Source organism: Sorex fumeus, unplaced genomic scaffold (genome assembly GCF_029834395.1).
Source record: "Sorex fumeus unplaced genomic scaffold, SorFum_2.1 ptg000006l, whole genome shotgun sequence".
NCBI lineage: Eukaryota > Metazoa > Chordata > Mammalia > Eulipotyphla > Soricidae > Sorex > Sorex fumeus.
In genome coordinates, this window is record NW_026606063.1 from 39,274,558 (window position 1) to 39,344,795 (window position 70,238).

Sequence of the window (70,238 nt, forward strand, 5' to 3'; positions counted from 1 at the left end):
TTATTCATGAGACAGGGAGTGTGGTTTCAAAGCCCAGTTGGTCTTAATAGCAATCTAGGTGACTGGCATAAGTTTTTCATAGGAGAACGTGTTTGAGTAGTCTGTAAATGAAATTGTTGGGCAGAATTTAACCTGGAACAGAATTGGAACCCCCATCGGCAGGGAATCCCCATTGGCAATGGAGTATTTCCCAGTATTTTCCTGGTGTGTCAGGGGTACCATCTCGTGGGCCTCAGACTCAGCTCTACTCAGCACTTGACAGGTATTTGCTAGCAAGTCCTGGGCCCTGGATCCCCACCACCACCCAAGGTTGCCATTGGCCATGACCATCCTTGTAAAGTCTCTCTAAGAAAATTCCCTGGGGCTTGCTGCAGAAACCCCCTACCTTAGCTTCCTTCCCAGAGGGCTCTGCTCCTGATGCTTCAATTGCCACATTTTATTTTTTCTTTCTTTTTTTTTTTTTAAATTTTTCTGGCCTGCATTCACAGTTACTTTTAACTAACATGTTGGAAATGGCCTTTTAATTTTGCACAGATAGTTGCACATTTATGGAGGAAACATAGGGAAGTTCATTTTTAACTCTAAAGGGAATTTTTTTTTCTTTAAAACTCACTAGTAATGCTACTGATGCAGCTGGGCCAGGTGGTTTGTGAAAAACCTCTGTGGAAAGAGCATGTTCGTTCCTCCTGTACATTTTCCTATTTTAACTGCTATTAAACAAGAGCCTACAGAGCTGTTTCAAAAGCCAAATATTGTCTCCTGGTCATTTTGTTCTTGTACCCCTGGACCACACTGAACTGAATGGGTAGTATTCTGACCCTCTCCACTGGGCTCAGAACTGAAGCAGGTAAAATACTTGGGAATGGGAAATTGCGGGGAAGTGGGTGGTGGGCAGAAAGTCTTCATTCCAGATAAGGCATGAAGTTGTATATGGCCTAGGAAAAATCCCAGACTACTAATTTAGCCGCCTGGTTAACATTGGCTCTTCCTCCTGCTCCAGAGGAGTCCGTTGAAAACCCAAAGGTGCAGGTATTTGGCTCAGCAACTTGGGCCTCAGGTGTTTTGAGCCCTGCCTCTGCTGTGGACAGACTTCTTGCCAAGGGCAGAGAGACAGTACAGGGGTAAAGGCATTTCCTGTACCCATCAAATTGAGGTTTGATCCCTGGCACCCCATGTGACCCTCAGAACACCATCAGGAGTGATCCCTAAGCACAGAGTCAGGAGTAACAGCACTGCCAGGTGTGTCCCCCAAATTACCATTCGCCACATAAAGGCTTCCAGTCAAGATGGGAATGTTTTATATTATTCAAAACAAAACTAGGCTGGGAGAATGCAAAAAGAAAGAAAGAAAGAAAATTGCCTATTTGAGAGCTGGGGAGGGGACAGACAAACATCAAGATCTGGGGAGAATGGGTCTGGCCTGGAAAAAAAGTACAGAGAAAGAAGGAAGTTGATTAGCAAGTCCTGAAACTATTAAATATGAACCCTTTAAAACTGTGGAAACATTGTTGGTGCAGACTGCATTTGAGAAAGCCCTTGGGTGATCCTGCCTGTGCTGGCTGGATGGTATAGAAGCCAGTGGGTGCAGCAGGAGGCCTGTTGATTCTAACAGTCCTGGTGTACCAGTACCCAGCCGCCTTGCCCCCACAGCTCTGTAGAAGCCATGGGAATAGGCGGCAAAGAATATCTCCCAGAAACTGAGCTGACTCCTGCCAACTGGCTGCCAGGGACCCCCCTGGAAGACCTGGGCCTTGATTCCTACTCAATGACACTGAGTGGTTAACTCCCCCAGTACCGTTGTCTTCATCATCAATGGAAGCAGAGTAGTCCCCTAACTGGCAGGTCTGGTATGAAGTAGAAAGGAGCTAAAATGGTCTCGGTACTAGAGCACAGGCACTGCAGAAGTCCCCCCTGCCGCCCCTCCCACTGGACAACATGCTTTCAGGTTGGTCCTCAGACAAAAGCATCTAGAGCTTGGGCACCCCCTGCTCCAATGAGAGCAAAGCCCCTGGAGTACCTGTACATAAAACGGAGGCATAGACCTGACACCACAGCCTGGCTCAAACATAGTCCAGTTGAAGCTGCCCTTCAACATCACCTAGAACCTTCTTCATGCACATTGCTGCCTCAATTTATACCTCTTACTGGAATTCAGTTCAGAGGAGTGTGTGTGTGTGTGTGTGTGTGTGTGTGTGTGTGTGTGTGTGTGTTTGTGTGTGTACACTGCTGCACCTTCTTTCTGCCTAGAAGGTCCATGGCTTTCATACATGGTTGTGAATGAAACACTAAAGGAACCGTCTCTGGAATGTAGATCTCCCCCTGAGGGAGAGCAGAACCTCAGAACCTTCTCTCCCTGCCTCAAAGCCCTGGCAGATGCTTCCCAGCGCCTTACCTCTCTGCTGCTCAAAGCCTGCCCACCAGGCCTGGCCACCTTTCCCGACATTCTCTCTCTCTCTAGCCCTCTTTCAGGAAGGCCGTGAGACTCTTCTGAGAAACACGGAAACTTCCGGCTGGTTGGACAGACGGGAGAGACAGTTACAGAGGTGCGGATGTCAAAGCCAGCTTGATCCCCCATTCACCCCAGAACCTTTCCCACCGCTGCTGCGGCCTGACTGATCCGCCATCTCTCCCAGAGCCTTCTCTGGGCTTTGTGGGGCGCTCTGAGGAGGAAGAACAAAACCCAGGAAGGGTGTGCAGCTTAGCCAGCTAGCCCCCTCTCTCTCTCCCCATGGGGCTTCTTATCTCTCAGCAGGCAGATGCGGTGGGGAATAGCTGTGGGAGATAAGGGAGGAAGGAGAGAAAGTGCCAGACCTTTCCCCAGGGGTCTGGTTTTAACTTTAATGGGCACTGTTTGCTGGGAATGAGAGGCCCCCGGGACCAGAACACAAAGACTCTTGAGGAAGTGCGAGGAGGAGGGTAGAGAAATGAGGGCCCGGGCTTTGTACGGGGAGAGCTGCCCCTCTATCTGTTTCAATCACTGGTGGGGTTAGGGTTACCCTGCCTTTGCCTCCCCGCCCCCATGCTTTGTGGGGGTCTGTGGAATCAGCTGTTGTGATGGTAATGGAGGGGCCTCTCACTCAGGGGGTGCCTCTGCACGGCAGGGCCCCCTCAGCTCCCGGAGAGGACCCAGCTCCTGTTCCCTCAAGGCAGGGTTAGGCTGTGGGCCTCAAACTGGACCCAGGACAACAGTCCCCCCCCACCCCACCCCACCCTGAACCCACTATTAAGTGTACCTTCCAAGCCCAAGCGATGACCTTCCTCTCTCCAAAGCTCCAGAAAAGGAATGGAATCTGCACATTGAGAGGCTTTTCTGGCCCCAAACAATCCTTCCATTCTCTGGGCTCAATGATGGGTCTATTTCCTCCTGTAAATGGGTCTCGTAATCTTCAACTTTTACCTCTGCTGCTAAGAGTAATTAATTGCATCTCCCTCTTGTTCTCCCCACACACTCCCCTCTCTGTTACAAGGCTCAGGTTCAGCTGAGTGGACGGCTTTTCTTTCTCTCTGTTCTCGGAGTGCTAAGTTTTAAAGCTGATGGAGTAAGGCCCTGCCCTCTCTAGGGCACCCCTCTCCAGGGACGCCTGCTGGGAAGACCCATTTCCTCAAGCAAAGGAAGGGGGCCCCCGGGCTGCCTGGTTCAAGACTTGGAGGGAGCGAGTTCTGAGCAACCATTTTACTTTTTCCCCAGGGGTGTTCCCAGGTTTTAGGGAAGGAGTTTTCTGGCAACACTTAAGAGAGTGGAGGGTTAAATGGTGATCTGGACATTTGAGGCAGAGCAGTGAAGGGAGCACAGGAGGGAAAAAATGGTCCAAGTTGTCTATTCCTCCTCTACCCCCACCTTTTACCTCCATGAACCCTGGATTGGGCTGGAGCAATAGCACAGTGGGTAGGATGTTTGCTTCGCACATGGTTGACAAGACCCGAGTTCGATTCCTCTGCCCCTCTTGGAGAGCCCGGCAAGCTAACAAGAGTATCTCGCCCACACGGCAAAGCCTGGCAAGCTACCCGTGATGTATTCGATATGCCAAACACAGTAACAAGTCTCACCATGTTACTGGGCCCACTCGAGTAAATCGATGAACAACGGGAGGACAGTGACAGTGAACCCTGGATTGAATGTGCAAACAGGCCAAAGTGCAGGGAAGACCAGGGCAATCAAGGTGGAGCCTGTCCTGGCAACTGCAAGAGGCAGGTCTGGGGACAGGGGCCATGCAGACAGGAAGTTCAGTCACAGGGGAGCTGAGACCTGTGTCTCGGGCTTCTTCTGGTGGGTCCTGGAAGGCAGCTCAACGCTACACCGGTGTGAAGCCTGGAAGCTGCTTGCCCAGCAAACTGGTCAAGTTCAGCCTGAGTGTGGCCTGCCCCATGGGAGGCGTTACTTGTCCTGGAATTGCTCAGAAATTGTGTCGGGACCAAAAAAATCAAATGTTTACTCCATTTTCTTACAGTGTAAAACTTCTCTTCTAACATGTGACACCCTCCTTCTGGCTGTGGGAAGAAGATGCCAACAGATGGAGTTAAGTGAGAAGCCAACGTGACAGTTTCATTCCTGATGGGCCAGATGTAGTCCTGGGGGTGGTGGTAAAGGTGTGTGTGTGTGTGTGTGTGTGTGTGTGTGTGTGTGTGTGTATCCATGTGTGACTGTGTTTGTACATCTGCAGGTAGGCATCTGGCAGAATCAGGGGCTCCCCCCACAGCTGAACTTTAGCCCCACTCCCCAACATAGACAACATAGACACTGCTAATAGTGTGATGTTCTTTCAGATCATTTTGATCTTAAGTGTTGACTTTACCAAAAATTGCAATCACAGTGTACTGTATTATAGGTTCCCCTTCCATTGAATGTATCTCAAACTTAATCTTGATGGCACCTAAAGCATTACTTCATTCTGTAGGTAGTTTTTGTTGCAGGGATGTGCCTTGAGTTTAATTCTGACTTGATGAATATTTGATATGCTTCCAGTGTTTCACTATTTACCAACAGCATTGTAAGACTATCTTTGCCATCTTATTTACATATTGCTCTACATTTTCAGGACTGGAATTGATAAGTCAAGGGCTTTAGGTGTTATAAATACCGATAGAAATCTGTGTCACTCTCTTGAGAATCACCAGTTTGCACCCTTTTTAAACATGAATGCTTATACAGACTGAGCCCTCAGTATTATCAATGTTTTTTATTCTTGCCAATCTTATAAGTATATTATTTCCTTCATTTTCTTCACATTTATCTGAGCACCAACTTGTATAGTTCATTGATCTTTTCTATTTTCTATACAAGTATCTATCCATGTATCCTCTCTTAAAAAAAAACTAGGTTGCATCCTTTTTCATTTTATTTGACTGCTCTTTGTATGTAGATTTTAATTAACTTTCATTTGCATTGCAAGTGTTTTACCCAGTTTGTTTTGTGTGTTAATACATAATAATTCCGTTTTAATTATTACAAATATTAAGTTATATGGGACTGGAGCTATAGCACAGCGGTAGGGCGTTTGCCTTGCACGCAGCCAACATGGCCGACCCTAGTTCGAGTCCTCTGCCCCTCTCGGAGAGCCCGGCAAGCTACCGAGAGTATCTCGCCCGCACGGCAGAGCCTGGCAAGCTCCCCGTGACATATTCGATATGCCAAACACAGTAACAACAAAGTCTCCAATGGAGACGTTACGGGGCCCGCTCGAGGAAATCGATGAACAACGGGAGGACAGTGACAGATTAAGTTATAGAATGTCTACATAAAATCTAGAAGTGCCTGTATTTTTTACCAGATTTATAGTTATTATCAGTTGTCAAAAACAACTGTTTATTCATGGTTTGTGTCGTTTAGAGCTCATTTTTAAATTTTTTTATTTTATTTTTTGTTTTGGGAGTGTCATATCCATCAGTGCTCAGGAATCACTCCTGGTGAGCTTGAGGAATCATATGGGGTCCCAGGGATCAAACTCAGGTCAACTGTGCTCAAGGCCATAACCTCCAGTCCTCCTATTTTTCAAGTGATAAAAAACTCAATTCAGAAAGATTTATTCACAGAAAGCCCAGAGGGAGGTCTTCAGTGTTGGTTTCATATATTACAAATAACTTTCACAGTAGCAAAGTCATTATGAATTTTACTTCCTATCTATTGGCTAAATGACAGTCATTTTCCCACGTATATTTCACATCTCGATGCTGTACTGTGCAGAACCTGACTTCCAAAGCCCCTGTTGAAGAGGACCTTCTGTCCCATACGCCTTCCATCTTTAGAGCCGATCTTGAATTCCATGGTGATCTTTTTGATCAGGAACATGCCACAACTGTGCTGCTCAGTGTTTCTTGCATCACTCAGTATTGCCCCAGCTGATTGCCCCGATGCCCAGCATTGCCAGGTTAAAGCACTCACTCCTCACCTTGAATTTGGAGCAAAGAGGTATTCGTACTTTCTCCCAAACAAACTGAAATGGGGGGAGGCAAAGACTGCGACGATCACTGTCCACAAGGTTTTTCAAGTTTGAACCGTCAGAATTTTTCTTTCAGACTATCCTTAGATTGCCCCCTCTTCAAAATGATTAAAACATGTAGCCATTGTTTCTTAAAATATTTCATGTTTGGTCTATTAGTCACATATGAATTTGAAATTTACTGTTTCTGGACTTTCTATTTCTAAACTATGATCACCCTGTTGCTTAGCCTTCACCATATTGTTTCAATGATGGTATCTTTGCAATATGTTTTGTTTATTTAATAGTCCCTGGCCACACCATGCTTTTTATATTCAAAATATTTCTGAATATTTGAGTATTTCTTCTTTCAGGATATTTTCCTTTTTTCAATTTTTAAGGTCTGTTGTGATTTTGATTGGAATTGTATAATTTATAAACTAGTTTACAAGTAAGTGCCACCTTTGTAGCACTAGGCATGTTGATCCAAAGATGAAACTGTCCATTACATAATGCAAATGTCAAAGTAATACAAACTTCGACAACTTCACATTTTTCTGCATTAGAGTCTTTCACATCTCTATGTAGTGCAGTTATAGGTATCTTACGGTTTTTTTTTGTTTTCATTACTATTATAAATGAGAATTCTTTTTCCGTGATCTATATTTCTTTTTTTTAATGACAGAAGTAATTGGTAAGCACGTACTGCCAAAAATTATGGTCTGATATTTCCAAACACTTGTGAGAATATGGAGACACAGTGATTGTAAGATATGTTGATACTATTTTTAAATGAAATTTGGTAGTAGAATTCAAATTTATTATCTGAATTCCAGATAAGAAATCCAAATAGCTCTGAAAATCAAAAGTTATTATTTGACTCATTTGGTGGTAAAACTTGACCTGCTGTGAATGTATTGATCATAAGTATCACAGTAAGTGTGATACTTAAACTCTTCACCACAGAAAAAATAATGTATTCAATTATGGAATATTTCTCCTAAGCCTGCTGAAAGTGCTATATGTACCACATATGCCATATTGCCTGTCTACACTGAAGAAAATTTATATTCAGAATCACACCTAGCCCAAGGACTTTGGATAACATATCATGAGCTCATGTCTGGTAGTTAAAGATGTGCATATCCTAATATCCATTAATTCCACTAAATATTACCTGGAGAAATGTATTCATACATGCATAAGGAGACATGTTTAACTTTTTATACTGACATTATTTATAATGATGAAAAATGAGAAGTAACACAAATGCCCATCAGTGGGAGAATAGGTAAATTATGATGTAGCAATCTAACAGAATACTATACATCCGTTAAAATGAATTACAGCTATGTGTGTAAAAGAACAAATCTTCAAAAGTTGTTAAAGAGCAAGCTGAAGAATGATCATAGTGTAATGCAATTTGATGTTTAAAAACATGCATAAGATGGAGTCGGAGAGTTAGTACAGCAGGTAGAGCGCTTGCCTTCCACACAGTTAATTTGAGTTCAATCCCCAGTACCTCATATGGCCCCTTGAGCTCTCCAGTGGTGATCCTTGAGCACAGAGTCAGGAGTAGCCTTAAGTATAAGCCAGATGTGACCCAAAAAATAAACACATGCATGAGAAGAGATAAAAGCGAATTCTGTAGAGTAACTGAGAGTGTGGGGGCAGGAAGGGGTGAGTAGGGCACAATGGGGGAGGAACTGAGTTTCTCCAGGGGGTATATGTTAAGTTTTCTTCCTTTTCTTGTTTCTATTTTATTTTATTTTTTTTAAATTGAGTCACCATGAGATACACAGTTACAAAGCTGTTCATGATAGGGGCATAGTAAGTTTTCTACTTAATGAAAGTATAATTTCTTATATCTAAAGTAAGTGTGGCAAAGTGCTGACCTGCTTTTCCAAGTGTATTTATATTCTATATAACGGTCTCAATCTTTTCAATGACTGCTTAATATTTCATGGTGTTCCTATAACTTAGCATAACTTAGTATAACTATTTGCTAACTTCCATTTATTTAACAATTATTATAAACTGATGAAGAACAGAGACCTTTGGGTGGGTTGGTTGGTTTGCATAAGTATAAATACTTTATTCCTCATAATTCCACTTCTAGAAAGTCTTAAAACTCTAGGAATTACTAAGTAATGGATATGCATGATTAATTTTGATGATGCCATTTTTTTTTCAAAAGAAGCTCTTCTCATTTATATACTCACTAATGCAGGGCAATGCTCCTTTCTCCACAACTTCTATAAGATGATCAAACTATAGTGTAGAGAAATGACACCAATCGTAGTTGCCAATTTCTGCAGGATGTTTCATAATTCATTAGCCATTTGTAGTAATTATCAGCAGTTTCTCATTGACATCTTTATCAGTTAGAAATACTTTAGTTAAGAGAAATTGTAAATGAACTATTAGTTCAGTAAGGGGTTTGGGGTGGGGGAAGTTGTATGAGAGGTTCTTTTTTTTTCTTTTTTTTTAAATTTATTTATTTATTTTTTTAATAGTGAGACATCATGAGGTACAGTTGCAGACTTACACGTTTTTGTGCTTGGGTTTCAATTATACAATGATCAAATACCCATCCCTCCACCAGTGCCCATTTCCCACCACCACGGATCCCAGTATTCCTCCCAACCCCATCCCCCCCATCCCACCCTGCCTCTGTGGCAAGGCATTCCCTTTTGTTCTCTCTCTCTTATTGGGTGTTGTGGTTTGCAAAAGAGGCAATGGGTGACAATCATGTTTAGTCTAGAGTCTACTTTCCCCATGCTTCTCCCATCCTGGGGGAGTTGGGAGGTTCTTTTTTTTGACAAAGGAGAATTCTTAAAGCAGTACAGGATCAAAAACTGCAACAGAGATCCAGACATGGTCAGTCTTTCTGTTGCAACATTCTCAGGGTGTTCTCTCTTTTATAGACACAGACCGGAAAGAAGAAAAAGATAAAAGCCTCAGCATGCAGAGCCCATTCCCTCTCTCCCACAAAAAAAAAAAGCCTTGTTTTCCATCTTTATTATATTTACAAATTTATATCCCTAAAGTTAGGTATTCTTGGTATTGACCAGAAAGGAACACCTGGGAATCCCAAAACCAACATTGACCAAAGGCAACGAGGTTTTCTTGTATGGGTGAGATTAAACATAGTTCATGCCCCAAAGAACTCCAGAAGAGTTCTCAGTTTTTCCTTGGTCTAGCGGAGGTTCTGTCACAATGAATAATGCTTAGTAAAGTCTTTTAACAAGAAGACTATGCGGATGAATGGAAGTGGAGATGGGATAGAGACATGTGATCAAGGGAACTTGGATCCTTTAGACATGGAAATGAGTGTTTTTCCAGATATGGGATCCACACAAAAGTCTTGGCTCACTGATCCTACTGATACTTAACTATATATCTATTACACGTGAACAAATGTTTCTTCTCAATCTTTCACTCATTGATACACATTGTTTTATAATAATTTTAGATTTATTCAGAATTTTTAGATAATCTCATCCAATTTTCTCTATTGTATCTTTTATTACTATGCACATTTATGAACAAATTTCAAGACATCAGCACCTTATGCACCTTATAGAACTGTAAAGCATGTAGTTTGTAATCTTAAAATATGCTTTATATCTGGTAAAAAATGTCTCCTGTAATTGATCTTTTTGTCAAAAAATGTCTTGACTCTTCTTAAACATTTATTCTCACAAATGAACTTTAAAATTAATTTGTGAAGTTTCACTTTTTAAGTCTTATGGGGATTTTGATTGGGCTTACATTGAATTTATTCATTTTTGGAGACACTGACATCTCAACATGGTAAGTCTCTAGATCTTCTTTTATGTCTTTCATAAAGTTTTATGTTTTCTCCCCATAAGTCATGCATTATTCATGACTTCACATTATTCACAATATTCACATAAATTTACATGAATATTCATACTAGTCATTACATGTTTTAAATTAGATATTAAATTTATTAATGCCAAAATATAAGAAAGCAATTGATTATATATCTGTCATATATCTGAGCAAGTGACTGCATGCTTTTGTTAGATCTAATTGGACTCAAGTTGATTCTCTGAGATTTTCTATTGTAGTCAGCCTAAAATTGATAGTTGATAACACTGTAGCACTGTCCTCCCATTGTTCATCGATTTGCTCAAGCAGGCCCAGTAACGTCTCCATTGTGAGACTTGTTACTGTGTTTGGCATATCAAATACATCACGAGCAACAATTACCTATTTTTTTCTTAATCAAGAAGCTGTTTATTGGAGGAGGATGAAGCAACAAATCACTAAGAAAATTTAATCAAAGATAAACAATATTATTAGTATAAATACTTTCCTTATTCTATATTTAGGAGTTAGGAAATATCAATACCATATAGGATGAAATTTTTTAAATAATTTAACTTTAATGCTGGAGCGATAGCACAGTGGTAGGGCATTTGCCTTGCACGCAGCCAACATGGCCGACCCGAGTTCGATTCCTCCGCCCCTCTCGGAGAGCCCGGCAAGCTACCGAGAGTATCTCGCCCGCACGGCAGAGCCTGGCAAGCTCCCCGTGACGTATTCGATATGCCAGACACAGTAACAACAAAGTCTCCAATGGAGACGTTACTGGGCCCGCTGGAGCAAATCGATGAACAACGGGAGGACAGTGACAGTGACTATTGAAGATACTTTGTATACTTTTCTAGAAGTCTAGAGATAAGGATAGTTGATATTTTTGGAAAAATATGTATTATCAAAACTGACTTAGGAAAGGAGGCAAAGTCCAGAGAGATCAATAATCATGAACAAACTTGAGAAAGTTGTTCAAGAATAGTTATATTATCTATAGCCTTATACTCTCTATAGACTCTTGATTTCTCCCTGCATTTATGATTTTTTGTATTGGCTATGACAGATAATGTTGATATGAGTAATGGAAAGCATTTGTCCTTTTCCTTGCTTGAATAAATTCCTTCTCGTATTTAGTTGATGGTGAGTTTTGCTGAAGACTTACCAAGTGGAGGAAATTCACTTCTATTCCTAGCTTATTGTATGCTTTCATAAGAAGTGAGGGCTGAATTTTATTACATGCCTCTTTCCAGTAGATTGGAATGATCAGTCTTTTCTCTTAACTATTAGTATAATAAAGTCCTAACACTAAAACAACTTTTGCTCTATTAGACTCATTCAAACTTTGTCGTGATGTCTTGTTATTTTAGTGAATTTCTAGGTTTTAATAAGTATATTTGATTTAAGAATTTTTTATCAATATTTGTGAATAAGACTTGTCTGTTCTAGGCCTCTTTAAAGGGTTTTATTTTGAGGACTGGGGAGAATATATGGGAATTAGGATGATTGCCTTGCATGTGGTTAATCTCAATTCCATTTGTATGAGGTGTAGGCAAAAAAGCAAATAAACAACCAAAAATGTTTGTTTTTTTCTTTTGTTTTGGAGGCACACCTAACAGTGCCCATGATTACTCCTGGCTCTGTGCTCAGAAATCACTCCTGGTGTGCATGAGAGACCATACTGGATGCTGGGGATCAAACCCTGGTCAGCCGTGTTCAAGGCAAGTCCCCTACCGACTGTGATATCTCTCCAGCCCTGCCTCAAGTTTTTTTTTCCATATACAGGAGGAGTGGGCTGGATCAATAGCACAGCGGGTAGGCCGTTTGCTTTGCACACGGCCAACCTGGGTTCAATTCCTCCGCCTCTCTCAGAGAGCCCAGCAAGCTACCGAGAGTATCCTATCTGCACGGCAAAGCCTGGCAAGCTACCCGTGAAGTATTCGATATACCAAAACCAGTAACAAGAAGTCTTCCAATGGAGACGTTACTGGTGCCCTCTGGAGCAAATCCATGAATAACGAAGGACAGTGCTACAGTAGGAGTATCTTTGAGAAATTGTATGTTTCCTCTCTTTGTTTTGCTGTATCCAGTTGTCTGTTTCTTGGCATTTCTTGTAAAACTTAACTTCACTTGAAACAGGAGGAGGTAGCTACAGTTGTGATCATTGGGGCTTGTGATTCTCATTAGCCACTAGATGAGCATAAATGGAGAGAACCGGGGAGAAAAGAAGTCAGCCTGAAGATTCCTTTAAGGGCAATGGAAATGAGGGGAGATGAGAGGTACAGTAAAAAAAAAAAAACAACATGGAAAATGAATCAATAGACCTTTGGCCTGTTAAAAAGCCACGAGGTGGCAGGTGTCAAGCTAATGTTCCTTGGACTTATTGGGAAAATGACAAGATTCCTGGAAACAAAGGATTTCAGAAGAGGGAAGAATCGAAAGATGAGGAATTCAGGGTTGTTGTGTTTTTTTTACAGCAAATTTGTTTGTTTTAATTTATTTATTGTGATGGTTGTAAATAAGCTCACATGGTTACAATAAAGTTAATGTTTCTGGTCTTGATGTATAAGTCACCAGCAGCGTTCCCAATACCCTCTCCTCTACTGTCCTTATGTCTCTTCGAGACCACCTCATCTTTCTCCCCCTTCCCCATACTGCTTAATAATCTCACTTTCATAATCCAGGGCTAAGAGTTTGCTGTTGCTCTATATTATCACTTCCCTTGTTTTGCCCCACAGATGAGTGAGATCGTTCATATTTCTCTTTCTCCCTCCGACTTTTTTCCTTTAACATGATATCCTTCAGTTCCATTCAAGTTGCAGCAAGCTTCAATATTTTCTCTTTTTTTTTATTTTTTTCCCTTTATTTTATTTTATTTTTTTTTTACAGTTGTAGATTTACAATTTTTTGTGCTTGGGTTTCAATTACACAATGATCAGATACCCATCCCTCCACCAGTGCCCATTTTCCACCACCATGGATAATATCCCTCCCACCCCCATCCCCCCATCCCCCCTGTCTCTGTGGCAGGGCAATCCCCTGTGTTCTCTCTCTCCTTTTGGGTGTTGTGGTCTGCAAAAGAGGCATTGAGTGGCAAACATGTTCAGTCCATAGTCTACTTTCGACATGCATCTCCCCTCCTGGGAGGATCCTCCAAACATCCTTTATTTGGTGCTCCCTTCTCTATCTGAACTGCCCTTTCCTCTAGGATACCCGCTGGCCTCTAAGTTGTGGAGTAATCGTCTTGGTGCTGATTATATTTTCTCTTTTCTTTTAGCAGCAGAGTAAGAAATTAAATTTTAGACACGATGACAATATCTTTTAGAAGACTGAAGAAGGAAAGAGTCTGCGCATGGTTAATGTAATTTTCACAACTAACCTAGCTCTAATGTAAATAAGAAGCTCAGAAAAATTGTGTTCCCCGATCTCTTTAAATTATTATTTTCACTAGGCATTTAATTTTTGGCTTCGGGGTCACATCCAACACTGCTGTGAGGCTACTCCCTGCTAATTCTCAGAAGTCACGCCCAATAGTTGGGGTCAGTCCCAACTCGGGGACCATGTAGGGCCACAATTGAACTCAGGACTCCCACATGCAAAGCATGTACACTAGCCCTCTGAAATACTTTTAACTCTAACAATCATACTTGTCTGTATCCACCCTTATGAGGTGTCAGTCCCAAGTTCACTGGCATTCAGGGAAATTAAGAGTTCTTTACTTAATTGTAGGAAGAAAGGAAAAAATATATAGGAACAGTGAGAATAAAGTTACTAGACAGAGGTGAGCGACATTCCAGCTAATCTAGAAGAGAAGAAAATGTATTTTTCAGAAAAAAAAATATTGAGAACATAGAAGAGAAATAGTTTCTGTACTTGATATTGTTTTAATCCATCAAGAGAAAGGATTATGTAATGAATTGCCTGATTTCTAAACTTTACTAGTAAAACTGACCGCCCTGCTTCTCTTTCTCCTTTTTCTCCACCCCACATGGCCCTAAGAAGACCATATCATTTATCACCAAGGAATAGGGGCGATAAATGAATGAGGTTGAGAGGAAGGATTATCGTGATGTGAGGGGAACTAGGACAGTAAATATAGGAAAATCTGGAATATCAAGAAAGAAATGAAAAAAACCAAAAACTCTACAAGGAGTATCTTTAAATTAGATTTTCAAGGCAAAGGAGGCATTTATCAGGGAAAGAGGGATATTGAAGGAAATATAAAAAGGAAGGAAATTCAGAACTATGGTGGTGGTGGTGGTGGTGGTGGTGGTGTGTGTGTGTGTGTGTGTGTGTGTGGAGGTCCAGACCACTGCATACCTCTCAGATGGGCATCATTAGAAGGCGGAAGACCAAGTGCTATTGCTTATGAAGGCACCTGGCACCTTGAAGCTGCTCCTGTGTGTGAACCAACCACATCTCTGGACTCACCCTCCAAGCTCGTCATAAGAGCACATCTCTGAGGCTTCTATAGCTTGCTCCTGCTGAATCACTCACAGAAAATGACAGTCACTGAAAAGAGCACTGTAGTACTGGGACTCAGAAAATCTAAGCACCACTGGGCACGGGGAGCAAGAGTTACAGTGGCCAGAGTGCTTGCCTTGCACGCTGCTACTGGGGTCGATTCCTATCATCCCAAATGGTCTCCAGCACTGCCAGGACTGATTTCTGAGTGCAGAGCCAGGAGTAATCCCTGAGCATCACTGGGTGTGCCCCCCACCCCAAACAAAAGGAAAAGAAAAAATGTCTAAGCACCATGACTTTGGGGAAATGTGACAAATGTTTATTTTGCAACAGTTAAAAAGAAGAAACTAAAAGAACCTGTAACACTAGGAATAGATCTCAGAAGCTATTAAAAAAGAACTGAAACAAATGAGATCTCCAGAATAAGATTATTGTATATTTAAAATACTCTTCAAAAACACATTGTGGGCATGTGGGGGGTTGCCACAGGTGGTGGGACACAGGGTTTACTGCCAGGTTCTGTGCTCAGGGATCACTTCTGGCAAGGCTCCGAGGACAATATGTGATGTTGGGGATGGAAATGAGTTGCTGTGTGCCAGGTAAGTGCTTTAATCCCTGTGCTATTTCTTTGACCTGCAAACACACACACACACACACACACACACACACACACACACACACACACTTTAAATCGCAATAGATGTAGCTCTCTAGCTCCACATCCCCAGGTCCTACACCAGCACAATGGAGAGTGAGCCTGGGGGTGGGGCCAGGGGATTAAGAGCTGGACTGGGGGTCCAAGGGGGAAGGAAGTCCTTACTGACAGAATCAGCTGGGAACATGGATCACCAGCGTTCATGTCTTGCCCCCAGGTCCAAATAAAAGACCTAAAAGTATGAAACGTGAGGGGATAATGTTTTTGCCAAGAAAAGAGGCTAGCTGAGCCATCAGGAAGATGCAAATCAAAACAACAATGAGATATCAACTCACACCACAGAGACTGACACACATTCAAAAGAACAAAAGCAACCAGTGCTGGCGTGGATGTGGGGGAAAAAAGGACACTCTTTCTTTAACTGTTGATGGAAATGCCCACTAGTCCAACCTTTCTGGAAAACAATATGGACAGTCCATCGAAAACTAGGAATTCAGCTTCCAGGAGTGATAGCACAGTGGTAGGGCATTCGCCTTACAAGCGGCCAACATGGCCGACCCGAGTTCGATTCCTCCGCCCCTCTCGGAGAGCCCGGCAAGCTACCGAGAGTATTCGATATGCCAAACACAGTAACAACAAAGTCTCCAATGGAGACGTTACTGGGCCCGCTCGAGCAAATCGACGATCAACGGGAGGGCCTTTACCTTTTACCTTTTACCTATGATCCCACAATGCCACTTCTGGGAATATATCCTGAGGGTGCAAAAAAGCACAGCAGAAATGACATCTGTACCTATATGTTCATTGCAGCACTGTTCACAATAGCCCAAATCTGGAAACAACCCAAGTGTCCTAGAACAGATGACTGGTTAAAGAAACTTTGGTATATCTACACAATGGAATACTATGCAGCTGTCAGGAGAGATGACATCATGAACTTTGCTTATAAATGGATAGACATGGAGAGTATCATGCTAAGTGAAATGAGTCAGAAAGAGAGGCACAGACATAGAAGGACTGCACTCATTTGTGGAGTATAAAACAACATAACATGAGGCTGACACCTAAGCATAGTAGATATATGGGACAGATAGATTGCTCCCTACCTGGAAGCCTGCCTCATGAGCAAAGGGGAGAAGGCAACTGGAATAGAGAAGGGATCACTAAGAAAATGATGGCTGGAGGAACCAGTCGGGATGGGAGATGTGTGCAGGAAGTAGATAAAGGACCAAACATGATAACCTCTCGGTATCTGTATTGCAAACCATAATGCCCAAAAGTAGGGAGAGAGTATGGGGAATATTGTCTGCCATGGAAGCAGGCAGAGGGTGGGAAAGGTGGGGGGGGGGGGGGTAATACCAGGGATATTGGTAGTGGGGAATGTGCACTGGTGGAGGCATGGGTGTTTGATCATTGTGTGATTGTAACCCAAACATGAAAGCTTGTAACTATCTCACGGTGATTCAATAAAATTTAAAAAAGAAGTAAGGTGGAGAGATAGGTAGCATCAAATAGAGTCTTGTTTATAGAGTCTTGAGTGTGGCAGTGTCCCACCATGCAGACCCCCGTGGCGTCCCCTCTCCTTGCCCTCCTCACGTCCCTAGTTCCTCTGCGGAGAGCAGATTTCAGGGCTAAGCTCAACTCTTCCCACTGCTCTCAGACTTAATCTTGAACAAGACACCTCTTCTCTCCAGGCTTCTTTCTTCCCTTTCCAGCTTGTACTTTCTTTGGCTCCATATTATTTCCCTCGTAATCGCCCCAACAGGGAAATCTTGTCCCCTCAGACATCCCCCAGGTGTCTCCGAATTCCTGACACCCTACTCAATCTTCCAGCTCCACAGCCCCGCCCTGGCAAGGAAGAGCAACGAATTGGTATCATAATGGCCCTGCTGATTGCGTTAGGGGTGTCTAATATAATCTGCCCTCATGAGGACCATCCATCAACGCAGAGCCCCGCCCCAAGTTGCTGCCACCCCGTCACATTAGCCAGGCCCTTCATTCATCACGACCACACACCTCCGTGCAGACTGGCCTAGACGGATGAGGGGCCAAATCAGATTTATGTCATGGAATTGCGGGAAAAAATCAGGCCCATCCATCTCCCAGACATGGAGGGGGGAAGTTCTGTGTACCCACTCTCTCCAAAGCTCCTCAGGGAAACGGGTGCTAATGGAGAAGCCGGCCAAGTGGCTTTTGTTTTCCTGAAGGCCCTTGCTGAGCCCCTGTGGCCCAGCGCAGTCCTCCAACTGGCTTCCCATGTAGTTCGTCATCTAAGGAGCAAAGTCCCTGCCAGAACTGGCACTCGGTGCCCTGAGTCGCATACAGCTGGTTTCATGTTCAATTATAAGAGGGAGAATTAACTCCTAAAGAGGCTGCTGGAGAAAGAATCCTACCAATGAGAGTTCAGAGGCCTTGAAGCTATAGGTGTGTGCATGTATATATGTATGTATGTATGTATGTATGTATGTATGCATGCATGTGTATGCGTTCATGTTTGTGTGTGTGTGTGTGTGTGTGTGTGCGTGCGTGTCCTGAGGGTGGGTGGGAAGAAATGTGCTAAAGCAAGTTCTGTGATAACCACAAGATTTTGGGATTGAGGGGGAAATAAAACAAAAATATCATTAGTCTCAGTAAAGTCCCCACTGATGTATGATTGGGACAAAGATTTCCCTCTTTCCCAGATCCCCCTTCTTTTACCTTTACCCCAAATATTGTGTTCCTGAGACTTTAACCTTGGTTCTTCTCCTTCCAGTTAGGACTGTCTATTAGTGTCCCAAGAAAAAAGTATTCAAGTCTCTCCAATCCAGATCTCTCTCACTCCTGTGCCCCCAACTGACCTGCACTGAACAATTCCACACGCAGTGCCTTTAATTACCATAAAACTACAAAGGGAGAATCAAATTCATCCCTTGGTTCCCAAACCTCACTCTTGATAAATACTACCACCAGGGGCCCAGTTACCCAACCTGAAACCGTGACCCCCTACACCTAATTTATGGCCAAATTGAGCCACCTTCTGCTTCTAACTGCAAATGCTTCTAAAATCTACTTTTCTGTCCTCATGCTTGTTTTGGTCTAGTCATTACTATGCCAGCCACTCAGACTTAGTTTCCTGGACTTGGGTTCTAGATGTTCAATTTCTAGATGAGTCAGATCCCTAAGTGTGTCAGGAGTCAGTTGGACAGTAGCAGAACCAACGTGTGCTTCAGACACTTCCTTTGAAAAAGTGGAGAAAATATGGTACCTATCTCCTGGAACTGCTGTGAGATTTAAATAATACAGGCAAAGTACTTTTACAGGCTAGTAGTGTGAGTCATGTTAGCTACCAGTACGTGTGTGTGTGTGTGTGTGTGTGTGCTGTCACGGATGGAACCCAGGGCCTCATCCATGTGAGGTTTCTGTTCTACCACTGAGACACAGAAACCTGGTCCACTGTGCTAGTTCGTTATTACTATTACGATGGTCATGTCTGTTAGTAGTATTGCCTGAGAGCCGCAGCTTCCTGAGGGGGGTCTCCCCTGGGCATCCATTCAGCATGCCTTCTAAACCACACTTGACAGGGGAAACACTGAGATACACACAGGGAGAGGAGAGTAAGTGTAAAGCTCTGAAGGGGCTCAGCAAATTTGGGGTTAGAATCAAACTAATTCCTGAGTGCATGTTCTTAGCCCCAGAGTGCTCTGTCCTCTTTGCATGGATGAAACATGAATGTGTATGGAACAGCAGCAGAGAGGCAGGAAAAGAACCCAGAAAATCAGTGGAGAGTTGTGGGGGCTCCAGACAGCTTTTCAGGGAAGGTGGTATTTTGTAAGGGATCTGACTGAAGCAGTGGGCTTAACACTTGGCTTGGAGAGGAGCAGAGGTATGGTGGGATGCTGATAGAGAGATGTACTGAGGGACGCTAATGTCCTGCAGAGTCCTGGGGCCCAGGGAAATCACAAACCTGCACCCAGGTGGCCCTAGTCAGCAGATCTGTGACCCTTTTTTTTCAATTTCGTTTTTGATGATGCTCAGGGGTTATTCCTGGCTCTGTGTTCAGGAATTAATCCTGACAGTGTTTGGGGGACTATATGGGACGCTGGGGAATCGAACCCGGGTCGCCATGTGCAAAGCAAACATCCTACACACTGTACTGTCGCTCTGACTCCCTGACCAACAGACATGTCCTGGGTGTCTGCCTAAGAATCGCTCCTCATGGACGGACCATCCCACCAAGGTTTGGGAGAAAAGTTAAGACCCAGATTAACTTGAAGGTGTGAGGGGTGCAGGAGCAAGAGACAAGTGGGCAACCCTACAGCTTCTGGCTGGTCTCAACTGGTCTCAACTCAACTTTTCAGAGAGTCTGAAGGGGCCATGGCCTCAGGCAAGAGTTTCCTTGGACTTGGCCTGGGCAGTGCCTTCTGTTCTTGAAGTGCTAGGAGTAAGCTCCAGCCACCTGCAGGGCTTAAGCCCTGGAGGTGAGTTTAGGTCCCAGCTCCACAATCCAGCTCAGGACTGGTATCCCTTCCTGGGCTGACCTGTACTTTCATCAGAGGCCTGGCCTCAAAATACTGGAAACCACCAGAACAATCAGTCACCGACCCCAAAGTCTTTGATTCATGGTCGCATAGAGACAGGCAAGTCTCCACATGTCCGATCTTGGAAATTCAGATTCAACCCAGAACTCTGATGCACAGAGCGAAGCCCCTCCCCCACCACAGTCCCCCACCCCCAGAAGCTGCAGAGGCCAGCTCACTGCAAAGGTGGCCCTGGCACAGGGCTCTAGGAAGCTGGGCAGGGGCACCCTGGAGCTAGGAAGCTATGCTCAGTCTGTCTGGTTCAGCTCCTGTGAAATGAATGGGGTTCCTTTGAAAAAAATCAACCATGGGTCCCATGGGGGGGGGGGGGGGGTTGCAGTGGAGGTTGGAGCTGTGGGGGTGGGGTGGGGGAAGCAGCAAATTCGGTCAGAGCCACCCAAGCACGTCCCCGCTGCTCTGCTCCCGCGGTGCTCCACCTCCCACAATAGCGCCGACTATGCCGTGCCTTTCTTCCTCCTGGATCCCAGTTGTCAAGCCTTCAAGAAAATGCACTTGAGTTCTTTGTCACTGACTGTAATTTGATAAACTGAGCAGAAACACACTGCTCTCCCCATCCTTTCAAAAACTGTTACTGCCAGAGAAAGAGGATGAGGGAAAGAGATCTGAGGGCTTTGAGCAGACGTTTAAGCCCGAGCGCACGCGCGCACTCACTCACACACACACACACACACACACGCATGCACACACACACACACACACGCATGCATACACACACACACACACACACACACACACACACGCCCATGTCTACGCCTGCAAGCACTCACGTACAGGAACTCATCCACATACCAGGACCTAGAGTTGCCTGGGATGGAAGGAGGTTGGATCCCAGATTCTTGTGTGTGTGTGCGTGTGTGTGTGTGTGTGTGTGTGTGTGTGTGTGTGTATGGGGGGTGGCTGGGCTTGGGGTCCCAGGGCAGATGCCCTCCCGGCTCCTAGCGACTCCCCTAGTTGCAGGCCCAGCTGCAAACGCCCAGTGGGCGGTGCCAGGGCAGGTCCTAGGCTATAAAGGGCTCTGGGCTCCCGGGGCCTCGGGGAACGCCATCACTTCAGCGGTGTCCCTGCCAGTCACAGCCAGCTCTGGGCACTGCTGGGCCGAGACTCACTGCCCCGCCACACTTTCCCAGGCAGTGCCGACTTACACGGCTGTCAGTTGCGGTCTGTGCCCACCCTGTGTTCTCCATAGGCAAGTGCCTTCTGTGAGTCTTTCTTCTGGGCTGGGTGTGGGCAGGGGGCGGGGAGGGGGGGAGAGCCTCAGGATGGGGTCGGGAAAGATGGAGAGATCCTTCCCTAATTCCTTAAGGACCAGTCATGATGCTGAGGGATCTGAGAGGCTTAGGCTTGTTCAGTCGTCAGGCAGAGAATAAAGCAGCTTTCCGAAGGCACCCCCTTGCTGGGACTACAAGGGAGTGGGGGGTGGGGGCTATGGTCCTAATTGGTCATCTGAGAGGAATGGGGGGGAGTGCGGTGAGGAACCAGGCTTTGCTGTGGGCTGGCACTGCCACAGATCCACACTCAGACAAGGGGTGTAATTTGTAAAAAAAAAAAAAAAACTTGAACTCAAAGCCCCCAAACAAAAACAAAATCCCTAAAGATTCAAGGATGAGCAGATCGCTGAAGATGGGGTGGTGCGGCTCTGGCAAAAATCCGTAGGGTCCAGAGCAGCGCCAGAGGCGGAGGATTCCAGAGAATCAAGAAGGCAGCTGAGGGAACTCGGGGCTTCATAAATAAATGTTTGCCTCAACCAGCTGGTTTGGGGAAGGGGCAGGGAGGTCAACCTTCGGGGGTTCCAGAAAAGCCACCTTCATGGCAGTGATTTCCAAGTGAACTGGGTTCATTTGCCACCCAAAAGTAGCCTGGCCAGTGGGGCGCAGGCTGTTCAGAGCACCAGGGCAGAGTGGGGACATGTCCTCTACTCTGTCCTTGAGGACTGGGCACCAGAGGGTGCTGGCAGCCTGGCAAGGCTGTTGTGCACAGATGAGGAGGAGACAGGCACCCCAGCCTGATGAAGCCCCTCCGAGACTGAGGTCGGGAGCTGGGAATCCAGGGCCCCAGGGGTGCTGGGATGGGCTGGTGCTGAGGTGGGGGTGTAGGGAATCCTGTCGTGGAGGCCTGGTGTCCAGGAAGGGGCTCCCCATCACAGAGCCTCCGGGGGAAACAGAACTTCATTTCCCCAGTGGACGTGAAATCTTGGGGCAGGGGGGACGGTGCTGAGAGCTTCTGTCTAAGGGCCTCTCCGGGCCAGCCAACGGGGCAGAGCAGAGACACTCTCGGAGCCAAAGTCAGGAGGGTGGGGGGGGGGGGCTCAAGTGGGGTGACCTCAGTACAGTGGGATTAGATCCCTGAGTTGCTGCCTGCTCCCCACCCACCTCCTCCTACAACCTCCCACCCCCACCCCATTTATCTTGGGCTCTCTTCACCTCTCCTTTTGGCTCTGATCGCAGGAAGCAGAGTTTTGAGCGTCACTTAAAAAAAAAAATGCCAATTACAAAAAAAAAAAAATTTCAGGGCCCAAATGATGCAAAATTGACGCTTTCTGAGCGTGGAACATGGAGGACTCTGCTGTCAGCTGTAATGGTGAGAAGCTCAGCAGGGAACAAAGCGGGCAGCCACCATGTGGGGCGGACCCGCTTCCTGCTCCCAGGGTTGTGGGCTTGCTGGTGTCAGGACAAAGCCCCAAGGAGGGGGGGGCCAGGGGCCTCAGTTTTCTCATCAGCACAGAAAGGAGCAAGTAACCTGAATAGTGAACAAGCAGCCAGCGCCGCTAGCTCCTCGGTTGCTGTGCAGAGAGAGAGGGAGCAGGAAGGCCCCCGGTGAAGATGGGAGCTGGAAGCTCAGTCATTCACCGCACAGAGCACCCCCGGGGCTCCCGGAGAGCAGGAAGCAGCTTTGCCCTGTGGACAGATTTTTTTTTTGAGCCTGGGAAGAAATCGGGTGTAGAGGTTGCGCTTTGCCTCATTGTCTGTTAAGGGCTTGCCCCCATATCCTCCCAGCCCCTCGCCCCGGCACTGCCAAGTTCATTCCAGCAACACGCCACCTGGACCCCGATCTCCAAAACCCCCCAAGTCTGCCCTAATTTCAGAGCGACTGAAGGGAAAAGCAAGGCTTCAGTGCCTTGCAGACAGCAAAGGTTTATGGTTGAGGGGCGGGTGGAGTGGGGTGGGGGTGTCCAGTGGTCCTGTGATATTAGATACGGCAGGGCAGGTGGAGTGGGGGGGGGGTGGACAGAGGGACACTCAGCAGGGAATAGGCCAGGATGAAAGAGAGGTTCAGACTGAAAGCCCACCCCCGTTGGCTGAACCGAGTTCACTCCTTTAGGGTGCTCCAGAAGAGCTCAGCCACTCTGCCCTGGCCGGAGGATATGTTGGATAGAACTGGGGTTGTCTGAGATGAGGGACCAGGTCCCTCTGTGAGTTAAAGTCAGGTAGAGTTAGGCTTGGGGTTGAATCAGACTGAGGTCTGGATCCGGAGTGAGCAGAATAGAAGGGTCCGAGCCATAGTACAGCGGGTGGGACATTTACCTTGTGGTGGTTGATCTGGGTTTGATCTCCAGCATCCCATATGGTCCCTCCAGGGCCCTCCAGGACTAATCCCTGAGCACTGATCCAGAAGGAAGCCCTGAACACCACTGGGTGTGTCCCCCAAACAAACAAATGAGTGAGGAGAGTAGAGGAAGTCTGCGAAGGTGCTCTGCCAGACTGGCTTTCCCTGTGCTTGTCCACCTCTTTGTGAGCCCATCTTCTGCCCGGCTGCCTGCTCTCCCGCACCATGCCCCCACCCCAAGTCTTAGAGCAGTGGACTTCTTCCACTTTCCTTCCCAGCTTCCAGTGTCCTTGGGGGATTTCAGTGGAGAGATGGTTCTGATTACAAAGTTCAGCAGTGAGGGTAATGCCCCCCCCTGTGTTCCTGGGGACATTCCCCAGAACCCACCTTGTGGCTGGGCAGTGGGGACTCAGAATGACTCCTCCCCTCCCAATTTGCACCCTGTACCCCCAACAGGAGGAGGAGATGAAAGTGCACAAAAGCCACCCCCAGGAGGGAGAGGTGGGGCTGTGGTTCCCCCAAAGCAAACACTTCCAGTTGCTGAAAGGAGGTGGGACCTCTTGGATGGAAGTACCACTAAGTGAGGGGTAGTTTCCTGGCTTTGTGCTGCTACTGCACCTCTCTCATGCCATGCTCATGCTTCAGAGACCGATGTGTGTTTCCAGGGTCCTGTCCATCTCTCTACCTCCGAGTCAGGGCTGGGTTTGGGGGGAATCAGGATAGATTCTTGGGGTTCTTCAAAAACAGTCTTCCCATGGCCAACTCTTGTCCAGCTTCCTACCGGATTAGGGAGCGGGGTGTGGAACAACAGCGTGACCAGGTCAGAGCTGACAGTCCTGAAAACTTCCCAAGGGGCCTGAGCGCCCCCAGCTCTCCATTTATAGGATGGTCCTAGTAGTTTCTGCAGGCACTTTACAAGCTGCCGGGGAGAGGCCGAAAGGGAGCCTACGTGCAGTCTTTCGAAGACGCATGTCCCCTCCCCACCTCCGTTCCCCCCTTCCCCCCAAGAACAGAGATGAACAAGGAAGGGGAAAGCGTGAATCGCGTCCCCTTGAATCTGTAGTACTGTAACTGTCCACCAGGTGGGGTTCCAGGGCAGAGAGTGAGCGCGGAGATGACCCAGCGCTCGAAGCGACGGACCAGTTCGTAAATCTCCGCCCGCCACCGCCGCCTCGGAGGCGCTCACACCCGCAGGCTTGGCCCCTCTGCCCGCACCTAGGACACGCACACGCGTTCTCTCCTCCAGGGAACACCGCTGGGCCCCGGGAGGCGCTAGAAGGGTGAAGTTTAGTTTCTTTTACACGCACCCCATCCTGCGCGGAGGGTGAGCCAGTCTGGGACTCTGGGAGTGAGAAAGGGAGCGACGGAGATACTGAGAAAGGGGGTTGGGTTCGGCCACCAGACGCGCGGCCGGGAGCGAGCCAGGCACCAGGTAGCAGCAGTGTCTGGGGCGGGCGCGCGGCGCTCGGAGGCTCGCAGGCACGCGGGAGGAGAGGCCAGGTGACAGACGGAGGCATGGAGCACGGGCAGACCAACAGCTCCGGAGAGCGCAGACAACTCCGCACACACATCACACAGCTCGCTCCACAGACGTCTGCAGGAGCGGGGCACCCCCGCGCGCGCGCGCACGCGCGCGCGCACACACACACACACACACACACACACACACACACTCACACACACACACCACAGGTGCGGCCCGGGGCCACACGCACCCCTTGGCGCAGGCACGCGCGCCGGGGCCCTCTGCGGCCGGCTCTGAGAAGGTGGCCGCGCTCGCCCGGCGTGTTTATTTACTCATTTGTATCAATGAACGTTTGTACCCGACTCCTCCCGCCTCCCGGTGCCGGGCCGCCGCATTTGTTCTCGGTGCGGGACGCTCCACTCTTCCTCGGGACCGGCATGGGGCTCCCTCCGACGTTGCGGGAGACAGACGGGGACTGCTAAGTTAGGGGGTCTCGAGCCCTCCAAGAGAAGGGGCTGCAGCGCCAGGAGCCCGGAACGCGGACTGGCAGAGGGGAACGTCGGGGTCGTGTAGGGTAAGAGACCTGTGGAGGAGGGTGGAGATCTTGGCATTCGAGGTTTGGGGATGTACGGGTGGGCAGCGGGGGTCCTGACTCGGAGCGGGTGGGGTGGTGAAAGGGAAGGGTGGGGTGGAGGGGTCCCAGGAGGTAGTGGATAGCGGGGGTCGGCGGAATAAGAGCTGGGGACTCTGAGCGCCCAACCAGGGGGCTTCTGGCGCCTCTCCATCGAGGGACAGAGCGGCGGAGTCCACACGACCGGCCGAGGGGGCGATGGCCTACACTTGGACCTCCGGGGACGCGAGGAGGGAACCGGGGATCCCCGGGTGGCGAGAGGTGGGGGGCGAGGGTAGGAAGGAGCAGCCACCGAACGGGCACCGTGCGAGTGCGCACCGTGTGTGTGTGTGCGTGAGCGATCGTGTGTGTGCGCGCGCGCGCGTGTCTGTGCGCGTGTGTCTCATCTCGTCCGTCTGTAGGTGCCTGGCTCAGCGAGACGCCGGCGAGAAGGAAGAGGAGGCGAGAGGTGAACTGAGTTTGATCCTGCGGCGGCTACAAGTGGGTCCCCGGCGGGCGGCGGGCGGGCGGCCGGGGCGGGGCGGGCGGCCGGGGCTCTCACACGCTCTCCGGCCGCCGGCCTCTCACCACGCCTCCCGCTTTGTACGCGCGCGGGGGGAGGGGGGCTGGCGGGGCGCCCACGGCGCAGCCTTCCCGCCTCTATATAAACACACGCATCGCCTGGCTTCGGACTCCAATTCACATTGAGAGAAGCTTTTAAAACCACCAGCCCTGAAATCCTGCCTTCTGCTTTTTCCCCCCTCTTGCAATCCCTTTTTTTTTATTTTTATTTTTGCCTTCCTTTCTCCCCCCAACCCCGCCACCTACCCCCCTTTCTTTCCCCCAGCAGCAACTCCAGAGCCGAGAGACCGCGTCCCGGGACGGACTGCCTTTTCTTTAATTGATACAATAGCCCAGCTCGGGTTTTCACCTCCTCCCCCATCCATCCCCACCCTGCCTCACCCCTCCCGCCGGCCCGCGGCTGCCGCCGCCCCAGCGCCCGCCCGGGGCTCTGTGGCCGGCTGCGCGCCGTCGTCCCGGCCGCGCTCCGCCCGCTGCTCACCCGCGCTCCGGCCGCCGCCGCGCGCGCCGCGCCTCTCCCGCAGCGCCCGCCTCGGGGGTGCAGCGGCGTCTGAGCGACTCGGGCTCACCGCCCCGGGCAGCCCAGGGACTCTGGGCTCCTGCCTCGCCGCTCGCCTTACGCCCGAGCGCCTTCTCCCTCGTCCCCAAAGTTTCTGGGTTTGTTGGAATTTGGGGATTCAGGTTTTTTTTTCCTCCCTTTTTTCACCTAGGAATTTGAGGGCGAAACTTGACAAATCGACCGCACTTTCTCCGCTAGCTCTCAGTCCACCCCCGTCTTTTTCTTTTTCTTTTTTTTTAAACCCCCGAGCAGAAGAAGGGGCTTACGAGGGGTGGGGGGCGAGGCTCCCGTTGGATAAAGTTTTCCAAAGTTTTCCGAGTGTGATGGTTGCGGAGAGGCTAATCCACCAGCTGATTCACGGCTTCATCCCATCACCCCACTGAGCAGCCCCTCAGCCCGCTATAAGGAAACAAACAAACAAACAAACAAACAAAGTTGCACTCCGAGTCAGGGGCGCCTCGTGTCTCCTCTCTCTTCTTTTAGGCAGCCCCCCTCCCTCTCTCCGCTCCCTCGCAGCCTCCCACTCCCCTTCCCTCATCCCCATCCTCCTTCTCTGTTTCGGCTGGAGGTGCCAGGACCCTCGGCCGCAGATCCCCTCCCCCGCCGCTCCCGTGCCTTCTTGTCCGGCCCTCCCTCCCCCGCCGCGGCCGGCACAGCCAATCCCCCGAGCGGCCGCCAACATGCTTTTTGAGGGCTTGGAGCTGGTGTCGGCGCTGGCCACCCTCGCCGCGTGCCTGGTGTCGGTGACGCTGCTGCTGGCCGTGTCGCAGCAGCTGTGGCAGCTGCGCTGGGCTGCCACCCGTGACAAGAGCTGCAAGCTGCCCATCCCCAAGGGCTCCATGGGCTTCCCGCTCATCGGAGAGACCGGCCACTGGCTGCTGCAGGTAAGGGTGCACTCCTAGGCGCTCAGTGCTCTCCCGGGCCAGCGAGCCGCGAGCGGCAGACCATCGGAGCCGCGGTCCGGCCGAGGGGCGCGGGGATCCTGAAGGCACAGGTCCCCGCCCCGCCCCTTCCCTCCTCCCGGGCTTACCCTGCCCGCCGGCGGCACGGTTCCGAGCCACCGGCGCCGGGCGCTCGAGGTTCTGGGGGCTGGTAAGACAGGACCCCGGACCCGAGAGGGTGCTCAAGATGGGCTTTTCCCAGTCTGGGGCGGTCCAGGAGGGTGCTTGGAGCGTTGGGGGGTAGGGGAGCGCTTCCCGCGCTGCGACGGAACAGCGGTCCTAGAGCCACTTTCGCCGCCCACTTTGCGCTCCAGCCCCCAAGTCGCCGTCTGCTAGCTGGGTTTTTGGAGGTATCCCCGGGGCCCCAAAACTGTCGGGGAGAAGTAGGGGCCAGGGGCAACGGTAATCTCCGTCCGCCTCCCCCCTCCCCACCCCTTTAAGCCACGGATTGTGTTCTGGCGGGTCCGAGTCTGCTCCAGGTACCACCCGGGTCCAAGGTCCGAGGGAAAGTGTGTGTGTTTGAATTAGGGGAGGCAAAAGGTTAACTCAAGGAAAATCGCAGCCTGAGACCAGAGGATTCTTGGCTTTCGGGGAAAAGGGTCTATTGACTTATTGGGTGGGGACAGGATAGCGAGGCAGAGAGACCCGGAGGGGAGTGTGTGTGTGTGTGTGTGTGTGTGTGTGTGTGTGTGTGTCTGTGTGTGTCTGTGTGTGTGCGCGCACGTGTGTGTGATCCACAAGGGAGTGCGTTTGTGTTGTTAAGATGCTGCACAAGCCCATGCGGTGAAGATGGGGGTGGCCGCGTCCTGGACTTAGACCCAGGTAGGTACTGGGGAGATTAACTTGAAATTCACCTCATCAAGTGCCAGACAATTGCTTTTTCAATTGATACACCCCAGGGTTTTCCTTGGTGGGGGGTGAGGGGTGCGTCCCTGGATTAGACGCGGGAGGTGTGCTGTGGGTACGTGTGTACGTGTGCACGAGTGTTCGTTGTGCGGATGCTGATGGCAGTTAAGAGGAGGATAGATGATGTCCTGAAACAGACACCCGGGGCCGGGGAGGTGACGTGGAGACCGGCGGGCGAGTTGAGAAGTGCAGAAGCTTGGCTTGGAATGAACCGACGCGTGCAATCAGCGCGCGCACCCGCCCCGCCCCGCGCCCCAAGTGTCAGCGGAGCTGGGGGCTCTGCGGTGGACATGCCGCTCCGCTGCCCCACGGGTCCTAGCGAGTCGGGGTCCAGCCCGGCTCTTTTGGGTTGGTTGGAGTGATCGAGTGATCGGGTGGGACTCACGTCAACCAATGGGACTCCCCCCCCGCGAAGAAATCCCCATAGTGTGTTTTACGCCGCCCCATTTCAAGGGTTAACTGCAGCGGTGGTCTAGGCGCTTGGCCGAGAATTTAGGAAATAAAATAAGTCGCAAGGGCATCGGGCTCCTGTCTTGTTAGAGCCACTCTGCGGAATTCGCGGCCTGACACCACTCCCCCTTCCTGACCTTTCTCTGCCCCCCCACAAATGTCCCCTTGACCTTTCCCTCCAAATCCCACAAGAGCCCTAAGGACTCTGAGTCCAACCCATAAGTTTGCGCCTCCCCTATCCGCGGGCCTCCGGGATTTACACTCCTGGGGGAGGGAAATCAAGGGGGTGCGTATGGAGGAGAGCTGAAGGGGTTAATGGGAGCCCTCTGAATCCCAGCTTTATTTTTTCGGAGTCATTTATCAGATTTTACGGGGGGACCTCCAAGGGCTCTCCGTTTCCACTGTGCGCCATCTAAACAGAGCCCAGGGCTAAAAATACAACATTTTTGTATAAATTGGACTCGCGGCCCGAGCGGCCGCCCCTATGAAAGTCCTCTTTGTGAAGACCGTGGAAACGGCGGACAAATAACTCTTTATTAATGCCACAAAAAAACGCACTTTAATTATAGTTAGGCAGATCAGAGGCGTAGGGGGGGACGGCAGGAGAGAGGCGGCGGCGACCTCGGAAAATTCACAGCCCAACTTTTGTGTCGAAAGAAAAGAAAAACAGAGGAAAAGAAGTAGCGGAGAGTCGGAGAGTCAGACGGAGCGAGGGAGACGGTTCGAGCAGACGGAGGGAGGGAACCCCGCTACTCAGCACCCCCTCCGCTTTGTCGCACCTCCACCCTCGCCTCTATTTCTCTTAAAGGGCTAGACGCCGTCTAGAAGGGCGGCGGGGTAGGGGGAGTCCTGGGGGGGGGGCTGCACCGGGCCGCGGGGCGGCGTCCCCCTCCGCCCAGCCCCCCTTCTGGAGCAGCGCGGGCGCTCCAGGTTCGCACCCTGTCGCGCGCCGCGGACAGAGGCGCATGTGGAAAAGTAATTAGGGCTCTGGGTTCTGCAGAGTCACTTTTCGGCGGTGCCGGGGTGTAGACACTTCGAGCCGGGGAATACTTTTCCATGGAAGAAAGGGAAGTGAGGAGGGGGAGCGAGCTGGATGGTCACCGTGGGGGTGGGGGGGGAGGGATGGGTGGGGGCGCGTTGCCTGGCCGGGTGGGACCCGAGCCCGCCGCGCCACCTCTGTAAGGCGGGCCCGACCCGCACCGCCTGACAGGTGGCGCCCCTCCCCTTCTCCCGCGCCGCCGCCCCGGCAGGCGAAGGGTTAATGTGGGTTGGGGTGGCGAGCGCCTACGTCAAAGGTGAGCGGGACGCCTCTGCCCCCGCCCCTCGGAGGTCCCCTCGGTTTCCGGTACCCGCGCGCGGGGCGGGCGCAGCCCCGCCACTCGGAGCGCCGGGCCCAGGCCCCGGCCTAGCCCGCTCCGGCTCCCGCCGCCGCCGCCGTCGCCAGGGATCCGGTTACCTGCCGGGGCGGCCCGGCCCGGCCCGGCCCGACCCGGCCCGCGGGAAGCGCCCTCCTCCGCGCCGCCGCTCCAAACTGCAGGGCGGCGACCAAAGTCCTTGTCAGTTATTTCTAGGACCGACGGCAGGAGGAAAATCGCGGCTGTCAGCCCGTGACCCTGCCCTGCAGAGCCCTGGCCGGGCCGCGGGGTTCCTTTGGCGGCCCACCCCCGAGATGGGAGGAAACCCCCACCCCCGGCTGCAGGGACTGCCTTCGGGCACCGACCGCTCACCGCTATAAATAATCTTTGGCTCGCGGCCACCCCGCGGGGTCTCGCCAGCCCGTGGCCCGGAGCCTGGAAATATTTATTCCGAGAGGCTCGGGAGCTCGAGGCGAGTGGGAGGCGGGGAGGGGGTGGGGGCGGGTCTAGCTTCAGGTCCCGCCGTCCGGGATACCTTTCCCTCCCGAAAGTCATTACTACAAAACAGTCTCCCGCAGGGTGCCCCTGGGCCTCCGCCTCCCTTGCATTATTTATTATCCCCTAGGCCCTACTTCCCCGCGCTCGTGCATGCTATGAAAAATAAAACCTACGTGCGTGTGTGTGTGTGCGCGTGCGTGCGTGTGTGAGCGCGCGGGGGGTGGGGTGGGGGAGGGGCGTGGGCCTACGCCCCGGGTCCTGCACCCCTCGCCCCCGCAGCCCTCCTCCTCGCCCCTCTACCCCCATCTGGAGACGTGCGCCCTGAGATTGGTCTCCGGTGTGGCTCCCGCAGGGCTCTGGCTTCCAGTCCTCGCGGAGGGAGAAGTATGGCAACGTGTTCAAGACGCACTTGCTGGGGCGGCCCCTGATCCGCGTGACGGGAGCGGAGAACGTGCGCAAGATCCTCATGGGGGAGCACCACCTCGTGAGCACCGAGTGGCCGCGCAGCACGCGCATGCTGTTGGGCCCTAACACGGTGGCCAACTCCATCGGCGACATCCACCGCAACAAGCGCAAGGTAAGAGCCCCGCCACCAGGCTCCGAGACTGTTCTCCCGCGGCCTCCCAAGGGGGAAGGAGTTCTCCGTGCCCCTGGAGGAGTCCCCACTCGACTTCCCGTCTCTCTTTGCACACCACATTGGGGGAATCCCGCGGGTTTCCGCAGTGGCCAATCCGGATGGCCTGCGTAGGCCTCCTGGGACTCGGCCCTCTCAGCGGGCCCACTGCGCCACCCTAGCACTCCCCTCCCCACCCCCCACCCCCCGCCGGTGCAGTGGGCGACTGGGGCAGGGCTTGAACAAATGTGGGGGATCTGGGGCGTCCAATGTCGGTCCACGTGAACCCCACAAAACTGGAAATAAAAAGAGGGTAGACAGTGTGTGCGGCGCACCCCTCTTTCCTTCAGGATCGCTCTCGAATCAAACGGAGCCTTCTGACCAAAGGCTGCGTGGAAATCCTCGCGGGAAGGCGCGGGGGTGCGGGTCTGGGGGCACCTGGCGAGAGGCGGTGGCAGGCAAGGCCTGGGAGAGAGGAGGTGAAATTTGGGCCGCTGCGCTCCCGGGTCTGGAGGGTGGGGAGTGGGGGGAAGGGCGCGGGGTGGGGAGAACAGATGAGGCTCAGGCCGCAGATCAACCTTCCCCGCTCCCCCCGCCACCCCCTCCCCAATAAAGAGGAAAAGAAAGTGGGTGTTTATCCTGTGGATTTCCCGAGCGCCTGGAAAAGGCGCGGAGGAAGCGAGCCAGTGCGCACGGAGCGAGCTCCCCACCCCCTCTCGGGGCTGCGCCGCGCCGCCGCCGCTGCTCCGGGCGCGGGCGGCACGTGCAGTTTGAACTGCAGTAACCCGAAAGCTGAGCCGCCGGCGGGCGGGGCGCCGGCTGCGGGCTTCGAGCGGCCAGACGGGGGTTGGGGATGGGGTGGGGTGGGGGCTCCACGACCTCCCTTCCCTGTCTTTTTTTTTTTTTCCATTGGGTCATGGGACTCACCCAGTTTGGAAACCCCGAAGGAAGAGGCGGTCTGAGTGCTGGAGCCCCAGGAGTGGGGAGGGGGGGCCCCTTGGCGAGACAGGCCCCTCGCCCAGAAGGCTTGTGTGTGTGAGGTGGGCTTGGAGAGCGCGGGCTATTCATCGCGAGGTACTTGAGGCCTTCGAACAGGAATTCTCCATAGAGACAAAAGGAGGGAAGATCAAGGGACAGCTCAGGTCTGCAGTGCCTCGCCTCCTCCATTTAAGCAGATTGCTTGAGAACTTTGGAAAGGGGTTCCCCAAGTCATCTCTCCAGCGCTAGAAGCAGCTGACACTGGGGGCAGGAGAAGTGGGGAGAGCAGATGGAAGGGGGTTCTGGGGAGCACTGCTGGTGGGGATGCTGGCCTGGGCTTGGGGGCTTTTCAAAAGCCTTGGGCACTTCCTTCTTTTCTTCCTCTTTGTGACTCTCCACAAAGTGAGGAGAAAGCTGGAGACCGCTGAAGGCAGAAAGGGGGCTGCTTCTGCATTTGATGGCCACAAAAGCTTTGTGCAAAGAGCAGTCACTGTTTTCTTTCAGGGGACTCCGAGGCTTGGAGTGGTGGAGAGGTTTGGTGCTAGCCTGAAAGCAAAGAAAGGGCCAGGCAGGACAAGAGGAGGCAGCCCAGGGAAAGAGCTGTTTCCATGCTGCAAGGAAACTGCAAGGAAATTGGAAGAACACAGAAGGGAGGAATGCAGGGAGGAAGAAGAGGGCTTGGCCTCTCCACAGAGGTATTGCCTGACTCACCTTGTGTGTCCAGGTGGGGGGATTGGGGGAGGTCCTGGAAAGGCCACTACAGAGGGACTTGAACAGGAGAGAATTGCTGCTCCCGGACCTGTTCAGAAAAGAGAGGCGAGGTGGGACCAGGATGGAGGCAGGACCCAAGGACCACGAATGGACATTGCTGGCCTCTCTTTAGAACATTCTTGCCTTCTAGCTCCTTGGAAGGGGACAAAGAAGTGGACGGAATCAGTGATCTGATTCTTGGCTATCCGACCTTTTGCCTAACAGAGATTTGGGCACCTACTGGGGGTCCTGCTACTTGTTTGCTTACTGCGTGCAAGACACTGTCCCCTCCTCAGCTCAACACATCCATGCAGGCATGCACCACGCATGGCTCACATTCGGATGTGGTTTCAGTAACACACATTGCAGTGCTGGGGTCAGCATGGATGTTCCATAAACTTGGGTTTTTCTGAACTCTGAAGGCCTTGAGATGGGTGCAGAGGTTGAAGAGGGAACACATGGGTCTTACTTCAAGAAGTAAGTCTAGCTAGAGGGAGGAGGAAAGATGACTCAGGGGCCGGAGTCGGGATTGGTGAGAATGGCCAGTGTGCAGGACCCAGTGCTCAGTACAGGGTCGGGGAGACACTGGGGGAGGGTCATCCCAGCCAGCTAGCCACTCACTGTCTGACCACACCACTGCATGGGGATGTGGCTGGAGAGTGGACCGCAGGGGTAGGGGTAGGGGCAGCCTGGCCTGTTGAGGAAGGGAAGGACCAAGGGTGCTGGGGAGCTGGGAGCATCATCACTCTTCCCAGATGTCCAGATGTCCTCAGCCATCGGGCTCTGCAGAGTTCTTCGCAGCTGCCCATGTGGTCCAGAGCCCGGAGGGGTAGAAGCGCCTGGTCCGACGGTCCTCGCTAAGAGCCAGGCCTGTTTCCCAGAGAGCCACAAATGCAGACACTGTTCCGCCTTCTTGCTATCCCCTTTCTTCCTTGGACCCCCGGTTCCTTGATTGAAGTTGGTGAGGAGGGGGGCATCCCCATGGCATCAAGTGTATGGGGGAGATGGAGGCATTCCTCTAGAAGGGCGGATGAGATACAGGAGGAAAGGTTGGGGGTGGTTTGCCAGAGGCACAGAGGAGAAAGGTCTAAAGCCCAGCCTGACTCATCCCACCTCTTGGTGGACCCTTGAGCCTGGGCACAGCCTCTGGCAGCAGAGTCCTGCCCACTGTGCTCCACCAGGGGCAAAAGCTCTTTAGTGCATTGGGTGGGAAGGTGGAGAACTGCAGCCAGGTGCAGCCAGGCCCGGGCGCTGGGTGTTTGCCAGCAGAAGGCCTTCATCCAACAGCTACTGTAGCACCCGCTGGTGGGCACAGAGGGGCTGAGGGGGTGGGGGAAACGGATCTCTCTGAAGGTCAGCGGGGGAGGAGTCCACGGCCAGCTGCCAGGGCGCTTGTGAGTGGCCGCCTCCCTCTGCACGCCCTTGTGCCAGGGAGTTGGGGGAGCTGAGCTGGGGGAGGGGGCCGCCTCCCCCCTCGCCCCTTCTCTCTGTGTGTCCTTCCAGGCTGGGACAGCTCCACGCCTCTAAGGCTGATGTGTTTGCACGTGCTCTCAGCCTTGGGACAGAGTCGTGCCCTTGGGGGAGGTGTAGGGAAGCTTCGATGGGTTTTGTGCCAGCCCTGAGTCCACTCTGCTCATTGTTGTGTCGTCCAGTGGTGGCTCCCACGGCTGAAGGGCCAGGGGTAGGGGGTGCACCTGCAGGGACCCAGACAGCCTCTGAGTAGACCAGAGGTGCCCAAACATCAGGGTTGACCTTTAGATTTGTCTTACACCCCCGGAGGCAGGCCCCCTTCTCAGGTTCTCCAGTAACTCCAGGACCCTCACCCCCCAATGCCCCCCCCCCCCCCCCCCCCGTCTACTACCCCAGGGCTCCAGTGCAGAGTGTATTGTGGGAGGTGGAGTGAGATGGGGGGTGGGAGGGAAAAGCTCAGGGGTCAGTCTCTCCTGGAGCATGACTTTGGGGTGAAGGGGGCACTTCCTCTGGGCCTCGCTTTCTAAAGGGCATTGGTCTGGTGGGAAGCAGAGCCTGGGCAAAGCCTTTCAGATTCAGCCTCAGAAATCCTTGCTGGCCCCCCTCACCCCGGGCCAGTGCTGAGCTTGCAGCAGTCCAGTCCGGGGAAGGGAAGAACAAAACTGGAGTCCATGGGGGTGGGGCAGGTGCTGTGTTCCCAGAGTCTGGGAATTCCAAGCCACAGTGGGGAGAGGGGGGATGGGGGGCTTGCTGGGTCAGCTCCTCCCACCAGAGACAGGAGGCCCTGAGCAGTAGCAGCTCAACCTAGAGAGTTGGGACCCACACCCACACCTTGGCGTCAGCCCTGGGCGGACGATTCCCCCTCTTCCCCACGGCCACCCTCTGTTATTCTTTCCTCTGCGTTCTGTGGCTCCCGTGGTCTGGCAGGGAGGCCTGCCCACGCCCCTCTCTCGTGGGCAGCTGCGTCCATTCCTCCCCAGCTGAGTCACTGGCTGGAGAGTGGGTTCCTTCTGCAGCTCTTCCTGCACCCAGAATATCTGCCCGTTTATCTGTCCCTCTACCTGTAGCCGCTGGAGGAGGAAGAGGAGGAAGAGGAAGAGGAGGAGGAGGAGGAGGAGGTGGAAGTGGAGGAGGAGAAGGTGGAAGTGGAGGAGGAGGAGAAGGAGGAGGAGGAGGAGGAGAAGGAGACGAAGGTTATCTGTGGAGCGGGTCAGCACACAGAGCTTGAGAGTGGGGGTATCTGCTGCTCCCCTCCTGGGGGCACTGGGTGAGGGGCAGGAGGCAGCAGGTGTAGGAACAGTTATCGGAGATTCTGAGCCTGGAAGGCTGCAGAAGGAGCAATTCAGCTGGCCTGTTCCCCTTGGATCCTGGGAGTGGAAGAACAGAGTGAGCCAGTGAGGGATGGGGACTGGGCAGAGCACTGCTTGCAAAGGGGTGGGGTGGGGAAAGGGTTTCTGAGCAATCCTCCAGGGTGGGCTCCCCTCCTCTCTGCCAGGAGTTACCTTACCGGGGCTCTGCTCTCTATGCCTGCCGGGAATTACCAGGGCTCCCCAGGAGCCTCTGCCCTGACGCTTCCTGGCATCCAGGCGGGGTGAACGCAGCTTCTGGGTTCCCAATCACCTCTGTCCTGAATTCTTGGATCACTTTTGGAAATTCCAAGGGAAGCCCCACAGGGAAACAAAGCAGCCTGGCTCCTCTTACAGCTGTGGTCAGGGCAGTTGGCTCTGGGGGCCGGGAGCCCTTCCCCACTTCACACTGAGCCGCTCCCCGGGGCACCTTCCCTGTGCCCAAGTTCTGACCCCGCCCATCCTGGCCAGCACCTCCGCCTCCTCCTGGCCTTTGTGGTAGGTGGTTTTTTTTTTTTTCTGGGCTGCCCCAGCTTCAGGAAGTGCCTGTGTTGGTAACCCTGGGCACAGACCCAGGGATGAGGCCCTGGAGTTTTCCCGGCGCCTGGGGGCCCCTCGATGCCAGGGGAGCAGCTGGGCTTAAGGCAGGGGCCTGAACGGGGATGACCTCTGAGCAAATAAATTCCCCAGGGCCCAGAGTACAAGGGTGCTGCCTCTGCAGCTCTGCTGGGCCTTTCCTCTCCTGAGGGATGCTCTGAGGAGGACTGTGCCTCCGCCAGAGAAAAGGACCCCTCCACATTCCAGTGGACTCCTGCCGTTCAGGACAAGAGCTCTGATCTTGGCTGCAAAGTTTCTTTTCACAAGTTTCAACCTGGGCTCTTGCAGGTCCTGGGTTGTGGCGGGCCTCTGGTATCACTCAGTGCCTGCCTTTCTCCATGGAGGCGTCTCCGTGCTCCATCCCAGCACCCCAGTCCTCCTCGCCCTTCTTGGCCCCACAAGGCGGCAGACAGAGCAATTCAGCTGGCCATCGCTAGAGGGCGCAGAGAATGTAACCTTCGGGGCAGGGCAGGGCCTGGCTGCTGGTGCTGGGTCTGATCAGGCCAGCGGCTTCCCCCTTGCCACCCTTCAGGGCCTCTGTAACCCATGTATGGGGTAGAGTGCCGGCTGGCTGGCTGGCAGACACTTCACATGCGACTCCTGTTTCTCCCAGGGCAGGGCATCCACTTAGGTACCTATGGACAATGGCGTTCTGGTGCTCTGCCCCTGAAATGAACCCCACGGGTCACCCAGCACGAGTGGGGATGACTTGGCCACGATCATATTTGGGTTGTGGATGCCCTGGAGTTAGAACCCTGAGTGTTCCCCCATCCACACCCCACCCCTCACGGCATTTTACACTCTGGCTGGCTCTGGCTGGATCGGGGGCTGGGGGGTGGCTAGCCTCTTCTCTAGGATTCCCCCCTCCCCCAGATGTCCACCTTCTCAGTTAGGTCTCCAGAACGCCCGCTATGAAAGCCCCCTCCAGCCTGGGCTGGCCTGTGCCTGCCACCCCCACCTCAGTCTTCTCGCGGGGGCCAGGCGGCGGCAGGTTTGTCTCTCTGCCTCCCCATCGGTCCGCTCGGCCCCCCACACATGGCTTCCTGATCACCTCTGGCACACTCTGCTGTTTTCTAAGGGCCCTTTGGTTGGCTGGGCTGGGCTCTGGGGACAAAGCTCTACTCCCTGCCGTTGACTGACCAACAGCTGAACCTGGAGCCAGGACGAGGAGGGAAACCCTCTGAAACCTCCCTCCAGAGGGCGGTGTGGTGGGTCCCTGCCCCTTCCCAGCCCCCGCCCCCCGCCCCCCCCCCCCCACACACACCTCCTGGGCTCCCTGCAGCTGTACAAGGTGTGAATGAGCCCTCCAGGCTGGGCCGCCATTGACTGTCTCCCCTCATCCTTGTACCTTTCTGCTGTCCCCTGGATGCAGGAGCAGCTCCAAACAGTGTTGGCTTCTCGGCCCCTCACCGGCCTCCTTACCTCCCTCCCTCTCTGCCCACCGGGAATTTCAGAATGAAAGTGCTATTGTGAAGGCCTGGCTGGGCCACTGAAGGGCCAGCACTGTTATTTCTGCAAACCAGCCCTCCCATTAGCCATGCAGGGCTTAGGCCAGGAAAATGTTACCTTTTCCTCCTCGAGCTGACTGCAGGGGAAATTCTCACATTTACAGTTTGTGCGGGTGCTTGTGTTTGGGGGGCGGTGGGGAGGGAGGGTGTGGGTGTGGGACTTGCGGTGGTGGAGGGGGGCATCATGAGGACCATTTGTCTCTTCCCTCTGCTCTGCCGGTCCCCCTCTCCTCCCTGACCTGTCTGTCCCTTGACTGGTAAGGGCACCTCTCCTGCTGCTCTGGATTATTGGGGGGGGGGGGGCGGGGGTGAGAGTTGCTAGTTCTAAGGGAGACCATCAGCAAATAATCGGATGCCCACCCCTCTTGAGCACAAGTGGGCAGCAACCCATGTGTGGCGAGGTGTGGGGAGGTGGAGGAGGGGAGCACGGGCTGGGGGTGGGGGGCCCGGGGGAGATAGAGGGGCTAAAAAGTGGGAAGCCGAGGAGGCAGTCTGGGTGGCTGCTCACCACGGAAGGGAGGACGGATGCTGTTTTGCCTTTGTGATCTTTGGGAGTGAAACGCCTGCCCCAGCCCTGCCACACCGGAGCCCCGTGGGTGGCACAGCTCTAAGCATGTGCCCTAGGATTTCCCAGCGTGGGGAGAGCACCTAGGAGGCATCTCAGAAAGTCCTGCCTGCAGCCGTTGATCAGTGCCATGGATGAGCCCCCCTCCTGCTTCCTGCCACTACCCCCTGTCCAGACTCTTCTGCAGCTTCCTCCAGGCAACTCCCTGGCCAGGCCCCTGAGAATCTCTGGGATGCACCCCCTCCCCTACCATAGAGCCTCTCCAGCCCCACCCAGCCCCCCTCTCCCGGGGGCTCCCCACCCCAACGGCTGGGAAGCCCCCCAGTGCCTCCCACACACCCGCTGGCAGCTGGTCTGCGGAGTCCCAGGAGGGGGTTGCCGCTGTTTGGAGCGCGTGCTTTTCCGTGGGTCAGGAGAGGAGCTGACAGCTCGGGCGCCCCATGAGTGATGAGGAAGGTCCGGGCGGAACCGGGAGTGCTTCCGAAGCGTGCCTTCGCGCTCGCATGCCCCTGCGCCACAGCCATGGGGTGGCCGGGCTGCGGAGGAGGAGGAGGAGGAGGAGGAGGAGGAGGAGGAGGAGGAAAAGGAGGAGGAGGGGGGTGGCTGCCGTGGAGGGAGCCCTGTCTGGGAGAAGACACAGACTCACCCCCACAGCCAGGGAGGATCTTCCCCAGGCCAGCCACCGTCTGCCCCTGTGCATGCGTGCGCGGCAGCTCCCAAGCCCCCTGACGATTTGTCCTCCCTCCTCTGGCCTCCAGGTTTTCTCCAAGATCTTCAGCCATGAGGCCCTGGAGAGTTACCTGCCCAAGATCCAGCTGGTGATCCAGGACACACTGCGTGCCTGGGGCAGCCACCCTGAGCCCATCAACGTGTACCAGGAAGCTCAGAAACTCACCTTCCGCATGGCCATCCGTGTGCTGCTGGGCTTCAGCATCCCCGAGGAAGACCTGGGCCACCTCTTCGAGGTCTATCAGCAGTTCGTGGAGAACGTCTTCTCCCTGCCTGTGGACCTGCCCTTCAGTGGCTACCGTCGGGTGAGCCCCTGGGACCCCGGTGCACCCCAGAGCCCACTCTTGGGCCAGGTGGCAGGGGTGGGGGGTGGGGAGGGCAGGGCGGAGGGGAGGCTGAGCCTATCCCTGGCTGCACAGCCGGAAGCCTTTTCAAGGCCAGTTCGAGGAGCCTGTCCTGGTCCCGAGGTGACCGTTCTCCCCTTTTCTCTGCAGGGGATCCAGGCCCGGCAGATCCTGCAGAAGGGCCTGGAGAAGGCGATCCGTGAGAAGCTGCAGTGCTCCCAGGGCAAGGACTACTCGGACGCCCTGGACATCCTCATCGAGAGCAGCAAGGAGCATGGGAAGGAGATGACCATGCAGGAGCTCAAGGTGAGGCCAGCCCCTCATTGCCCAGAGCCCTGCTGCCCACCTGCAGGGAGGACAAGAAGCACAACCCCCCCCCCCCCGCCCCCGTCCAGGGTTGGGGCTGCCCCGCCACTGCCCACACACATGGACACACCAAGTGCCTGTGGTACCTGTGGACCACCCTGCTGAGCCCCTATCACTATTTTAGTGCCTTTCACGGTCTCACTAGCCCCACGGTGACCTCAGCAAACACAGGTCCTGGAGATGAGGCGCTTTGCTCAGGGCTGGTCAGCCCTTGGGGAAGTGTAGGGAGCCTGGGACTGACTTCCAGCCTCCCCCTCCCCCATCCCCCCATCCCACCTGCCTTATCTAATAGGTGGCACTTGACACTGTCTGAGGGTCAAGTAAGCCCCTGGGCTGCTGCCTGGGACATGCACAAGGAGCCCAGTGGCAGCCTTCTGCCTGCCCTGCTGGTGGACGGAGGAAGGGGCCCAGTGGGAGCCCCAGACTCCAGCCGCAGCCTCCCCGCCCCACTCTCTCCGCTCTCTGGATTCCACCTCTGGCTCTTTCCCCTGCTTAGCCATGACGGAGCCCAAATGACTCTCTCAGTCACCTCCATGGCAAGTAAGGGGCCCTTGGTCCCCACAGACTCTCTGCACCCAGTATAGAGTGGAGGAGAGAGGTGACATGCAGGGGCTTTTCCGTAGGTGCTCTTGGCCCTGGTATCTGGCTCCCAGAGGACTAGGGGTCCTCGTGAGTGTGGCCCATGTGTGTCCCACGATCACCCAATCCTCTGGCCCCACCACGTACCAGAGGTGCTGGAGGAAGCAGCTGGTGCTGTGAGCTGCAAGGCAGGGACTTAGCCCCCGCCTCACTCCACAGTGCCCGCTGGCTTGAGGTGCGTGTTCAGCCGTGATCATGGCGGAGACTAGGCCAGGCCAGCTGGAATGACATGCACAGTGGAGCATGGTGTGACTTACTCCGAGAGTTTCCACGCGGCCTTGGGTTGTCTCTTGCTCGGGGACCTGTGTCTACTATGTCCTCAGTGTCCCAGCAACATGAGGCTCAGAGGGAGAAGGCAGGGCCCAAGAAGATGCCCCTGGGGGCAGGAGGAACCCGGCAGAGTGGGGCTGCCACCCCCCCTCCCCCACTCCCCTGCCTCCCTCCGCCTGGGCCCAGCTGGATTCTGGACTGAGCCATGCCCCTCCCCCTCCATGCCGCTGCAGGATGGCACCCTGGAGCTGATCTTCGCTGCCTATGCCACCACGGCCAGCGCCAGCACCTCGCTCATCATGCAGCTACTGAAGCACCCGGCCGTGCTGGAGAAGCTGCGGGAGGAGCTGCGGGCCCAGGGCATCCTGCGCAGCGGCGGCTGCCCTTGTGAGGGCACACTGCGCCTGGACACGCTCAGCGGCCTGCACTACCTGGACTGTGTCATCAAGGAAGTGATGCGGCTCTTCACGCCCATCTCTGGGGGCTACCGCACTGTGCTGCAGACCTTCGAGCTGGATGTGAGGCGGGGTCCTGGGGTCTGGAACTGCGCGGGTGTGGGGGCGGGGAGACACTGCCGCAGGTGTGGGAGGTCTTTCAGTCGGGCTGAGGGGCAGGGGCAGTGTTTGTTTGCTTCCAGGGAGTTTTCTGCCAGGCGGGGGTAGGGGACCTGGTGGAGGGGTCCGTCTGGGAAGCAGCATTGCAGACACCAGTGGACTGTGGCCTAACCTGAGGAGTGGGGCTGACGAGGTCCAGGGAGCCTCAAGGATGTTGCTTTGGGAACATCTGGGTGGGGGGCTGGCACACAGAAAGTCTTGGGTTCTCCCCCATCCCCAGACCTCATCTGCCCGGCTCACCATCCCTGTCCTCATCTCACGCTTGTCTCCAGGGTTTCCAGATCCCCAAAGGCTGGAGCGTCATGTACAGCATCCGGGACACCCATGACACTGCGCCCGTCTTCAAAGATGTGAACGTGTTTGACCCCGACCGCTTCGGACAGGCTCGCAGCGAAGACAAGGACGGCCGTTTCCACTACCTGCCGTTCGGTGGCGGCGTCCGGACCTGCCTGGGCAAGCACCTGGCCAAGCTCTTCCTGAAGGTGCTGGCGGTGGAGCTGGCCAGCACCAGCCGCTTCGAGCTGGCCACGCGGACCTTCCCCCGCATCACCCTGGTCCCCGTCCTGCACCCCGTGGGTGGCCTCAGCGTCAAGTTCTTTGGCCTGGACTCCAACCAGAACAAGATCTTGCCAGAGACGGAGGCCATGCTGAGTGCCACTGTCTAAATGCCCAGCCAGGCTGGGGGGTGGGAGTGGATGGAAGGGCAGAAACCTGTGTGTGGGAGGGGGTTGGAGCAGGGAAAGGGGGAACAGCCCCTCCCCCACTCGACCCTCCCATTTTCCCCCCCTCCCTGATGAACCCTACCCAAAGCCAAAAGGGCCGCTTCCTCCCAAGAGATGGGGGCCCAACTCCTGGCCCCCTGCTTCTCTCCAGTCTCTTCTTGCTCCCTTACCCCCTCCCCCCAACTTAGCCCCTGGGACTGGGCCTGGCCAGGGGCTCTGCATGCCAATTTCAGTGTTACATGTCCGCGGCCCGTCCCATGCTGCAGCCTTTGCTTGTGATGTTCCAGACTGGTCCCCCCGTGCTCATTCCTCTTGGATCCTGCTAGTTTGAGGTCACATGGTCGACATGGGGGTAGGAGGAAAAAAGATGCCCCTTTTGGTGTTCTTTTCAGCACCCCTGCCCCCTGCCTCCACTCAGATGGTGGCGGGCACCCCCTCCTTGGGTGCTTCAGCCGAGAGGGGCCCATCCTTTGCCAGTTTGAACCTTTGAAATGATCTGTTGCTGCTACTTTTTCTCTCCTCTGATGGGAGCCCCAGGCCCCATCTTCCCAGCATCCTCCCAGTGGCCCTGGGCATGCGCACTGACACCCCCACTGCCAGCCAGGTGGCCTTGAGCCCACCCTGTTACATACGCAAGGCCCTGGCTCATAGGCTGCCCCCTGCACCCCTCTCCCATATTTATTCACTGATAAAACCCAACCTTGGCATTGCTATGGACTGCAGCAAGCGTCTGTGCCCCCACCCATCATTGCCCGGGTGGAGGGAATTCCACCAGCGCCTCTGTTTCCTGATCTAGAGTTGAGCAGCTCCCCCAGGCTCCGGACCTTCTGTGGGTTCAACCGTGGAGCTTCGCCTCCCTGCCCTCCCCTCCCACCCCAACACCTCTGCCACCCTTGGTGGGGATGGGGACAGGACACGGTCCTTTGCCTTCCTCCCTGCTCGTTCACAAAGGTGCCACAAAGGTAAGGAAGCTACCACAGTCTCCTGCCTGGCCACAGTTCAGCCCAGGGTGCTCCCCAGTGCAGGAAAGGAAGCAGGGGGCAGGATACGGGTTCTTCCTTCTCACGAGCCTCTGTCAGGCCTTCCTTAACCCTCATGTTTTGTCCTTAGCCCTTGGAAAGGCATCTTTGGGGTCTCTTCTCACCTCTCTGCCACTGTGTAGCCCAGCTCAGGGGTGTGGGAACAAGATGAAAGCAAGGGGAGGTGAGCGCAGGAGGCGACTCCCCTCAAGCTTCCTCAGGGCCTCAGGTCTGAGGCTGCTGTGGGGAGGCTGTGGGAGAACTGAGGAGGAGGAGGAGGAGGAGGAGGAGGATGAGGAGGACGGGGAGGAGGAGAAGGAGGAGGAGGAGGAGGAGGAGGAGGAAAGAATGTGTGGATTTGTCAGAAGAGATTTGGTGTGTGTGTGGGGGGGGTGTCTGGGGGGCAGAGAAGGAACTCCTGCCACTAGCATTTTGAGTCAACAATTAGGGGTATCTTCTGGGGGTGGTTTGGAGGCCCTTGGTGAGTCTCTCCGCCATTTTGTCTGTTGCTGGGTTTTTCCTCTGCTTTCTGTTTCTCTTTTGGGTTTTGGTGATATGGAAATGGCTCCCTGGAATAGGGATGGTAGTTCAGCAGTCAAGTTTGACCCTCGAAAAGGCGAGGCTCTGGGCTTGGTCCCTGGCAGCACAGAACACAGACACTTGATGAACTCTCTTTGCCAGAGAATCAGATAGAGTGTAGGACGCCCACCCATGACGGCCTCACCACTCAGTGTCCCCTGTGAGCAGGAGGCTGGCTGGACCCCACTCTTGCTCCCATGCACAACCACCTTCGCGGGTGTGGTGCGGATATGACAGATCAATCTAGACTCCCCCATTCAAAGTTTCATGTGGTCCCTACATTTTTCACTGTTAGAACGCAGTGCAGGACAGACATTACTGGCAAAAGTGGACCTTTAAAAACAAAAATGTAGTGAGATCTCTCCCTCTCTCTTCTTTGCCCTCCCTCCTGAGACACAGGCAAAGCTGTATGAAGATTCATCAAAGGTCACAGAGACCCCAGAATTTAAGGGTCCAGAGTTTGGAGGGGTCCTTCTTCTTCAAGCTGACCCTACACCAGTGATTTCACCATTTTAGATGCTGCAGGAAGTGCCCCTTCAGATGGGAAGCACCACAACCCAGCCAGGCCTGGCTCTGGTTAGCAGTGACCCCAAGGGCTTTGGAAAGCATCTAGAGACCTTCCTTTGGGGTGACCAGCCTGGGAGGGGACAGAGAAGGCTAAAATGGGGGGGGGGGGGCTAGGGAGAGTGTGGGGTGTTTGTCCCTGCAAAGGAGGAAGGAAGTATCATTTGCCTTGCTGGGTCTCAAAGGCAAGAAGAAGAGCTCTTGATGGCTGACAAGGGTTCCAATGGGGAAACGGGCTGTGTCTCTTAGTCTCGGTCCTTCTGTGTGCCCGTGTCTGTATGTAGGTTTTATAGAAATAGTTTTAGCTGGGTGACACTTTCTCACATATCATTCCTAACTATTGTCACTTGACATTAAAAAAACAAACAAAACCAACCCCTACCCTCTTCCCTGCAAAACTCTTCCTGCCATGGGCTTGCAGATTGAAGCACTTTCGATGTTGGGCGCTGGTGATTGTGTTCCGGGCGCCATCCTGACCCTGCCCGGATCGCTCTAATATTATTTTATACACAAACTTTTTTTTTCAATAAATGTTATAATTTTGTGTGTCTGTCTTTATAAACTATTATAAGTACTATTTTTGTTATAATTCAAAATAGATATTTAGTATAAAGTTTTTGCTGTTAAATATTTGTTATTTAGTAAAATATGAATTTTTCTCTATTGTAAACATGGTTCAAAATATTAATATGTTTTTATCACAGTTGTTTTAATATTGAGAAAGCACTTATGTGTTTGGTTTTGATATGAAAACTGGTGCCGTGTGAGTGTTTTTGCTGTCATGTGGTTTTAATCTGTATATAATATTCCATGTTGCATATTAAAAAATGAATGTTGTGCATTTCGTGATTATGGAAATACTCGATGTGGCTCTTTTATAGACTTCCATAATAAACAGTGGGGACTCACCTCCTGTGGCTCATCTCTGCCTTCCCACCGCTCCGAAAGTCCCAGTTGGCTTCCCTGGCCTTCAGTAATTGCTCACTTCTCCGTCACTTCTGTGGAGAAGTCTGTCCTGAAACATCTGCTTGCCCTTCCTTGGGCTGGTGCCCCTGGGAGCCAGCTCCACTGGAACCTGGGGGTTGATGTACTTCGATGATGGCCACTGACTGGGGGTTGATGTACCTCGATGATGGCCACCACCTTGGGTCATGAGGCAGCTGGAAACCAGCTCCCCATGGCTGTGTGGCTGTGAGTGGCTGGGCATGGTCACCCAGAGCTCCAAGGGCCCGTCCTCAAAGTGCATTTTTTCTCGTGTCCAGGATGCTTACGAGAACCTGTCTTCCTGAATGCACCTCAAGCCGCTTGGAGTGCTTCTCAAAGCTGGTTAGTTTCTTGGGTGCCACAGGAACAAACCGATTCCTTCATTAATGTCATGTGGGTGAGGCAGGTTCCATGGTGACAGGAACGAGGCAAAGTCCTGCTTGGTGCCTGCAGATGTTGCTCAGGGAGCAGATTCTCTGAACTCCTGAGGCCTAAAGTCCTACTGTCTTAGCTGACCCTGGGACAAGCAGTTCTAAAGTCTGACAACATCTTGAGGCTGGAAGGGAGGCGGCAAAGAGCATGAACACCAGTGTTGGGAAAAGTCAGGCCAGTTCCTAGGATGGAAGGGCTGAGGCCACGAGGTGGAGAGAGGGCAATGAGAGCCCCCCAAACTGTGCTCAAAACCCGGGGTGGGGTGGGCAGCCAAGAAGACAAGGGAAAGAATCCTTCCGGCCCTTTCTCCCCTCTGCCTAGGGAGGGGAAACCCTGGGGATCTGCCCAGGGAAAGGTCCTGTGGTGGCTGCCATGTTTCTACCGCAGTCGGTGAACCCCAATCCCGGCTCGGCCACTGGCTCAGATCCTCCCCAGAACACCGAGCTGCTTCCCACCGTCCGCTCAGCCTGACCACCCAGAAGAGGGTCACCAGGTCTGCGCATTATCCGGGAAGCTGCAGAATCAGGCTCTGCCCCATGTCGTCTTTCCAGGTGATCCTCTCCTCCCCCACTCTGTTCTCCCTGACTCCTAGTCCCAACCCACTCTGCTTAGTGGTATGGGGGGGAGTCGGGGTGCAGGGAGGAGGGTCCCCTCCATTCCACAAGATGTCAGTGTGTGGGGGTAGAGGGACTTCTGGGACCACACAGAGGCAGAGGGTGGCCTGAATTCTGGAACAAGGGCTGCCTGCTCCCCTGAACTCCGCTCCTCCGAGGGGCTTCTTCAGACAGATGCCTCTGGTCGGTAAGAGGCAAAAGAAGAGCCCCCCCCTCCCCAATCCCTGCCCTCAGCTCCCAGCAGGAAAACTTGTTACTAAAGTTGGCTTTCCTGCGAGAGCCCCCCTTTCCCCTGGAGGACATGTGGGACGGCACTGCCCACAGTCTGGCGGCCCTGCACGGGGGCGGGGACCCTCGTCATCACCCAGTCTGTCCTTGCCATCCTCCCAGCCCCTCTGCAAACCCACTGGGTCAGTGACGTTCCCCCATGGTCGACTGCTCCCCCGGGATCTCCTGGCCTGGAAGGAGAACACAGGCCGGTGTGGACAGGCAAACACGCCGCTGTTTGTCCAGGGACCAGGGCGCCAGTTTGGAGGAACTCGCAGACCGCACATTCTGCCACCTCCCAGCACTTTTCCAAAACAGCCTGGCTGGGGCCGGGGCCTGGCTGCCCGGGGTGGTTGGGGGCTGGGAGCCAGGAACAGGGCTGGGAAAGCAGGGCCCGGGGACCAGGGGGACCGGCGGGGTGAGGCAACCAGGTGAGGGCAGAGGCAGTGCTTGGCCAGCCAGCGGGCTCCACTCTGACGTGACTTGGAGGGGAAAGAGAGCGCGAGGGAGCGGGGCTGTGTGTATGTCTGTGTTGGGGGCTAAAGGAAAAACAAACCGACCTGCCTGGGAGTCCCCGGCCCAGCCAGCCCGGCTCCAGCTCTCAGCGCAGGAGAGCGGAGCCAGTGCAGAGGCTGTTCTTCATCTCTGCTCAGTTGCCTCTCCACGCATGGTCGAATCTTCCTTCACAGAGCCTCCTCCGCCACCAGAGACCCCGGTCTCCTGGGAGACGCTGATTCCAGCCCCATCCAGCCTTGACTTCTTCCTGCCCAGAGAACAACTCTCCCGCCACAGTCTAAGCCCTGGCATACTGCATACAGCCCGGCCCCCGCCACCTGACTCTCATCCTAGACAGAAGGTGGGAGTAGCTGAGCCGGCTACTGTTTCCATGGGAGTGTGGTTCTGCTCTGGTGGCTGTCTGGGGATACAGAGGGGCTCCGTGGCTTCGATACCAATCAGGCCAGGTGGCTGATCACCTGATGCCCCCTGGTAGGGAACACTGACGACCCAGGAGGCAGTGACTGGGCAGTGTCCACCTTCTCACATCTTTCTCCTTCTTCCTGGATTGCCTGTGCTTTTCAGGGCCCTTTTGGCCTTGCTTGGTATAGATTGGACATACTGGCAAGTCCTTCACACATTTTTTCCCCCCATGACCCCTGGAGATTTTTTTGGAGACAAACACTTGAATAGCAGTGCCCTCTGGGGATGTGCAACAAGAACACCCTCCTTGCAAGAATTCTGATTGACCCATTTGAGTCATATGCCCCAGGGAAGGGCCTGGGGAGACCTTTGTTTGGTGGCCCAAGGTAGAGGTGGGTAGGATGAGTTGGAGCCCACAGGCAGAAGTATAAGGTATACCAAAAAGGCAGGGGAGAGATGGGGAACGCTTAGCACGGTTGGGAAGACCAGAGTTATGATTTGTGCAGGAAGGAGACCCTGTCTCACAGGAGTGGAGGCTCTGGCTGCCTCTAACCTCATGTGCTTCCTTGTCAGACCTGCACTGCCCTGCTACAGGGGCTCTGTGTGACTGTGCTATCTATTGTTTGCTTTGGAACTGCAACAGATTCACTGAAGCTGCAAAGATTGTGAAAGGAAGGTCATCTGCTCCCTCACCAGTTTGACTCCCAAATGTCTTCCAACATAATTTTGTATAATATCAAGACCAGGAAAGGTTCTGTGTGTGTGTGTGTGTGTGTGTGTGTGTGTGTGTGTGTGTGTGTGTGTGTATGTGTGTGTTTGGTTTGTTTCTTGGACCATACCTTGGGCACTTGGATACTACTCCCAGAAAGAGGTGCTCAGCAAAGGTTGCTCCCTGCTGTGCTGGGTAGCTATGTAGTCCCAGGGGATGGGACTTAGGGTTCCTGCAGGAAAACCATGTGCTCCAGCCCCAAGTCATGTTTCTGTTAAGTGTACTTTATTGCCATTTTATTATACCAGTAGACTCATGTAAGCGCCACTGCAACTGATATATTATTCCATCACTGCCAAGCTCTCAGACATTCTTGACTCCTACCATCAGGAGTGTGATTCCTTACCCTATATCCAATGCCCAGCAACAAAGCACTGTGTCTTTTGCTGTTAAGATTAGAGAGACTCTTTATAAGATGGAAAGAGCTCCTCTTATTCCTTAGTTGCTGAGATCTTTTACAAACCAAAAATCAGTGCTGGATTTTATAAACTATTTTCTGTGAAGTGATATGATCAAATGGCTTTTGTTCTTTGAATTGGTATAGTTCACTGATTCATTTTTGAATGTTAAGTCACCCTTCCATTTTAAAGAATAAATTTCACTTGGTCATGATTTGTAATAGTTTTTAAAAAAATACATTACTAGTTTTTCTTATCTGTTTTACAGCCACACCTGTCTGTGTTCAGGGCTTACTCCTGGCTCTGTGCTCTGGGATCACTCTTGGCTGGGCCCAATGGACTCTACGAGACAAGACTCTTCTCCACTGTACTATCCAAACTCTGGTTCTCATTTCTAATATAAACTTGGATGAAATAATATATAACATAAAATTGACTGTTAGTGGCCTGAAATATATATATATATATATATATATATATATATATATATAGTTGCATGGCCACCATCACAGATACCCAACTCTAAATCTTTCATCTTCCAAAACAAAACTTAATATCTTCTGAATACCAACTATCTATTCACCTTCTCTCCCTAAGCTTCTGGAAAGAACCATTTCATTTCCTTCTGTTCCTAAGAACTTGACAGTTCTGAGTACCTTATCTAAGTGGAATTGTATAGTATTTGTTTTTCTGTGGTTAGCTTAGGTTTAGCATGTAGTAGGTTGGTTCAAAAATTCTTTTTTAAGGCAGAATGAGATCCCATGCTATTTGTATACCACATTTTTATGTTTATCTATTGATGGACATTTGCACTGCTTTTACCTTTCAGCTGTTACGAAAATCTCTGAACTTGTGCATGCAAATATTTCTTTGAGTCTCTGTTTCCAAATCTTCTGGGCACGCACCAAGAATTGAAGTCACTGCATCATATGCTAAGTGTATATTTAATTTTGGAGGTGCCCCCAGACTACTTGCCATAGCAGATTCCCCAGTGCCTCTGTAGTGCCTAGGGGCTTGATTTCCCTACACCCTCATTCACACCTATTTTGTTTCCTTTTATTTTTCAACTAAAAAAAATATGGTATTTATGTGTGTAAGTGTATGTAACTGTGAAGCAGCATATCAATGGAGTTGAATTTGTGTTTCTCTAAAAACCAGTGCCAAGGATAACCTTTTCATGAGCTTAGTGACCCAGCTAGAACAGGGGATAGGACTGACCTGGCATGCAGTTGATCCTAGTTGGATCCCTGACACTCCACCCAGTACCCTGAGTCCTGCCAGAAATGACCCCCAGGTGTAGAGCCAGGAGTAAGCCGTGAGCACTTCTGAATATGGCCCAAGGATAAACAAACAAGGATGTCTCATAGTTACTTTTTATGTGCTGGTTGGCTATTTGTCTATCTTCTCTGAAGAACTTCTTATTCTTTGCCCTCTTTATTTATTTATTTATATTTTGTGCCTCTCAAATACTGTTGAGAGGGCCCTGGGACCAATGCCAGCAATACTCTCCATTGCTGTTCTTTGCTTAGGCCGATACCTAAGGGGGTTATACCCACTGGTGCTCAGGGGACCCAGGGGCACCAGGAATTGAACTTGGAGACTAGCAGGTGTAAAGCAGCCCGTTGGGCTATGTCTCATACCCATCTGGGCCCAATTTTAAAAATCATATTTTTATTGTTGAGTTGTAGGTTCTTTTATATTCTAGATAACAAACTCTTATCATGTGATTTGCAAACATTACTTCCCATTCCACAGGTTGCCTTTTCTATGCATTAAAGGGTCGTTTGCCACACAGTTTTGGGTTTATTTCATTATTGACCACAGAACCTTTGCAATATGCCATTGAACTCTGTTTGCTTGGATTTTGTTGCATTTCTTTACTTCGTTGTTCATCAGGGAGACTAATCTGTCTTTGTTCTCCTAGTATCTTTCTGGCTTTGGTCAGAGTAGTGATATCAGGGAGTTTGGAGGTATTCCCTCCTCTTCAATGTTTTGGGGGAAAGATTTGAAGAGAATTGGTGCTAACTCTTCTTTAAATATATGGCATCATTTACCAAGGAAGTCAAGTGGTCCTGAGTATCCTTTGTGGGGGTTATCTATCAACAGATATGTTTGTGCATATGCATGCATAGGGGCCTCCCCCAGTCCAGGGCCACTCCCAGCAAGGCTTGACCAGGTGCGGCCTGCTGGTAGGGGGCCCATCAGGGTCACAAGGAATAGTAGTACTAGAGATTGAACCACTTGAGCTGTCTTTGATGGTATCTTGTCAGGGATTTCTGCCCCCAGGTAGTTTTCTTTGTTTCTGCTAAGCCTGGGGTAATAGCCTCATAGATTGACACAAAGCATGTTTTTATGGTATGTCCCTTTACACATTTCCTTTCTGAAGGCTTTGCCCCTATGCTCTCCCCCCACCCCTCTCCCCTCCCCACCAGTTCGTGCTGCAGTGTTCTGGGATTACCAGCCCTGCTGTCACAGGGAGGAAGGTGTTTGTGCCTTGCTGGGATGGCTCCAAAGGCACAAGGAGGAGGCTTGCTCTTTGGTGAGACTCACTTAGCCCTGGTTGCTGTGTGAGGTGCTCACTTGCCCAGAAGATTCCTGAATTCAGCAGTGCAAGTCCTATGTTTCAGGAATCCTGCTATCCTTGGCTGATGGGGACAGTGGTAATGGGATTTCTAGGTGTCCCTGAATATTGCTTATGATCCACCAGAGGGGCAGCCCTGAACACCCACTCTGGAGCTCCTGAGCTGGTGAAACATCACGAGGATGAAGGGGGGTCATGTGTGGTTGACAGTCTCATCACCACCTCCAAAACAGGAAACAGAGCCTTGCCTTGACCCTGGACACTCAGTCCTGCTTCATCCAACCCAACCTCTAGGCACTGGGCCGGGCGGAAGATGTAAGCTCTACCTCCTTTTCCTCATGTCATCTTCATAGGTGGCAGACTCTGTGGTTGGATCTCCTCTCTCCATCCTCCAGTTCCACCTGAAATTTCCTGCTGGAAAATGCTGAGGTCACAGGCAGGGGCTGCAGAATGACCATGATAGCCTCACAGAGACTGTTGAGGGCCTCAGGAGACCTTGTGTGACAGGCAGCATGTACCCCTCCCCTTTCTTTTCCCTTTGGGGCACCTAGGACCATCATTGTGGAAGATAAGCCTTGGGTTGACCCAATATCCTCCCTCCACCCTCATCCCTGCCAAGCATCATTCCCAGCTCTCCCCATCCTCCCCGTAATCCTGGGGCTGGGTACTGCCCAGGCACCTCTCCAGCATCCAGGGATGATTATTTTTGCTCATGGAGCTTGTTGGGCTTCTCTCTGTTATCCCTTTTTGTTTTGCTGTGCTTCTGCTATGCTGGGAGCAGTGTGAAATTTGGAGGCGCTGTAGAGAGGCTTGCATATGTGATGCATGATTCAGGAGCTGTGGAGCTGGGCCCACTGGAGTGGTGGCTGTCAGGCGTGGAGGCTATAGGGCCTAGAAAGAAGGGAGGGGAATTCAACCACCAAAGCCATATCTCGCTGAGCCTTGCACCCCAAAAGACCAAACTGGAGAAACCTGAGGCTGCTGTGTGGGCATCTCACCTCACCAATCACAGTGTCACGTGTTTGAAGAGAGGTGACCCTATTATCACTGTGTTGGACTGACATGTTTTGGATGCACTTATATTCTGCATTCATTTTCACAGTTAGGTTGAACGCATTCTATGCATATTTTTATCTTCTGTGTTTCTGTTGGTCTGTTTCACATGCACAAAAAAACTTACCATGACATAAGAATATGACCATTGTTCCCTACAAAAAATGCCAGGTCAGTGAGAAGCAGAGCCTGGGACCAGGATGCTCTGAAGACACCCACACCACTTGTTGGTGCCTGGGCCTGGAGCTGTGGGGTACCAGGTATCTTAGGAAGCTTTTTCCTGCAGGGGAATAAGAGGGTGTCAGCACATCCCACAGGTCTCCTCCAACTCTTTCAGGGGACTTAATGTCATCTCCAAGCTCCAGTTAGCTGAGACTAAAGCTGCATGCAGTTCTTCTGTGCTCTGGCCAGCTCTGCGGTGCGCAGGGAGTAGAACTGGGGCAGAGCTTGGCTGCAGGCGGGGAGGGCTCGTGAAGTTGGACCTCGCTCCAGCTCCGAGCTCCAACGCAGTCTGCACTTGGGGACTGGACTGCAAACTCCAGGTCTGGAGTTGGCTTCAGGGGTCTTAACACTACCCCCATTTTTATCATGTCATGGAGAGAGTTCCTAAAGCTTCAGGGCTCCTTCAAAGTCAGGAGATGATGCTCTACATTTAGGCCAGTGAGAGTAAAACAAGACATGATTTACTTATCTTTGCTGCCTTCCAGACCCCACGATGGCTTGGTACAGAGAAGGAAACTGAGGCTCTGAGAACTAAGCAGATTGTCCTGCTTTCCCCAGTCAGAACATCCTGGTCCTCTCATAGAGGTTGTTTCTTGTTTGTCTCAGAGGCTCTCCAGCCAGAGGAAGGAGCAGGGAAGGCCCCTGTGCAGCTCACAGGAAGACCTAGTCCACTGCTGCCTCCTGTACGGGCCCCTGAAGTTGAGAGGGGGAGAGAGGAGGGCTGTTTCACAGACCTGGGGCACCGGAACAGAAGGCACAGGTGTTGTCTCCTTCCCTCTGTCCTGTAGCGTGGCAGAGAAGAGGCTCTCTAAGGGACAGAGGTATCTTCCCCACCTGCCCCCCACCCCCACATACACACACAACCCCTGGGCTCAGGGGCTGGACAAAGATCTGCCCTAAGCAGCCCTTTCTCTGGGTTTGAGGAGCTAGGGGTGAGCCTGGGGAGCTCCTCTGCCACAGTGGGCTGGAGCTGTACCTCAGGGATGCTGGAGGAGTGACGTGAGCATAAGGAAGCGTCAGGGCATGTGTGGGCTCACAGGGCAGATGAGCGTAAGGTGTGTCCCGAGGGGCCAAGCAGGGTGGGGGCCGTTGATGAGACACACACATACACAGGCTTAAGAAAACGACCGGGGGTCAGGGCTGGCCCCAAGCCGGCAGCAAGCAGCTCTGGGACAGAAGTGGCTGAGGGTGGGGCCCACGACAGGGTGCGGACGAGTTGAGGGCCAGGAAGTGAGCTTTCCTCAGCAGCCCCACCCTCTGTGCAGGGCCCTGTACTCTGAAGGACTCCTGTGACTTCTGCCCTGGGGTTGAGTAGGGAGGCCCTGAACACCCTCCCCCGCCCCCTTTTGTCCTTCTGTCACAGGAGAGGGAGCCTTCTGCATCCTTCAGGGTTCATTCATATGAGCAACCCTGGACACGCTGTGCTGTGGAGGATAGTGGGAAGAGGGAGGAAGGTGGGCCTCACGGGACTGGGCATCTGAGGGTTTCTGGGGAAGCTGAGTGCTGTGTCTGCCCTGGATGCTGCCCTTTCTGGGCACTTTCACTGCCTCCTGTCTGTCCGTGGGCTGTCTGTCAGTCAGCTGAGTCAGAGAGGCCCTGGGGCTGGGGGCCGTCTGCCAAGGACCTGACTCACAGAGCTGCTGACTGGTTTCCCTGCCGCCTTCGCATCCCTGTCACGACACGCTGAGGGGTGAAGGTTGGGAAGCTGGCGGGAATCTCTCTCCTGGGGGGTCCTCCTGCAGCTAGGGCTTCTGTCCTGGATGTGATTCCCCTTGCTACGAGGCCTACCCAAACTGTCGAACCCAGGTTGTTCTCTGGACCCTGACAGAACAGAGCTTGTGCTTGGCACAGCTTCTGACAGTGAGAACGAGTTTCTTCCCTCCTCTCTTCTGCTGAAAACTACACTCCAACCCTCCTGGCCCTCTGGAGCTAGGTAGACCTTCTCCCTTCTCAGTGCCACAGGAGTGCAAATGTTGCTCTTGTTTTGCCTTGTGTTGGGATTCACTCTGGGCATTCCCCAAACCCTTACCAAGTCCCATACTCTGTTTCTGTATTTTACTCTGTGGAGAACATTGCACATTTTCATGCATGAGAGACACAGTCCCCTGGAAGGAGTCTGGAGAGGGGATTTGGCCATTTCATCTGGTGAGACAGTGGGGCTGAGAGCAAGCCCAGACATCTGTGTGGGCAGAGAAAGTTTCATTCCTGAAATGGGATGGGGGTCCTTTAATACCCTGACACCCAGGAATGGAGGGAACGACTTCACCCCTGCTTTAGACATGTCGAGGACAGGTGTCCTTGTGAGACTGAGGTCAGGGTCACAGGACCACAGATGTCACATGGTGGACTTGTTGGGTCAACATGAAGAACTGAAGGAGCCAGCTAGGGGGAGCAGAGTGCCAAGCGCCACACAGTGTCCTGTTTTAGGACAGACTTTCATTTATGAGGGTCAGAAAACAGCACCTGTTGGCTCCCAGTGCAGCCCAATTCAGAGGGGCTATTGCTCCAGGCACTGATGGCGTTCCACTGGGAGCCCCCACCCATCCAAGCCCCATCCCCCAGAAGCCAGGAACCCTTCTGGCCTTGGTCCTTGATAGTGTCCTCCGGACTGAGGGAGAGACAGTGTTGCTGGCCTTGGGCTGCCCAATGGAAGGTGAGCCATCCTTTATGTTTTTCATATGACCATCTCAAGGAAAGTTGATAATTGCACTGGGGGACACACGTCTGTCTGCTCTGTGAGGCAATGATGAGGACACAGGAAGAGCTTCAGGTGATAGAGGAGCTTCTCAAATGACCAGGAGGTGGGTGAAGGGGAGCTTCTCTTCTCCTGGCTTGGTTACAGACAGGCAGTCCTGCCACCCTTCCCCCACCCCTCACACCTGTGAGACTCTGGTTCTGGAAGGTGAGAACTTTGGGAACTCCATGGGAGAGGGAGCAGGTGAGTGCTGCAGAACCGCAGGACAAGGGGAATTCCAGTGCTGGGCAGGGGAGCGTGTCCTGCGTGTCCAGCAGGCCAGGAGGAGGGACAGATCACACCCACTGCAGGGCCTGCTAGGGCAGCTGATTGTAGGGAAAGTCCAGCCCTGGGGCCAACAGCTGCATGTGAGCCCTTGTTATTTGCTCCATAGGGGGCCAATGCAGGGAAGGCCGGAGGGACTTCAGGAAGAGGGGTTTGTTGTCATGCGGGTTCTGAGAGACCTGGTCAGATGTCCACCTCCAACTGATCATGTAGTTCTTCTGCTCTGGAACGAGGTTTTCTGAGCACTGATGCCAGTTTTAGGGGTGCCCTGCAGGAGGTCACTGTCCTGCCAGGGAAGTCAGTCTACAGAGAACCTGTTTTGAATAAATAGGAGTTTCGACTCTGATGTTCCCACCCTCTCCCCTGGCCCAGCCCTAAACCACCAGCTTCTGGACTGACCAGCTCACCAACGCCCGGTCAGTGGCCAGATGAAAAGGCATGGTTGGTGCAGAGCGGCCCGCGTTCCTGTCCACAGGCTGTTGCAGCCACAGCTGCTGGACGCCAGTTGTTCCAACAGCCCTAAGCTTTCCCACAAAGCAAACATTCATGGTTGGGGAGCGTGGGGACTCTCACTCCTCCAGCCGGTCGGCGTCCCCACTACTGATCCCTGACCGTGGACTGCATCTCTCTGTTTTCTCAAGGGGACCACAGGCTCCAGACCACATCTAAATGACCTTTGTGCTCTGAACGCTTAGCAAGCAGCAGGCGTGACGGTAAGATGGATGGGAGCTTCATTTGGCCTGAACTTTCCACTTGACAGATGATGCCACGGAGGCCCTGGAGGAACAGTGAACGGCTCGTGGTTGGCAAGCGCGTCAAGGCCAGAACTCTTCATGAACTCCAGGGCTCTGCTTCTCAGGTCACTGTCTGCCCACTGGCCACTGCTGCCTGAGCCCCAAGTCAGCAAATGAGTTCCTGCACATGAACCATTCGAAGGATCTGGAGATTCTCAGCTCTCCTTCTACAGTTGGAACGGGTCTCATGCGTTTTGAGAATCACTCAACAAACCAACCCTAGATATTATTCAGGATTCCTTTCATTGAAAGTGGTAGAAACCCCACCAACTCTAACTAGTTATGCAGAGAAGGAATTCATTGTCTCATGTTCAAGGCATGCCTGGGAGGACATGACCTTGGTCTAAGAGGTTCTAATCCCATGCCAATCTAGCTTCTTGAACCTGAGGGTCTGGCAGAGACCAGTGAACCCAGACCTCCTTGATTGGAGGTTAAGAGGACCCCGGCTCGGGAGGGATGGGCGCCCTGAGAATGGAGAGGAAAGGGAGTTGGGGAATTGAAACGCTTGCTGGTAAATACCTGAGTCATGAACTTGTTTGATCCCTTCACCTGGTTACCGGTGAAAGATTTTTTCCCACATTAAGCAGTAGGGAAGAAGTAGGGGGACAAGTTAAAGAATAACAAGACAAATACCCTGGAACTCCCAGTCATCAGGAGAAAATGAACTCTTCTGGGCCAGGCACCAGCCCAGGAGAGTTCATTTTGAGGCATCCTTTTCACTTTTGAGTGTCTCACTGTTTCTCACTTTGGGGGAAACTCTCAATCACAGAACAGCTCCTGATGCCCACCATCAAGAACACTAAATGTAGACCTTCTTTTTCCACTTGTTTCTTTGGCTCCATGGTATTAATGTTTTTGGTTTTGTTTACTCCTGTCTCTGTGCTCAGTAATCACTCCTGGCACAGCAGCTAGGACCATTTAAGGTGTTGGGGATAGAACCCAGTCTACTACAGCAAAGAAAGTGCCCTATATATCATACTACTTCCCTGACTCCTCTCAGTGTAAAATTTGAAATCCCACACAACCAATTGGAATTGAGTTGCAGTTTCTTCTTTCCACTTACGTCATGCCTCTAATTCTTTCACCTGATGGCAGATGGACATTTGATTGTTTTCAGTTTTCTCTCCCACATGCTGCTGTGCACATTCTCGGGTGTCTTCAACCAAGTTCCAGAGTCCTTTGCAGGCTGGAGAGCTCTCGACTGTGAATGTTCCACTTTACACGCCCATGCCAGACCATTTCCTAAGTTTGTTCTTCCCATATGGCTCTTCATTCCTGTGATTTTCTTAATTCTACGATGGAGAATGGTGTGTGTATATTGTGGATTGGAGAATTAATTTGATGGAGATCGGTGGGATTCATGGCAGGAGTGGGGAGTATTTGACTCTTGAATGTCCTATAATTAATAATCATTGGGTGATGGTGGTAACCCTAGGGAAGCAGAGAGACTTGATTTAGGTTCCAGAGAGACAGAGACAAGCAAACAACACCAACAGTGTGGCCTACGGTTGTCATTTATGATGAAAAGGAAGGCCGGGGAGCTTGCTAACTGTAATGAATGGGAGCAGGCAGAGGCTTGCTATGCCATAGAAACCTGTGTGCTCCTCAACAAATAGACCTCAGGATGAGAAAAATAAAGTTCCAGCCCAGCTCAGCCTTTCTCATCTCCCTCTCCTAAGAATGAGAGAGGTGAATAGAAGACTACACAATCCCTAGCAGAACCAGACTCAAATCAAAATACCAGGTCAATGGAGGAAATTAACATTTATTGAAAAGAAGTAGGAGTTCACAAGAAGGCAACTGGATTCGTTAACTGTTGTGAGCTCACCAGAACTCAGTGGATAAATAAAACCTGTGTGATCTCTTGCCCTTTCTGCACTTCAGCAATTTTGGAGGAAGGTGTCAGGCATGGCTGACTGGTGACCCTTCTGAGAGTCATCCTTTCTTTCTTTAGTTGGGCCACCTCCAGTGGTGCTCAGGGTTTACTCCTGGCTCTGAGCTCAGGGATCACTCCTGGAAGGTTCTGAGGACATTATAGGCTGCCGGAGATCAAACCTGGGTCGACCTTGAGCAAGTCAAATGCCCTACCCATGATACTATTGCTCCAGCTCCCTGGGAGTGAAAGGCTCCCTCAGACTTTGAAAGGTCTGACAGGCTAGGAAGATAGATTTCTATGTAGCATGCTAACAGTGTTGGGAAGTTGTCTTTGTTTTGCTTCAGGGTTTTTTTTTTTTTTTTGGTGACACACCCAGCAGTACTCAGGGATTACTCCTGGCTCTGTATCCAGGAATCACTCATGGTAGAGCTCAGGAGACCATATGTGGTGTCGGAAATCAAACCCAGCTTGGCTGTGTGCAAGGCAGATGTCTTACCTGCTCTATTGTCTCTCTAGTCCTGGGAAGTTGTCCTTGGTAATTACCAGGAGCCTTTATTTCCTCCCTTTGGGGACAGTGCTTCAGGGTTGCTTCTCTCAAGTGAAAGGTCCCAGACATGAGGAAGGAGCTGCAATGCCTTCTAGGACAGGCCACACACCATCCCACTTATCATGGTCAGATTCCACTGGTCTCACAGGGTTGCTGCAATGGGGCACCCAGAAGAGACACCCAGGAGTTCTGAAGTGGGCTCTTACTGAGGCATCTGGGAGAAGACTTCTGGCTTCTGTGGTGACATCCCCAGAGAACTGGAGTTAATATCCCCCTTTGGGGTTGAGTTCTTGAAAGAAACAAGAGAAAATAAATCAAAGTGAGATGAACTAGAACATTACTCATAAAAGATTTCTGTAGTTTTCATTACCTATGAGAACAGAATAATTTCAGTGGCCAAACTTGCTCTTAAATGAGAGATCACTGTTATACGACTTATAAACAAATGTAAGTAAGTAAGTAAGTAAAGTAAAGGCCCTCCCGTTGATCGTCGATTTGCTCGAGCGGGCCCAGTAACGTCTCCATTGGAGACTTTGTTGTTACTGTGTCTGGCATATCGAATACTCTCGGTAGCTTGCCGGGCTCTCCGAGAGGGGCGGAGGAATCGAACTCGGGTCGGCCATGTTGGCCGCTTGTAAGGCGGACGCCCTACCGCTGTGCTATCGCTCCAGCCCTTTATAAACAAATGTAAGGCACAGATAGCATCAAAGCAGAAAAAGTTAGAAAACTATCTTGAAAATTTGTATTAAATGTTAGAGGGAAAGGCTAAAGAGATGTAAGGACCAAGAGTTGGACCAAGGGATGGAGCACATGCTTTGGATGTGCAAAGTTCTGTGCTAGATGCCTGGTGTCAAGATCACACTTACAGTATTGCTGGATATGGCTTTCACAATGATTAAAAAAGAAATAAAGGGATGTGAGAAAATGTAAGAATCATAGAGAATGCAGGTGATACAACATTTGTATAATAGGAAGATGAAAAATAAAAGGAACAGGAGAAAGAAGATTTATTCATTTGTTTATTATTATTCAGTCAACATGCTTATTTAGCAAATATATATTTACTGAGCCAATCTCTAATAGAAATTTCATTTTCTAATTAAAAATTTCTACTTAAAGATTTTATTGAATTATTTCCTGCAATATACTATGTCAATAATCAATGAACTAGTAAAAGTAATTTTTTTCCTGATGTGAAGAAAAGTGAGTCATCATGGTCAAGAGTCAGATTCTCAAGTTTCAAAGGCGAAGAAAAATCATTTTCAGTGTCTAAGCAGGAAAGAAACAGATTATGAGAGAGAGGAAAAAATGGGTTTGTTCTAGACTTCACTTATGTAACTCTATCCTCTAGAAGACAATGAAGCAATGTCTTCTAGGTCTTGAGGAATAGCACTGGAATTGAATTCTGTACATAGCTACAATGTCATCCATATATGGGTCAAGAGAAAGACATTCTCAGACATGTAAGGACTCATGGAATGTGCCTGAAAAAACAATGCCCCAAAAGGTCCACCAACAACCAAGAAATGAGTCAAAATAAAGAACCTAAGTATGGAAGAGAGGTACAAAAGGAACAGCTATGAGTAATTAAGCCAGTAAAGAATAACTAATGTCTAAATCATTGTTTGGGAGATGGTTGTGAAACCTGATCCATATGTCAAAATAATTCTTGATGGAAAAGTAATGTAAATTCCAAATATATGATCATTCTCAAGAAATTAAGGAAGAGCAGAGAAAGAAATTAAACTGTTCTGAATTTCTCATATTACTTTATTGTAGTTATAGATGTTAAATTCTTAGAACAAATAGTCATAATGATTATTGACTCCAAATTTCAGAGCAGGTGGGAAAGGGTGCCATCTTATTTAGGAAGATGCCTTATCAGGATTTTAAAATTTGTACTAAGAATTTATAAATCAAATTTTTCAGTGGTTTCAGGGCCTTGGGGCAATAGAAAATGATAAAGAGGTGGAAGCACGGAGGATTTGGAGATAGTGAAATATTCAGCATAAAGCTACACAGTGAATAGGTATTGTTATGCACTTGTCAACCTATAGAGTGTGCAATGGCAAGTGTGAACCTAATGAACTTGGGGGAGGTTATGAGAAAACTGATTGTGCAAGAGGTTGATAAGGGGGGAAATTGGGCCACTTGAAAAAGCTCTGAATCTTACACCCACTTTTGCTCTAAACTGTAATAAAAAGTTATCTATTGATTGTTTTTTTGGGAGGTCACACCCTGCTGTGCCCAGAGCTTATTCCTAGGTATGAGCTCAGGAGTCACTTCTGGCTCGGGGGACCAGATGGAGTACCGGGCATCAAAACCAGGTCAACCATGTACAAAGGCAAGCATCCTCCCTGCTGAACTATCTCTCTAGTTCCATGGCTTCTCCTTCTTGACTCTCATTAAAATCACCAGAAGAGTTTACAAAAACACCCCAAACTAACAAAAACTAAAGAAAGTACCCTGGGTCCCAGTGCAGTCTATGGAAGGAGACTCTGGGAGTGGGGTTAGGGATCCTTTGCTTGTGGACCAGACTGAATCATATGGAATGAGAAGAGAGTAAACTGTCTCAAAACTGTTAGAAATCCTGTCCAGTGCTGAAACCAGAGCTCAAAGGGTTGGAGCATATGCTTGACCTGTGTGTGAGGCCCTGAGTGTGATTCCTGGTGGCACTATGCCCCTGAAGCACTTCCAGGTGTGGTCCTGATTGCTCCGGGCACCACAGGACATAAGCACTTACCCATTAAGTATGGCCCAGCTGGGCAAAGCATGCACATAAATCCCATTCTGGGACATGCCCAGCCACCCCTCCCAACAGGGGTTCCAAGCACTGTTGGGGAAGCCTCCCTTCATCCCATTCCCGACTTCAAGAGGAAACCTGCCCAAAGAACTTCCTGAAATTGCTCGGAATCTTGCAGTGACAGTGTGAAAGTGAGAAAAGATCAGAGAATGCAGCTCTTCTTCACAGCAAGTGCAGCCAGAGCTTCCGGTAGGGTCCAAGATGCCCCTCTGGTAGCAGAACCAGTCAGGTGAGAACTGCTGTCCTCCATCTTCTCCCTCAGTCCTCTCACAAGAACCCCAACCCTGAAGGAGGCAGTCTCCACACTTCCTGGTCTGTGGAAGGTAGAGAATGCCTGTCCGTGACAGGGAGAAAAGGACCAATGCCCCCACCCCTACTTTGTTGCCCAGTTCTACATCCCGTCCTCACCATCATGCAGGGGGGGCGGGCAATGACCCTGGCTGAGGTTGTGAAGGACAATAGAAAAATCAGCCTTGGGTAGAAAAAGAAAATTAGGCCTGGACTCTTTCGGTTACTGAATTGGATCTGTGTTTAGGTTTTTGAGTAATTTTTATTATCTGAATGTGAGAAAAAAGAAGAAAAGCAGTATTTCCATTTTAACCCTGAGGGTTGAGGAGGAACATGTCTCACTGAATAAAGTTTGGAGGGATGATGGGGGAGTGAGCCAAGGAGCCTTCTGGAGCCAGTCTGGAGTGAGGCCACCTGACAAGGGCCCAGGGCAGTCTGAAAAGGGAGATTATAGTCTGGAAAGGGAGGCCTCTGCACAGCAGGCATTCAAGATGCTCTTCCTGTTAAAGATAGAGGACGAGGAGAGGGCAGGAGTCTGGTCCCAGGGAGCTGGGCCAATCTGGGGAAAGGACCAGTCGTTATGCTGTTATGAGATTACATAAGAGAATTCTGTATTGGCTACATGAATGTGCTTATGTTTCTAGAGCTGTTTCTGTTTGTCTTTTTTCTAAACGAGGAAAAGCAATCGAGTTGATGTAAATAGGTCTTTTTCCTCTGAGTTTTTGTGTCAGTATGAAATAATTCCCCCATTCCCAGTTCTAATGTCATTTTCAGGTGGAATTTTCACAGAGAAGCTGGTTGACAGGGTCTGGTGACACTCTGAGGCCTCACTTGACCTCTTTTCTTTGTCCTATAAAAGTTGGAACCCAGCACGACCCATTATGTTCTTAAAGATGTTCTCAGATCCCACCCACTGCCTGCCTGCCCTCAGCTTCCCAAGTAAGAGCTTCTGGCCATCGTTGGGTCCTGCCTCAAGACGGTGCAGGAAAACAGGGCTGTGGTGTGAGTGTGTGTATGTGCGGGTCATTCTGATGTATGCCCGTTGACCTCTTCTCCCGGGGTAGTGTCGAGAAAACTGGAGCTGATGCATCGTGGGGTTAGTTTGAAGTCAAATTGTCTTTTATCCTTTCAACCGCATAAGGGTTAGTTGAGAAAACTATATACAGGATATGTATTCTTTTCTATCACCACTGAGACCATTTAAAAAGTAATTCTTATAACAGCTCACAAAGACGTCAACAATACTTAGACAATACAAATTGTACCTATCATTTCCTCTGGGCTGACTTCAAGAAAAGGAGAAATGCATATTCGTGGCCTGAGAGATAATACAGGGGTTAAGGCACTTACTTGCCTTGTACATGGTCAAGGCAAGTAAGTGCCCAGTTCAGTCCTGACATCCATAGAATCCCAGTTTAGTCCTGACATCCATAGAATCCTCAGAGCCCCAGTGATCCCTAATCATACAATCAGGAGTAAGCCCTGAGCAAAGCTGGGTGTGTTCCCCAAGCCCTCCTCTGAAGAAAAAAAAGTTTTATAAACTAAAGGAAAAGAAGAAAACAAAATAAGAAAAACCTCTGAAGCCCTTGGGAAATTAAAAATGACTTTCCTAAGTAACTCTTGGGTCTGAAAGGGAAGACAAATGTCAGTAACGGGCTGCACCGAACACAATGATAATGATGACAACTCAGAAAAGTAAATGAGCCAAACGTTTATTTCCCTATTCCCCCCCAAAAGAGAAAACCAAACCACTATGACCACCACCAACAACCCAAGAAAATAAGAAGTTCATAATGAAAACCCTCAGAAATTAATGGATTAGAAAATGGGAAACATAAATTGATAAATGAATCTGGAGTCTGGCTCTTTCAAAAGACCAATGATTTAGAGAGACCACTGGCAAGCCTAATCAAGAAAAAGAAAAATACAAGCATGTGGGAATGAGAAATGAGAGAGAGTAAATGAAAAATATAAAGAGGTTTTATAATCCTCTACTAATAAATTTGAAAATCTAAATGAAGTAGATAATTCTCTGGGACAATATAAATTACCAAATTTGACTGAAAAAATATAAACAATCTTAGAGAAAGCTAAAAAAGTTGTAAAAAAGAAAGGAAGAAAGGAAGGAAGAAAAGAGAGGAAGGAAGAAGGAAGGAAGGAAGGAAGGAAGGAAGGAAGGAAGGGAGGAAGGAAGGAAGGAAGAAAAAGAAAATGAAAAAATATAATGGAACCTATTGCTATGGCAGAGGTGAGCTGTGTCAAACCTTTGAGCCAGTCTGGATGCTTTTTTCAAAGGCAGCACGTGGGGAAAGATTTGCCTATTTCCCAAGTTGTCTTCATAAGCCAGAATTGCCCCCAAACAAAAGCCAACCAGCCAGATGGACCAAAGAGAAACTGCAGCTCAATTTCTCAAATACAGATGCAAAATGTTGGGAGATTGAATGTAGCCATATGTGCAAAAGAACGATATAAGATATACAAGCATGGTTGATGCCAACAATGCAAATGATATTCAATATTAGAAGTCTTCAGGCAATGAGTTATGTTAATAGGTCAGGGTGAAAACCCCACATTATCTTTGTATTAAGAGTTTAGATTTTGAAGTCAGAAAGCCCGAGTAAAATTCTGCCTCTATTTTTTTCTTTTAACTTTCTGACTGTGGGTCCTCGGGCTGTTTCTCTATCTCCAAATTGGAAAATAATGTCTAAACCAGCATCATGTGTAGAGTAAATGAAAAGAATTTCTTGTAACTGAGTGGGGCACATAATCAGAACTCAGTAAATCATAGCTTTAGAAAACTTCTAAAAAATATTGATTCATCCCCGGTGATTTTTTTATACCTAAAATACAAAAAAATAAGATAAGGATGCTTCTGTTCCTTCACTCTTACTTGTTAATACTGTGAAAGTTCAAGCATAGGGCTGGAACGATAGCACAGCAGGTAGAGAGTTTGCCTTGCACATGGCCGACCTGGGGTTCGATTCCTTCATCCCTCTCAGAGAGCCCAGCAAGCTACCAAAGAGTATCCCGCCCGAACGGCAGAGCCAGGCAAGCTCCCTATGGAGTATTCAAAATGCCCAAAACAGGATAAACAAGTCTCACAATGGAGATGTTATTGGTGCCCGCTTGAGCAAATCGATGAACAACAGGACAGTGCTACGGTGCTACATGAAAGTTCAAGCAAAGGAAATAAACCAAAAGATAAAATAAGGATCATAAATATTCCCAAGACAGAAATATTATCATCATTTTTAGAGGATCTGGTTTTCGTAATCTGGACATTTTAAACTGATCAGTTGACAAAAGTCAAAGAGCTAATTAATGAATTTGTAGGTCAGCAGTCACAAAATATAGATCTAAAAATCAATACCTTTCCTATGTTACTGAGCAAGCTGTAGGAACTCATCATGAAAATATATTGTGTTTTCAGCAGCAACAAAATTTATAGGAATTCACAAGAAATAGGCAATATTTTTTGTAAAGTGAATAAAAAGCTACAGAAAACTCAAAATGAGGTTTGGACTCAAGAAGCAATAATACATTTTTAGTAGTCCCAATTAATCTACTAGCAAATACACTCCAATTAAACTTTAATAAAATTGTGATATTTTTGGGGAGGACTTATGGTGAGAACAGTGTTGAAGATAAGCATGTGATGGACTTGGCTACCAGATATCAAGTATAATGAAATATTTCGACAGTTTAAGCAGGCTTGTGGAAGCATAAAAACAGACAGATGGATTCATAGGACACACCAGGAAGGCAGGAAGGGATCCAAGTGTATGAGAATTTATTATTATGGAGGCATTTAATAGACCAGTTAAAAAAAAATTCCTTCCTCACAATGCAGCATCTAAACCTGAATCTCAGCTTTTCATTATGTAAATTATTTACTTTGAATCTTTGCTTTGGAAAGATTTTGATTTTTTTTTTGGAAAAGATGTAAGAATACTACAATCAATTTCATTACATCCTTCATAAAGATTTACCAGTTGCTTAATATAAAATTTTATTTATTTATTTATTTATTTATTTGCTTTTTGGATCACACCCAACATTACACAGGGGTTACTCCTGGCTCATGCACTTAGGAATTACTCCTGGAGGTGCTCGGGGGATCATATGGGATACTGGGAATCTAACCTGGGTCGGTGGAGTGCAAGACAAACGCCCTACCCGTTGTGCTATCACTCCAGCCTCCAATATAAACAAATTAAACTGTGATTTTCTCCCATCAGTAAGAGCATGTAAATATATAACTACCTAACTATTTTCTCTATTTTCTTCAGCAATTGGAAGTTTCTGGCAACATGTACCCTTTATCTTTAAATACTTCAATGAGATTTTCCAACGAACAAGATTATTAATCTCTTATGTAATCCTAATACAATTTTCCATTCAAAATATCTAACATTGATAACGTGCTAATATAAAGTGATTATCAATCTTAGTCTTTTGCTAATTTTCTCATACTGTCCTTCCTAAGAATCTCCCTTCCTCCAAGGTCCAGTTTAGGGTCTTTCACTGTCTTTAGCTGTTAAATCTTCAGTTTGGAATAATTTTATCTGAAATTATTCCTCAGTCCTTTATTGTCTTTCATACTGCTGGTATGTTTTGACTCTGATGAGTTGGTAATTTGGAAGGATCTTTATTTATTTGTGTGCATGGGTATTTTCTCACGTGCTGTCAGGTTGTGTATTCCTGCAGGAATATTTCATTAGACATGGCACGTCAAGATTTCCCTTTTGGGGACAAGTGATGCAGTTTTGTTAGTTCCATTATTGGTAGTGTTGACTTTTAATAATCACTTGGCTTAGTACTGTTGAACCGATTTTCCACTGTGAAGTTATTATATTTCACATTGTGATTCATAAAATATATCTGGGGAGATACTTGGAGGCTTTGTGATATGTTATGGTTTTGCCTGAGTTTCATTGTAACTAGAAGTGCTATTTGGTGATGACTTTCTAACCTGATCATTCCTACTATGCCGGTTGGCATTTCTTTTAAGTTGTAAATTTCTTGTCTACCTTATCCCTTCCTCTATTCTTTTTTCCCACTCCTTTCCTTTCTCTTTCTTACCTGCCTATTTGGGCTTAGGGGTTCTTAAGTTGTTTAGTGGATCATTATCTTCTACTGTCATTATTTATTTTGATCTTCAAATTGTCCTAGATTTTGCTGGTGGGTCTTGTGCTCTGTTGATGTGTTCCTATCATTTTAAAGCACTTATTTGCTTTCTGGCTTAACAAGATGTTCCAGGCTCATATTGTACTTTCTCTGCCCCAGATTTGGAAGCAGTTATTTCTCTAAGGAACCCCGACTCCTTTGATTAGGAAATGCTATGAAGAAATGAAGATCTGGGAATAATTAAATATAAAAACTTAAATCATAAAAGACCCTAAGATGAATAGTTTTATAAGCTGTGTCGGAGGAAGAGCTTTTTAACATATCAAAGGTAAAACCCAAAATGCATTTAGTTATATATAAAATTAGGGATTTATCTAGGACATTATCATGAACAAAATGTTGAGAGTTCCCAAGGCCCATTCCTTAGATTTCTTCTCTTCTCTCTTCATACTCCCGCCTTAGTGATCTCATTCAATGGCTTTAAGGACTCTTCCTATTCTGGTGAACCCCGGACCTTTCTTTTTGGACCCCAGACTTGTGTGCTCAACTTTCCACTCAACACTTCCCTTAACTATCTGCTACGAATCCTAGACACTTCTCTCCCAGCTTGCTTACTCACAGCACATCATTTCCTCATTAGACTCTCATTTCCCTCTTCCCACCATGATTCAGTAAGTGTCCTCCCCTTTAACCACTGCTCCAGGTGAGAGGCCCAGGAACTCTTGGAAGATCAAAGTGCAGAAGACTTTTGATAAACATGGAGGCAGACAGTGCAACCTACAAGTATTGTGGTGTCTGTCATCTTCCCATCACACCCTCTTTCTTAGGATGGTCGCTCTTTTTCCCCAAGTAAGTTTGCAGGGATCAACCACAAACACTGATAGTGCTCACTGACGCAGGAACTCTGGTGAGGTAGAAAATAGATGGAATTTTCTCTTTTGTTGTATAAGAATCGACCTCAGATCTGCCTATTAATCTAAATTATTTATTGCCTGATTTTTATTCTTTGTCAGTTTATTGAATCCACACCCAGCAGTTCTGGATCTGCTTGTGAGACTGATGCTTTAGTGGTGATTGGGCCTACAGTCCCATACTCAGCTGGTGGTGCTTGGGGGTTATCAGGGCTACACCAGGGAGTGCTGAGAGCCACATGGGGCCAGGGATTGAACTCAGTGTCTTGCACATACTAATCATATACTTTTCTGTTTGAGTCATTCATGGACCTTTCTGATTTTAGCAGAGCATGCAGTCATACCTAGCAGTGCTCAGGGCTTACTCCTGGCTCAGTGCTCAGAAGGTACTCCTGGAGGTGTGTGGGGGGCCAAACGCCATTCCAGGTTATACAACTTGGGTCAGTTGCATATAAGGCAAGAAGCTAAGTCCCTGTACTATCTCTCTGCCCCTTTGGTACTTTATCATGAGAATGTGATTATGGATTCCTGTTTAATAGTGTTACTTTCAGGGGAGCATGCTTTTTGTTATTTTATTTATTTTTTACTTACATTGTTAGAGTTTTTTACCCTCTTTTTGTGGTGCTTACACATACCTAAAAGCGGTGTGACTGGGTATCACTTATGACTGTGAGGATTATGGTTAGCTTAACTGCCTGGCTCAAATAGCAGAGCTGCCTAGGATCTGCTCAGTGCATGAGGGACATAACCATATTCTTGCAGAGCAGATGCTCTAAGGCCCTGCACTATTCCTTGAGGTCCCAGATAATGATTTGTATCTTATTTTGTTTAGTGATGGCTTTTCTGTATCTCACAGGATTTTTGGCACAAAGTCAGTGCTCAGTTAATAATTAACACAAGAGTACAGAACAAAGATAAACTAGAAAGATATTTATATCATATATAAAAATAATTCCCTAGTATATGGAGAAAATATGGACAAGGTGAAAGAAAACTAGGTAAAACCATGAAGTCAAAGTTATACAAAAGAGAACTACAATGACCAGTAGACATGAAAACTTTAATACCAATCAAACGAATCCAAACTAAAGAAGGATAAATTTCTTTTATTAGATTGTTAAAAGCTAAAACAATGAGAATATTAGATTTTGGTTGGGGTTGGGAGTTGGGGGGCTGTCAGAAATAAGGTCTTTTAAACACCAGGTTAGCATAATTTGTTCTAGATGATGAGATTTTGGTTAACTTTTCTCTTCCTTGGTGTTAATTTGTTTGTGACTACACACAGTGATGCTCATGGCTTACTCCTGGCTCTGCACTAAGGGATCTTGGTGGGGCTATGGGGGCTATATGGGATGCCAGAGATAGAACCTGGGTCAGTTGTGTGCAAGGCAAACACTTTACCATTTTTCCATTGCTCTGGCTCCACTCTTTGGCATAAATTAAGAAATTTTCTACACAAAGCATATATTAATTCAGATGATTTTCTAGATAGTTATTTTTTTTCTTTTCGGGTCACAGCTGCCAATGCACAGGGGTTACTCCTAGCTCTGCACTCAGGAATTAATCCTGGAGGTGCTCAGGGGACCATATGGGATTCTGGGAATCGAACCTGGGTCAGCCGCGTGCAAAGCAAACGCTCTACCCACTGTGCTATTGCTCCAGCCCCTAGATAGTTCTTTAGAGCAAATCGAGGTACAGGAACAACTGGTTCCCTATGTTAAAAGAATAAATCTGGACACTGACCTCTCATCACTGCTCTCTTATCACTAACCTCTCATCAAAAGTAACATGTCATTTTATTTTTAATGAATTTAATGAATTTCTTTTTATTAACTTGTTTTCATTAAAAATAAGTGCTACATCCTTGGGTCCTCACACTGAACCTCTGGCCTGAGATCATTTGCTTGCAAAAAAGGAGCTCTTACCTCTTTTGCCCCTCCTCCCAGTTCAGGACATGATACTGGGTTGGTTAAGTATCATCAAGGAGGGTTACCAGGCCTGCACACTACTTGGGAGGTTTTTCTCCCCCAATTTGGAATTATGGGGATGAACTCAGGTTGGCTACATGCAAGGCAAGTCCCCTACAAACTGTGCTATC

General features: G+C 50.5%; 2 protein-coding genes across 3 annotated transcripts; both read left to right on the forward strand.

Annotated features, from left to right (window-relative positions):
• The first annotated feature begins 24,612 nt into the window (after nt 1–24,612).
• On the forward strand, nt 24,613–27,097 carry LOC130034995 (uncharacterized). Its single transcript, XM_056126489.1, has 4 exons — nt 24,613–24,644; nt 25,451–25,537; nt 25,996–26,042; nt 26,421–27,097. Exons 1-4 carry the CDS (start codon nt 24,613–24,615, stop codon nt 27,095–27,097), a joined length of 843 nt encoding a protein of 280 aa, XP_055982464.1.
• Nucleotides 27,045–42,542, forward strand: LOC130037833 (cytochrome P450 26B1). 2 transcript variants are annotated; one of them, XM_056129791.1, is made up of 6 exons: nt 27,045–27,598; nt 31,217–31,441; nt 39,450–39,725; nt 39,915–40,070; nt 41,273–41,557; nt 41,926–42,542. In XM_056129791.1, the coding sequence occupies exons 1-6, from the start codon at nt 27,395–27,397 to the stop codon at nt 42,316–42,318; spliced, it is 1,539 nt and encodes a 512-aa protein (XP_055985766.1). In that variant the 5' UTR covers nt 27,045–27,394; the 3' UTR covers nt 42,319–42,542. The 2 variants fall into 2 exon arrangements, with proteins under 2 accessions (XP_055985766.1, XP_055985776.1); XM_056129801.1 differs by lacking the exon at nt 27,045–27,598 and adding an exon at nt 30,058–30,082 and having other exon boundaries at nt 41,926–42,540.
• Nucleotides 42,543–70,238: the final 27,696 nt, after the last annotated feature.

What these genes read in the sequence shown, in the direction of transcription:
- LOC130037833 (XM_056129791.1), top strand. Translation starts at nt 27,395, where the DNA reads ATGCTTTTTGAGGGCTTGGAGCTGGTGTCGGCGCTGGCCACCCTCGCC. An exon ending in CCGGCCACTGGCTGCTGCAG is followed by an intron (nt 27,599 to 31,216) that starts GTAAGGGTGCAC and finishes TGGCTCCCGCAG; the next exon opens with GGCTCTGGCTTCCAGTCCTC. An exon ending in TGACCATGCAGGAGCTCAAG is followed by an intron (nt 40,071 to 41,272) that starts GTGAGGCCAGCC and finishes ATGCCGCTGCAG; the next exon opens with GATGGCACCCTGGAGCTGAT.
- LOC130034995 (XM_056126489.1), top strand. Translation starts at nt 24,613, where the DNA reads ATGACCCAGCGCTCGAAGCGACGGACCAGTTC. An exon ending in GAACGTCGGGGTCGTGTAGG is followed by an intron (nt 25,538 to 25,995) that starts GTAAGAGACCTG and finishes GTCCGTCTGTAG; the next exon opens with GTGCCTGGCTCAGCGAGACG. An exon ending in GAAGGAAGAGGAGGCGAGAG is followed by an intron (nt 26,043 to 26,420) that starts GTGAACTGAGTT and finishes TCTTTCCCCCAG; the next exon opens with CAGCAACTCCAGAGCCGAGA.